The following is a 72089-nucleotide window of genomic DNA, read 5'->3' on the forward strand; positions in this document are numbered from 1 at the left end:
AGTTAACTTTTTGTATGTTATTGAATAACTAATTCTAAGCAATTCCATTACCCTTCATTTCTTTTCTTTTTTGTAGTTGATTTAATTTTTTCCTTTTTCTTCTGACTCTTTCCAGTTTTCAAATGGGGGTCACTGACCCCATCTAAAAAAACAAATGCTCTGTATGGCTACAAATGTATTGTTATTGCTATTTTTTACTCATCTGTCTATTCAAGCCTCTCCTAATCATATTCCCAACAGGTCCCTTGGGAAAAGTTACACTCACAAGGCTAGTGACACACGGGCAGATTCAGGGAGATTAAGTTGCCTGGTGACTCATCACCTCTTCTTCTGGGCAACAATCTCCCCAAACTGCCTTTGCATCTCTTCCCGTGTCTTCCTGTCCACTATAATAAAAAGTCGCCTTCGCTAAAGCACACACGCCACTTCGTTTTCCGTAGTCGCCCTAAATTGCCTCACGAGGAAACTTCGGGCGACTTTGGAAAACAAAGCGTCGAGTGTGCTTTAGCACAGGCGACTTTTCATTATAGCGGACGGGAAGACACGCGAAGGAATCTGCCCGTGTGTCACTAGCCTTGTGAGTGTAACTTTTCCCATGGGACCTGTTATCTTATATTGTTACAATTACTTATTTAGGGATGCAACGAATCCTGGATTCGGATCGGGATTCGTCCAGGATTCGGGCTTTTTCAGCAGGATTTGGATTCGGCCGTACCAAATCTGATTCCTAATTTGCATATGCAAATTAGGGGCAGGGAGGGAAATTGTGTGACTTTTTGTCACAAAACAAGGAAGTAAAAAATGTTTACCCCTTCCCACCCCTAAGGATTCAGTTCGGTATTCGGCCGGATCACAAAGTGTTTGGGGGTTTGGCGGAATCCAAAATAGTGGATTTGGTGCATCCCTAATTTGCTTATCTCAAAATTGTTACAAAAGTATCTTATCTGGAGCTGTGACTGTTCTGGGCTCTCTGCCAAAAGCCAATTAAGTTAGAAACTTTGTTTCTTTTTCTGCCTCTTCAGTGCAGAGAAAATCAGGACTTTCCAGTACAAACGAGGGACTGCAGGTTGAGCTGTCAAAAGAGGGACTGTCCCTCTAAAAACTGGACAGTTGGGAGGTACAGAGTTACATACATAATGACCTTTACCTTTGGTAGTTAAACAGAGCGAGGGGAGGCTTCTGTAAATAAGTGAGTTTTAAGAAACACAGAAAGGCAAGTCAGACAGACTGTGGGAGAGAATTCCAGAGGAGGGAGCAGCCCTTGCAAATAGATTTATTATTAGAATTCTAAATCAAGAGAATAGGCCATTTCCATCCCCTGACCCCCCACTAGAATAAAACTCACACAAACTGTTAATACAATAGAATTACGGCTAACCCCGCCCTCAGCTCTTGCCACCAATCACAGCTCGCTGCACATAACGGCGGCAGATACAGGAAAACGCTGCCGATGCGCGCTTTGTGACTGGTTCCCTAATCCGGCCAATCAGTTTTGCGCATCGAGTCCCTGCCCCTCCTCTTTTCTCCTGTGTCATTGGTGCTGTGTGGAGTTGAGCGAGTGAGTTTGCCGGCAGCAGAGAGAGCAGCAGGGAGAGGCTGTGTCCTGTTATCTTGCCATCAGTATCCCTACCTCAGGCACCGGCCGCCGCAACCTCCTCCCACGCACCGCAAGCCTCGGCTTATTCCAAGACAAGGACCTACAGTTCGGTAAGTGGGTAAAGGGCTGGTGCCCGGTGGTACGGCATGTGTGAGGGCTCAGCTGGGCATACAGGAAGTGCGTGGGCTGCCACCGACACGCTGTGTGAGTAACTCCACTCTCTATGGTACTTCATGACTCTATTACAATGATATCAGGGACTTTCTGCTCAATGGTCTTTGGCAGGGGATGCTGGGAGTTGTAGTTTAGTGATGTTGAGCAATGGAACGGCAGATGATGCTTTGTCTGTGTAATGGGCCAGTGTGGGCTACATGGGATGCTTTTCAGTTTCAGAGTTTGGTAATTAAGGGGTTAATAAGTGCCCATTAGTAATCACTATGGGGATTGTCATCTTTATCAGTGGAGCTGCCTAGGGCAAAACTGAGGCTAATTAATGATCCATATAAATTAGGACTTTTCACCCTTTGCTGTTTATGAACTGCAACTCCCAGCACCCTCTACAGTCAGCTTCAAACCAACAGGGCCACTGATCTGGCAAATAAAGTGACTATTATCGTCCCTGTCACTCAGTCTCCAGCAGCTCAGCCAGGGTATTTGCTTTTATTTACAACCCTCTGCGGGGGGCTCACGTTATCCCAGGGTTGCTGAGTCTAATTTTTAAAAACAGCCAAAGTCGGCTACAAAACCAGCCCAAAACTAGCCAAGAGACACTTCAATGGTAGCCCAAAAATAGCCCAATATGTGCAGCGAAAAAAAAAGCCTAAAAAAATAAATGAATATATGTGAAAATTCACAAATTTTCCCATGAAGCAAAATGGGACAGATTAGCCCATCAATAGGGGAGTAACTACAGAGGGGGGCCCAGCAGATATAGGGGCACTAATACATATACAATTTCAATAAATATTTGTAAAACTGCTAGACATTTTGATGGCCAGCAGATTTGTGTCCCAAAATTGTCTGAAATTGAGGAAAGTCACCAGAAAACATGAGAATGCTTAAGAGAGACGGGAGAGTGGGGTACAGGCCCAAAATCCGGTAACTCCCGACTTCTACACAAGTCAATCCCATTGCATGCTGGGTATTGTAGTCTTACATTACACTTGACAGACGGGAAATTGTTAAACAAAAACGACATTACCCAACATGCACTGGGAGACGCAGGCTTGGCACATTAGGGCAAGAAAAAACTTTGGCTGGTTTCCAAAGTACAAACCAGCCAAAGGCCCAAAAAGTAGCCAAAACCCGTACCTTGGCTACCCCCCTTCCGGGGTTTAAATTAGTAGCCCAATTTGGCTGGAAAACAGCCAACCTGGCAACCCTGCATTATCCCTATCTCCCCCTTGCTACTGTCTCTGCAATGTCTTCTGGGAGTTGTAGTTTAATGCTATTTGAAGGACCAGCACTAGTGTATTATTTGATTGTAAGCTTTTTGGGATCAGGGGTACAGTATACTGTATGTCCTGCGTTGTACAGTGCTGATGAGTATGTTGCCATGATATAAGATATTATTTGTAAAAGGCACACACAGGAACAATGTATATCCAGAGCTGCCTAATGCAGTGCCAGCTTCAGACCTCTGACTGCCACTTTCTCTTGCCAGTTGCGTTTGTGCAGTGCAGCCTGCGCTTTCACAGATCAATAAAGATAGGGGTGCTTCCCCCGCCCCAATTCTGCCGCCAGATTTAGCCACATGTGTGTCAGAGGGCTTGGTCCTTGGGTATCGATATAGAGAATAGAACTGTAAGGTGCTGTATAAGGAACACACCTGCCCTGCGGAGCTTGCAATCACCGGTCCCTGTCACCATCATGACTATCTACTGATTGCCTGGATGTTTTTGCCTGTGACAGCCGCAGTGTAACTATTAACACTAGTTATTAAAATATAAATAATAGTATTTTCCTGTGTGGGAGGGAGGGTAGTGCCCGCACCCAAACTATATATACTCATCCTGTATTAAAATACCAACCTGTCTATACAATACTGGTCTATTGTAAGTGTAAGCTTTGTACTCCGTAACCAACTCCAGACGGTAACTGCCCTAGACAGGGTGGGGCAAATCCCCAGTCCAACAACACCCAACCCAATTTTATTAAAAGAAATATAAAGAGAAGTAACCCAGAGCTACACTGTGTAAGGGAAACAGTGTGGCAGCTCCTGTTTCTTTGTATTAAAGGAGAACTATCGCAAAAATGAAAATGTGATATAAGCTTCATTATACTGAAATAAGAAACTTTCTAAATACAATAAATGTAAAATTCTGTACTGTTTCTGAAATAATCAAGTTTATTTCACTATCTCTCTCTCAGCATCTGTTTCTCTTCATTCTCTTCATGCAGCAGTTGGGTGTCAGATATTCATTGACAGTTACATCCAATATATCTTATAGGGGGGCTCCTTTTGCCTAGAAGATGTATTAGAGCTCACTCTATTAAAATCACCAGTAGTGATGAGCGAATCTGCCCTGTTTTGCTTCACCAAAAAATTAACGAAACAAAAAAAAATTAGATAATTGGCAAAATTTCATGAAATGCATTGAAGTCAATGGGCGTTTTTGCATGCAAAATTTTTCTCGCTACAAATGCATTAAAGTCAATTGGCGTTTTTTTCTTATGGCGACTTTTCTCCAAATGCATTAGGGCAGAGACACACGTGGAGATTTGGAGAGATTTAGACAGCCAGCGACAAATCGCCTCTTCTTCTAAATCGCCGGCTGGATGGCACTCGGAAGCCTTCGTTTTCTGAAGTCGCCCGAATTTTCCTCATGAGGCCGCTTCGGAAAACTGAGCACTCCGTGTGCCACCCCACCGGCGATTTAGATTCTAGCTGGCGGGAAGGCAGTTCGGGGAGATCTTCCCGAATCTCCCATGTGTGTCTCTGCCATTAAAGTCAATGGTTTTTTTTTTTTATGGTGACTTTTTTCTCCCAATGCATTAAAGTCAATGGGTGTTTTTTCTTATGGCGACTTTTTAGTCCTAATGCATTAAAGTCAATGTTTTTTTTTTTCTTATGGTGACATTTTTTCTCCTAATGCATTAAAGCCAATGGGCGTTTTTTCTTTTGACGACTTTTTAGTCCTAATGCATTAAAGTCAATGGAAGTTTTTTTTATGGTGACTTTTTAGTCCTAATGCAATAAAGTCAATGTTTTTTTTTTTCTTATGGTGACATTTTTTCTCCGAATGCATTAAAGTATATGGGTGTTTTTTCAAGGGAAAATTTTACTGCGGTGAATTTTCGCACATGCGGAATTTGACACTTCGATGCGAATCCATTCACTCATCACTAATCACCAGACATCATGTCTCTCTACATGCAGGATTTGTGCAAAAGGCAGTTATTTTGTTACATTTTGTTTCTACTGGAATCAGTTATTTGAGTGAACTCTAATACATCTGCTAGGAAAGGAGCCCCCCATAAGATATATTGGATGTAACTGTCAATGAATATCTGACACCCAACTGCAGCATGAAGACAGAATGAGGAGAAACAGATGCTGAGAGAGGGATAGTGAAGATAAACTTTATTATTTCAGAAACAATGCAGAATATTTAAATGATTGTATTTAGAAAGTTTCTTATTTCAGTGTGATGAAGCTTATATTAAATTTCTGTTTTTGGGATTGTTCCCCTTTAACATTGCTTGTTCATGGTAACTCATGGCAGTTTACAGCTAACATAAAGGATTATCAAGGGAAGATTAATACAGGTTATAAATAGAGTAGAGTATGCTTTCTATGCAGTGGAGACTGGAGTTTACATAGAGGTGAGGCCATGGGAGGATTAAGTGAAACCCTTTTCTGATTACTCTGGGTCCAGTTCTGTGCCGGGGCCTTTATGTGCACACTACCAGTGCACACTACCAGAGCACCTATCTTACAAAGCACAGAGCAAGATCACTTACAGGCCCTGTTTTAAGTAGCCCTGCCATAAAGCAAGGCCATACTGCTGTTCTTGCTGGAAACACCAGTTCTTTCTTTGTCGACTATTAAGTGCAAGGAAGTGTGGGTGGCAAAAGTGCAGAGTAATGAATAAAGACGATGATGAGAGATTTTTAAAAACGTCTTTATAGCAGAGTTTGGGGTGAGATTACGCCATCATGTGATCTGCACGAGAGTGAAGTGAAAGTAAATTTTGTAGCCAGGCAGGATGTGTGCAAGGGGGGGTCTTGTTAGGGGAACCCACTAGTCTGATTACAACACAAGTCTATTGTGTTGTAATAGTTCCATGTATGGGGCCTGTTATCCAGAATGCTCGGGACCTGGGGTTTTACGGATAGCGGATCTTTCTGTAATTTGGATCTTCATGCCATAAGTCTACTAGAAAATCGTGTAAACATTAAATAAACCCAATAGGCTGGTTTTGCTTCCAATAAGGATTAATTATATCTTAGTTGGGATCAGGTACAAGGTGCTGTTTTATTATTACACAGAAAAAGGAAATGATTATTAAGAATTTTGATTTGGATAAAATGGAGTCTATTGGAGATGGCCTTCCTGTAATTTGGAGCTTTCTGGATAATGGGTTTCCAGATAACGGGTTCCATACCTGTACCGTGTAATTGAAGCAGCTTCACCAACTCATACACAAATATCCAGGCAGGATTTGTGTGATGGGGTCATGTTAGGGGAAGCCACTAGTCTGATTACAACACACGTCTATTCTTCACCCTTGCAAAGCCACCTTGGTGCCATCTGCTCAACAGAAATGGGTGCCTCGGGATCAGTGTTCTGGGTGTTCATCTGTTCTTTTTGTCCCTGAAGGGAGGGGAAGGATGGTTCTGATTTCCTTTCATTTTGGGATCAATAGAAACCTTCTGTCTCTTTGCATTTCAATAGGAGAAAGCCTTATGTGTGCTGCCTATTCATTGGGTAGCAGGTTAAAGGGAATATAATCCCCACAGATTGTGGAACTAAAATGCATTATACATTCATTGCACGTTTCAATAATTTTAAAGGAATTGTTCAGTATAAAAAATAAAAACTAAGGAAATAGGCCGTGCAAAATAAAACATGTTTTAATATAGTTAGTTAGCCAAAAATGTAATGTAAAAAAGGCTGGAGTGACTGGATGTCTAACATAATAGCCAGAACACTACTTCCTGCTTTTCAGCTCTCTAACTCTGAGTTAGCCAGTGACTTTAAAGGGGAAGGAAACCTAGACGGCGCAAACCCCCCACCCCCACTCCCGTTTGTTGCCCACCCTCCCTCCTCCCCCCTGGCCAACCCGTCCCGCTGGGCAAATGCCCCTAACTTGTTACTTACCCTTCTGCGCAGGTCTAGTCCAGGGAGTTCACAGACGACATCTTCTTCCACGTGATCTTCTTCCTGCTTCGAAATGATCCTACTGCGCATGCGCCAAAACGCCGTTCATAGCAGGAAGAAGATCGCGTGGAAGAAGATGTTGTCTGTGAGTTTGTAATTTATCCTTAGCATTCAGCTCAGATTCAGAAGCAACAGTTATGTCTCACGTGGCCCCCCTTATAGTCACTGACTAACTCAGAGTTAGAGAGCTGAAAAGCAGGAAGTAGTGTTCTGGCTATTATGTTACACATCCACTCACTCCAGCCTTTATATATTACATTTTTGGCTAACTAACTATATTAGAAACATGTTTTATTTTGCATAGTCTATCTATTTACCCAGTTTTTCTTTTCACACTGAACTGTTCCTTTAAAGTTATTTGTTAAAATAGTTTGTTTATGACTTTGTGCACTGCTGGTTCTGGCTCTTGTCTCTTTTACCTGTGCTGGAGTAGTAGGGAGGGCAGTTTTCTGGTATGGGATGCTTCAAACTGAATCGATGGTAGGCTTCCATACACTTCTTGTATACTATATAGAAAGAGGGTATAGCTAACTGCTTAAAGGAGAACTAAGCCATAAAAATGAATGTGGCTAAAAATGCCATATTTTATATAGTGAATTTATTGCACGAGGCTAAAGTTTCAGCTTGTCAATAGCAGCAATGATCCAGGACTTCAAACTTGTCGCAGGGGGTCACCATCTTGGAAAGTGTCTGTGACACTCACATGCTCAGTGGGCTCTGATTGGCTGTTGAGAAGCTAAGCTTAGGGCTCGTCACTAATTATCCAGCAGAAAACGAGCTTCCCTGGCTGTAATATAAGCTGATGCTACAGGTTTGCTCATTATTAAATTCTGATGCTAATTGCACTGGTTTCTGTGCTGCCATGTAGTAATTATGTGTATTAATTACTAATCAGCCTTATATTGTGACATTTCTATTCTATGTGTACTGTATATTGTGAGTGGGTCCCTAAGCTCAGTAAGTGACAGCAGCACAGATCATGTGCAGTGAATCAGCAGAAAAGAAGATGGGGAGCTACTGGGGCATCTTTGGAGACACAGATCTTTACTGCTAAAGGGCTGTGGTTGCCTTGGGCTGGTACAGAAGCACAAAACATAATGTACAACATTTCTACCTACTTCTTTAGTTAAGCTTTAGTTCTCCTTTAAGTCAAACATAGCCTATTCTGCATATATGCATTGGAGCTGCATATGCTGAGGTTCTTCCACGAACTGCAATTGCAGACTTTCAGCTGAACAATGGCTCAGCATAGGCGGCCAATGCAGCACAATTGCTATGAACAGTGTCAATGCTGCTTTTTCAGTTTGTGTTGCAACATGGCAGCTCCCACACCAATGTATAGATACAACTATACCAAGGAACAATGTGCTGTACAAGGGAACTGGATAACTGCTTCCTAGCAAATGTATAAATATAGATGTATGCGGAAGAATGGTGCACAAGTGAAGTGCTATCCTTGTACCCTTGTTCAGTTATACAGGTATGGGACCCGTTATCCAGAATGCTCAGGACCTGGGGTTGTCTGGATAATGGATCTTTTCATAATTTGGATCTTCATACCTTAAGTCTATTAGAAAATCATGTAAACATTAGGGGGCACATTTACTATGGGTCGAATATCGAGGTTTAATTAACCCTCAATATGCGACAATCCAAGTTAAATCCTTCGACTTCGAATATCGAAGTTGAAGGATTTACCGCAATTCGTTCGTTCGAACGATCGAAGGAAAAATTGTTCAATCGAACGATTCAAAGGATTTTAATTCATCGATCGAACGATTTTCCTTCGATCCCAAATTGCTAGGTAAGCCGGACCTTTGGGGACCTTCCCCATAGGCTTACATTGTACCTCGGTAGGTTTTAGGTGGCGAAGTAGGTGGTCGACGTTTTTTTTTTAAAGAGACAGTACTTCGACTATCGAATGGTCGAATAGTCAAACGATTTTTAGTTCGATTTGAAGTTGTGGTCAAAGTAGCCAAAAAAAAAACCATCGAAATTCGAAGTATTTTTTATTCTAATCCTTCACTCGAGTTTAGTAAATGTGCCCCTAAATAAGCCCAATAGGCTGGTTTTGCATCCAATAAGGATTAATTATATCTTATTTGGGAATCAAGCTACTGCTTTGAATTTGGATTATTTGGAGATATTGGAGATGGCCTTCCTGTAGCTTTCTGGATAATGGGTTTCCGGATAACGGATCCCATACCTGTACTGTCAAATTGAAGCTATATGGCAGCTTCACCAACTCCTACACAAATATACAAGAAAGGAACATTCAGTGGGGGTGATAAAGTATTCTCCATATTTAAATCTTTTCTGCCGAAGTATTTTTAGCAGGGAATTGGGTGCAGTTTTGTTACCCTGAGCCGATACAATGGGGTTACATGTTCCTGTGAATATTCTCCTATATATAAATATACACAGTAGCTTCATGTTACTGTCCCTGTTATATACAAGTAATAAGATCTCGGCTCGTTTCGTTGCCCTTTATTTGTCAGGAAGAGTCTCGGTTGTGGGTGGCTGTTCCTGGCCGGATTTATCTGTCATTATCTGACTGTTCTATAAACAAGCTTTCCCTGATGCCTGCGAGACGCTGAAGGTGACTTACAAGTGAGATTCCTAAATTACACACACATAGGGGTCGGATACTGCTGCTCATGGAGGAAAAGTTTTCCTTTGGCCCCTGGAAGGGTCTTGTACGCCTTTAGGGCTCTTATCTGTATGTGGGTCATTAGGAAGCAAAAAAAGATGATAAAGGGGTTATTCACCTTTAAGAAACCTTTTTAATATATTATAGAATCGCTAATTCTAAGCAACTTTTCAACTGGTCTTCATTTTTCTAGTTTTTCTTTTCAAGATTTCAAATGGGGGGGTCACTGACCCCCATATATAAACAAATTCCCTGTAAGGCTGCAAATGTATTGTTATTGCTACTTTTTATTACGTCTCTTTCTATTCAGGCCTCTCCTATTCATATTCCAGTCTCTTATTCAGATCAGTGCATGGTTGCTAGGGTATTTTGGACCCTAGCAACTAGATGGCTGTAATTGCAAGCTTCTTAGTAAAAAGCTAAAAAAAAAAAAAAACATAAATAATTTAAAATTGTCTCAGAATATCACTCTCAGTCTCTAGTCTACATCATACTAAAAGTTAATTTAAACACGAGCAAGCCCTTTAATAATGACCCAGCAGGCTTCTGCCTTTGTAACCATAAATGTAATGGGCACAGATCATCTTCAACATTCATTTTACCTGCACAATATGCCAATAGAATGCCGCAGTTATTCAGCCCTGGGTTTCATGATATTGTATGTGCTTTTCCTTGATAATATATAAGTGGAAAGCGGGTCCCTAGTAACTAAAGTTGGGGCCAATGTTGTACGTATTTCATACAGACCCCCCCCAAAGTTAAACCCCTGTTGCTGAAATAGGGTAATTTTGGCTGTATATGTGCCCTAGTGTTGTCCAAAAGAGCAGCGGATGATTCTTTCACTCTGCCAGTTATATATACAGAAATATACTATATATGTGTGTAAAGAGGGGTGCTGGGGGGAAAGGGTGCTGGGTGTGATATAAAGAGGGGTGCTGGGGTGTGTGTATAAAGAGGGGTGCTGGGGTGTGTGTATAAAGAGGGGTGCTGGGGTGTGTGTATATAAAGAGGGGTGTGTGTATAGAGAGGGGTGCTGGTGTGTCTGTATAGAGGGGGTACTGGTGTGTGTGTGTATAGAGAGGGGTGCTAGTGTGTGTGTATAGAGAGGGGTGCTGGGATGTGTGTGTGTATAGAGAGGGGTGCTGGTGTGTGTGTATATAGAGAGGGGTGCTGGTGTGTGTGTGTGTATAGAGAGGGGTGCTGGTGTGTGTGTGTGTGTATAGAGAGGGGTGCTGGTGTGTGTGTATAGAGAGGGGTGCTGGTGTGTGTGTGTGTGTATAGAGAGGGGTGCTGGTGTGTGTGTATAGAGAGGGGTGCTGGGATGTGTGTGTGTATAGAGAGGGGTGCTGGTGTGTGTGTGTATAGAGAGGGGTGCTGGTGTGTGTGTATATAGAGAGGGGTGCTGGTGTGTGTATAGAGAGGGGTGCTGGTGTGTGTGTGTGTGTATAGAGAGGGGTGCTGGTGTGTGTGTGTGTATAGAGAGGGGTGCTGGTGTGTGTGTGTGTGTATAGAGAGGGGTGCTGTGTGTGTGTGTGTGTGTGTGTGTGTATAGAGAGGGGTGCTGGTGTGTGTGTGTAGAGAGGGGTGCTGGTGTGTGTGTGTGTGTACTGTATATAGAGAGGGGTGCTGGGATGTGTGTGTATAGAGAGGGGTGCTGGTGTGTGTGTGTGTGTATAGAGAGGGGTGCTGTGGTGTGTGTATATAGAGAGGGGTGCTGTGGTGTGTGTATATAGAGAGGGGTGCTGAGATGTGTGTGTATAGAGAGGGGTGCTGGGGTGTGTGTATATAGAGAGGGGTGCTGGGGTGTGTGTGTATAGAGGGGGGTGCTGGGGTGTGTGTATAGAGAGGGGTGTGTGTGTATAGAGAGGTGCTGGAATGTGTGGGGGCTGTTAGTATATAGTTATTCTGTGGTTAATAGGAAGAGTTTGTACAATGTTCCTATCTGTCTCACTTCCCTTGCACTTTGCCTCATATTATATCATCTGCTTTGTCACACTGGGCTTTCAGCAGCCACACTCCTCTATTATTCATACACTGGATTCGGAATTCTCCTGATGCTCTGTACAATCTAACTTGGGGCCCCACCAGGCTGGGTATTTGCAGCTGAAAGGGGCCCGCAGTTGCTAGTGTTATTTTGTAAATTTTTAGCTCTGAAAATTAAAGCAAGCTTATTTAATAGCAATCTAGTAACCCATAGCAACCAATCAGCAATTAGCCTTATTAGTTCAGTGCAATTACAATAATGAGGGGATGTTGCGCAAGACTTGTCTGGTTGCTGTGGGTTACTGGGCAGTAAACTGTAATAGTAATCCCCGGAGTATTTAACTGGATAACCAGAGGTGGGGGCGGGGTTAGTGGCTTTAACCTCATTCGAATCCTTGTATTATATCTGCACTGAGATCTTATCTCTAGAACTGGCACAACAGCTACTCTGCTTCTTTCTACATGAGCACTAAATAGTCATCAAAATGCCATTCCTGCACTTAAAGGAAAACTGTCTCTTAAAGGGGCTGTTCACCTTAAAATTAACTTTTAGTATGTTGTAGAGAGGGATATTCTGAGACAATTTGCAATTGGTTTTCATTTGTTATTATTTGTGGTTTTTGAGTTATTTAGATTTTTTTATTCAGCAGCTCTCCAGTTTGCAATTTCAGCCATCTAGTTGCTAAGGTCCAAATTCCCCTAGCAACCATGCACTGATTTGAATAAGAGACTGGAATATGAATAGGAGAGGCCTGAATAGAAAGATGAGTAATAAAAGGTAACAATACATTTGTAGCCTTACAGAGCATTTGTTTTTTAGATGGGGTCAGTGACCCCCATTTGAAAGCTGTCAGAAGAAGAAGACGACAAATAATTAAATAACTATAAAAAAATAAACAATGAAGACCAATTGAAAAGTTGCTTAGAATTAGGCATTCTATGCCATACAAAAACTTGGAACCACTCCTTTAATACCACTGTATGTCCTATGGTGCATTTTTTTGATCACCGATTCATGCCGTCTCTTTCACGGTGCCATTACCCCCACAAGAAAGGGAACGTTTTTTTCCGCTGACTTGATTGGGAATCCCCCCTGGGTCACCCAACACCCATGCTGCTTCCCATGTAGGACAGTGGAAGAGAATCCATGGTGCCTCCTGAAACACAGCAGTGTGCTGTAGCTTTAAAGGGCAAGTCAGTCTAATACTAGAGCATACTAATTCTCTGAGCAGTAACTGATTCATACTCCTGACATGTACCCTGTACTGGGAACCTTCCCAGAAGAGTAGAGGCTTTTCAAGTGGAAGAATCAATTATTAATTCACTTGGTTTGGGAAGCGTCCAGGTACTTTTGACCATAAAGCATAAATGGGGGCGGGGGGTGCAAGTTTACAAACTGAAATCTACTGAAACTATGTTAAGGTGCTGAAGGCTCAAGGACATTAAAAAGGGTTGGGTTGTTCACCTTTGAGTTAACTGTCAGTATGACATAGAGAGTGATATTCTGAGACAATTTGCAGTTGGTTTTAATTTTTTATTATTTGTGGTTTTTGAGTTATTTAGCTTTTTATTCAGCAGCTCTCCAGTTTGCAAGTTCAGCCATTTGGTTGCTAGGGTCCAAATTCCCCTAGCAACCATGCATTGATTTGAATACGAGATTGGAATATGAAAAGGAGAGGCCTGAATAGAAAGATGAGTAGTAGAAAGTAGCCTTACAGTGCATTTGTGTTTTAGGTGGGGTCAGTGACCCCCATTTGAAAGCTTGAAAAAGTAAGAAGAAAACTATTAACCTTAGGGCAATGGCACACAGAAGCAATGATTTAACAGCTGATGACAAATCTGGCAAGTAAATAACACTCAATATCCCCCTATGCTGTCAGTGATTGGCTGAATGGACGCTGCCTGTCACTGCCAGTGCCAAATGGTTTTTGTACCAAAGACCATGGGGTTAATCATTCCCTTATCTCCTGCCTGCTGAGCATTCCTGCCTGTACTGTTATATCCTTTCTCTCTACACTTTCACTGAACTCTCTGATACACAATGTACCCTCCCTGCCCAATATTTCAGTATGATGAAGCTTATTTGCTTATTATTAAATGCTTATTTATTTATAACCTGGCCCCTATAGTTTATTTATTTATTTATAACCTGGCCCCCTATAGCTTATTTATTTGTAACCTGGTCCCTGTAACTTATTTATTTATAACCTGGCCCCCTATAGCTTATTTATAACCTGGCCCCTATAGTTTATTTATAACCTGGCCCCCTATAGTTTATTTATTTATAACCTGGTCCCCTATAGCTTATTTATTTATAACCTGGCCCCTATAGTTTATCTATTTATAACCTGGCCCCCTATAGCTTATTTATTTATATCCTGGCCCCCTATATTTTATTTATTTATAACTTGGCCCCCTATAGTTTATTTATTTATAACCTGGCCCCTATAGTTTATTTATAACCTGGACCCCTATATCTTATTTATTTATAACCTGGCCCCTATAGCTTATTTATTTATAACCTGGCCCCCTATAGTTTATTTATATTCTGGCCCCCTATATCTTATTTATTTATAATTCACAAAAGCCATGAATATCTTGTAAATTATATCCTTATAAACGGTGAGTAGTGATGTCATCAGTTATAAACGGTGAGTAGTGATGTAATTTCTGTCACATGACTCACTAAAATTTGTGTATTATAATTAATAAAGTACCCCCAGTTGTAAAATATGAGGATATTAGAAGTTACCTCGGAGTTCCATGACCTGTATAAAAACACTCGGCCTTCGGCCTCGTGTTTTTATATGGTCATGAAACTCCTCGGTAACTTATAATATCCTTATATTTTACAAGAGGGGGTACTTTATTCACTATATAACCTGGCCCCTATAGTTTATCTATTTATAACCTGGCCCCCTATATCTTATTTTTTATAACCTGGCCCCCTATATATTATTTGTAACCTGGCCCCCTATAGTTTATTTATAACCTGGCCCCCTATAGTTTATTTATTTATAACCTGGCCCCTATAGTTTATCTATGTATAACCTGGCCCCCTATAGTTTATTTATCTATAATCTGGCCCCCTATAGCCTATTTATTTGTAACCTGGCCCCCTATAGTTTATTTATATTCTGGCCCCCTATAATTTATTTATATCCTGGCCCCCTAAAATGTATTTATTTATAACCTGGCCCCCTATAGTTTATTTATTTTTAACCTGGCCCCCTATAGATTATTTATTTGTAACCTGGCCCCCTATATCTTATTTATTTATATCCTGGCCCCCTATATCTTATTTATTTGTAACCTGGCCCCCTATCACTGAGTTGCTTATATCCTCCTACATGCCCCAGTGTGCACCAGGCAGAATTTAGCAAAGCAGATGATTCCTAATCACTGGAATAAGGGCAGCGATGTCCCATTTTTGCAGCTCTGAGACTGAATTCCTCCATTTATGTACATCTTGTTCCGTTAAACTTTGCTCTATAGAAAGAAATGTTTCAGCACTGAGAAGTCAATAGAAAGCTTTTAACAGCCACTTTATCAGCTGTGTTTATTAACCACAGTATAGCAAGGCAAACTCATTATAGACCTATTTAATGAACCCTTTTCCATTGCAGGAAAGAACTGGCTAATCTGAAGTGGAAATAAATATACAGGACTAGCCGGCTCCCATTGATGAGATATAATGGCAAGCCACAATAACTGGGTTAATATACAGGGCAGACAGGAGGAGGTTGATTGTTTAGCAGCTATTAGCAACCTAACCCTTTGCTTCAACAGGAGTTGAAGTATCACAGCATCAGCAGCACTCTTTATTACCCATGCTTGTTATTTTTATAGGAACAGATCAAACAATTAAAGTGCTTTAAAGTAATACAAATAGAATACAGTGTTGCCCTGCACTTGTAAAACTGGTGTGTTTGCTTCAGAAACACTACTATAGTTTATATAAATAAACTGCTGTGTAGCCATGGGGGCAGCCATTCAAGCACAGGATACACAGTAGATAACAGATAAGTACTACTATAGTTTATATAAACAAGCTGCTGTGTAGCCATGGGGGCAGCTATTCAAGCACAGGATACACAGTAGATAACAGATAAGTACTACTATAGTTTATATAAACAAGCTGCTGTGTAGCCATGGGGGCAGCCATTCAAGCACAGGATACACAGTAGATAACAGATAAGTACTACTATAGTTTATATAAACAAGCTGCTGTGTAGCCATGGGGACAGCCATTCAAGCACAGATTACACAGTAGATAAGAGATAAGTACTACTATAGTTTATATAAACAAGCTGCTGTGTAGCCATGGGGGCAGCCATTCAAGCACAGGTGACACAGTAGATAAGAGATAAGTACTACTATAGTTTATATAAACAAGCTGCTGTGTAGCCATGGGGGCAGCCATTCAAGCACAGGATACACAGTAGATAAAAGATAAGTACCACTATAGTTTATATAAATAAACTGCTGTGTAGCCATGGGGGCAGCCATTCAAGCATAGGATACACAGTAGATAACAGATAAGTACTACTATAGTTTTTATAAACAAGCTGCTGTGTAGCCATGGGGGCAGCCATTCAAGCACAGGATACACAGTAGATAACAGATAAGTACTACTATAGTTTATATAAACAAGCTGCTGTGTAGCCATGGGGGCAGCCATTCAAGCATAGGATACACAGTAGATAACAGATAAGTACTACTATAGTTTATATAAATAAACTGCTGTGTAGCCATGGGGGCAGCCATTCAAGCACAGGATACACAGTAGATAACAGATACGTACTACTATAGTTTATATAAACAAGCTGCTGTGTAGCCATGGGGGCGGCCATTCAAGCATAGGATACACAGTAGATAACAGATAAGTACTACTATAGTTTATATAAACAAGCTGCTGTGTAGCCATGGGGGCAGCCATTCAGAGGAGAAAAGGCTCAGGTTACACAGCAGATAGCAGATAAGCTCTGTAGAACATAATGGTGTTATCTGTTATCCACTATTTAAACTGAGCCTTTTTCATTTTCCACTATTGCTACACAGCAGCTTGTTTATATAAACTATAGTAGTACTTATCTGTTATCTACTGTGTATTCTGTGCTTGAATGGCTGCCCCCATGGCTACACAGCAGCTTGTTTATATAAACTATAGTAGTACTTATCTGTTATCTACTGTGTATCCTGTGCTTGAATGGCTGCCCCCATGGCTGCACAGCAGCTTGTTTATATAAACTATAGTAGTGTTTCTGAAGCAAACACATCCGTTTTACCAGTGCAGGGCAACAGTACATGATATTTTCATTACTTTAAAACACTTAAATTTTTTGGTGTTACTGTTCCTTTAAATAGCAATACAATAGTGGCATATTCACTTTCTGATGTGTCTGCTTTGCCCATGGGCATTATCCTCCTTTACATGGCATCCAACTTCCCCATACTGAAAGTAAAAGTGGACAAGGTCCATAGACAGGCAGGGGTCTGCAAAAATATCTTGGAGGGTCACATCTGACCCTTTGGCCTCCTGTTGGACAGCCTGGATGTAAAGGGACACAATGGCAATGCTAAGATGCCTGGGCATATTTTGAATCTCAGTCCAGACTTGGGTGCGAATGGTGTCATTTTAAAATCCAGGGGTCCTAGGACTTTAGTGTTTCCGCCCTATTGGCCAGGTCCCCATTTAGCTGTTCTTTTTTTGGTTGAATGAAAGAGGTTTAATGATCTTATTGTTGTTGTGCCACAGGTTGATTCATCAGGATGCTGTCCAGACTGAGGGTCCTCACACGTCCGTGCATAGTGGGATGTCGGGCTGTGCACACAAAAGACAAGGGCAAAGCACTTTTGTTAAACCCAAGGACAAATAAGGTAGGATTGCAAGAAAATACAGCTGAATCTGTGATGCTAATAAAGCTCATTATAAGACCCTAAATGAGGCAGCGGCATTACAGGACAAGGAAAGTTAAACTAAAGAAGTAGGTAGAAATGTTGTACATGATGTTTTGTGCTTCTGGACCAGCCCAAGGCAACCATAGCTTTTTAGCAGTAAAGATCTGTGTCTCCAAAGATGCCCCAGTAGCTCCCCGTCTTCTTTTCTGCTGATTCACTGCACAGGCTCTGTGCTGCTGTCACTTACTGAGCTTAGGGACCCACTCACAATATACAGTACACATAGAATAGAAATGTCACAATATAAGGCTGATTAGTAATTAATACAGATAATTACTACATGGCAGCACATAAACCAGTGCAATTAGCATCAGAATTTAATAATCAGCAAACCTGTAGCATCAGCTTATATTACAGGGGAAGCTCATTTTCTGCTGGATAATTGGTGACGAGCCCTAAGCTTAGCTTCTCAACAGCCAATCAGAGCCCACTGAGCATGTGAGTGTCACAGACACTTTCCAAGATGGTGACCCCATGTGACAAGTTTGAAGTCCTGGATCATTGCTGCTATTGAGAAGTTGAAACTTTAGACTGGTGAAATATGTTCAGTATATAAAACATAGCATTTTTAGCCCTATTTATTTTTAGGGTTTAGTTCTCCTTTAATATACACATGCATGCAGGCTTATACTGGGCATACAGAGACACAGACTGATAAACTGGAGGTAAGGAATGGGCCCTGCTACAAGTATTGAGGGGCCCTATGGTTTCTGATGGCGGCCCTGCACATGGAGACCCTGAAAAAGTCATATCTCATAAAACTAGAGATTAAAAATGAAAACACACAAAGTTTATATCTAATTACATGTATTTAATGATACAATATCAGTTTTGACTGTAGGGGTTCTGGCTCTGTTCTTGCATAAGGGTAACTGAATATTAGGTGTTTTACAATATGGGTGGGCTTTCTGCAGAGAGATGTACTGCAATTCTTAAAGGAACAGTAACACCAACAAATTAAAGCATTTTAAAATAATTAAAATATAATAAATACAATAGACTACTACCGTTTATATAAACAAGCCATTTAAGCTGAAAGGGGAGAAAAGGCACAGGTTACTTAAAGGATAAGTAAACCTTAAAAATAAGTGAATGTGAAATCCAAGAGGGTGCTATTCTAAGCACTTTTGCAGTTTATATTCTTCTTCTTAGGAATAAAATTAGAAACCTTTCTTAAATCTTTCCTATGCAGAAGAACATCAGAGCAGCCTCTTTCTTTCTCCTGACAACTTTCCTGACTACTTGGTGGTCAGACTGGTGGGAAACTGACCAGCAGGTGGTGCTGTTATAACAAAATTCATTCATATTAACAGCACACATATCCTTTAATATCTGGAATGAAAAAAAATAATGACTGTACATTGCAAATGTGCTTAGAATAGCACCCTCATTAATTTTACATTCACTTATTTTTAAGGGTTTCATATCCTTTAACAGATAACTGATAAGCCCTGTAATAGAATACAATGTTATTGTACAGTGTGCATCTGTTATCTGCTATGTGACCTTAGCCTTGAATGGCTGCCCCCATAGCTACACAGCACCCTGTTTATATAAAGTATAATAGGCTTTCTGAAGCAAACACACCAGTTTTACCAGTGCAGGGAACAGTACATTATATTTTCTTTATTATGGAACACTTTCTTTTTTTGGTGTTACTGTTCCTTTAATAATCAAAATATGCAGACTGCACTGGGTCCTGTGTTGTCATGTAATCTAATGTGGATTTTATAGTTTTTGTATTGTTTCATACAAACTCCTCCCACTCTGCAGAACCAGTGACTACAGCAAAATAATCATCCAAATAGAATTCCAGTTTATTTGTTTAAATCTGGCTCCATCATCTTTGTCCCTGCAGCTGGAGTTGGAAACAGTTAAGGGGATGTAAAGGCAAAAATAAAATCCAATACAAATCTCTACACAGTCGCCAACTGCTCTACAGGGAAACAAACAAAGCTGCTTGAGTTCTGCATGGCTGGGAAGTAAGGCGGGGGCTCCCCCTGCTGTACATAAGTATGATTGTTTCCCTGCAGAGCAGTTAGGGACCGTCTGACAATTCCTATCCACAGCAGTAAATGAAGGGAGAATTTCACTGCATACAGTCGGGTTTCTTATAAAAACGGTACACATTTTTTAATTTAAGTTTATTGTTATTGGAGATAAGTTTCTTTTTCATGAAGAAAGTAAAAATGGGATTTTATTTTTTTGCCTTTACATGCCCTTTAAAAACTTAGATATAAACATTAATTTTGTAATAAATATTTACATACTCCGCTTATGATAGCTCTCTTTTCACTGGTTACAAGTTCTAATGTTATGAATCAATATAATTCAGTGAAATCAACTGTTTTTCCTGTATTCAGGGAATGGCATTTATCCTGCAAGAAAGGCAAATGCTTGGCCTGCAAGGCCTCCTGCCTCCCAAAATAGAGTCTCAAGACATCCAGGCTGCCCGATTTCACCGGAACCTGAGCAGAATGGACGACCCCCTGCAAAAGTAAGTTTTTGTGACCTGCATGATAATGGGTATGGGATCCCTTCTCTGCAAGCCCATTATCCAGAAGGCTCTGAATTATAGGAAGATCTCCTTGAACTTGATTGTAACAAAGCTGCATGAATCCATATTGGAAGCAAAACCCGCCTATTGGGTTTATTTAACGTTTCAATGATTTATAGCAGATTTGTGATATGGAGATCCGAATGACAGAAAATCCCTTTTTCTGGAAACCCCAGGTCTCCAGCATTCTGGATGATAGTCTGGAGGGGTAGTCTGTGCTCTACACCCCCTGTCACTGCTTCTTGTTTAAAAGTATAGAGAAATGTTGCACAGCTATTGTTTAGAGGAGATTCCTGCAGTGCTTTACAGTAGGTTGCCAGGAGCAGCTTCCTGTTTTTCAAGACTGCAACAGATATGGATTTGCTTATCAACTACCATTTTTTTTACCTGCTGGAGAAACCAAATATAATTTCAGTCGTGTTTACGTGATGCGTTTATCTGTTGTACTTGTGTGTTTGTTGCGGCAGGTACATCTACGTAATGGGAATTCAGGAGAGGAATGAGAAGCTTTTCTACAGAGTCCTGCTGGATGATATTGAGCACCTCATGCCTATTGTCTACACACCCACAGTAGGCCTGGCCTGCTCCCAGTATGGCCATATATTCAGGAGACCTAAGTAAGTCAAAGAACCATGGTAAAAGCATTGGAATGATTTAGATTGGACTATTTAGATTGGACAATAACCACTTCTTTTAATGCAGTCTTTTAATTCTCCCTATTGAGTGTTTTTTTTTTTTTTGTGATCTTCCAGGGGTCTGTACATTTCCATTTTAGACAGGGGACACATACGATCGATATTGGATCATTGGCCAGAAACAGATGTGAAGGTAAATTAGGTGCAAACATTCCTTAATGCTTAACTAAAGAAGTAGGTAGAAATGTTGCACATTATGTTTTAGGCTTCTGTACCAGCCCAAGGCAACCACAGCCCTTTAGCAGTAAAGATTTGTGTCTCCAAAGATGCCCCAGTAGCTCCCCATCTTCTTTTCTGCTGATTCACTGCACATGCTCTGTGCTCCTGTCACTCACTGAGCTTAGGGAGCCACTCACAATATACAGTACATATAGAATAGAAATGTCACAATATAAGGCTGATTAGTAATTAATACAGATAATTACTACATGGCAGCACAGAAACCAGTGTAATTAGCATCAGAATTTAATAATCAGCAAACCTGTAGCATCAGCTTATATTACAGCCAGGGAAGCTCATTTTCTGCTGGATAATTAGTGACGAGCCCTAAGCTTAGCTTCTCAACAGCCAATCAGAGCCCACTGAGCATGTGAGTGTCACAGACACTTTCCAAGATGGTGACCCTCTGTGACAAGTTTGAAGTCGTGGATCATTGCTGCTATTGACAAGCTCAAACTTTAGCCTCGTGCAATAAATTCAGTTTATAAAAGATGGCATTTTTAGCGATATTCATTTTTAGGGTTTAGTTCTCCTTTAACATGCTTTCTTATTACCTAATTGGTTCAGAGCAGTCATAGCTTATACTGTAGTGTAGATCATGTGTCCACAACCTTTTTTTCCCACTAGCCACATTCAGATGTAAAAAGAGTTGGGGAGCAACACAAGGATAAAAAATGTTCATGGGTGGCACAAAATAAGGGCTGTGATTGGCTGTTGGTAGCCCCTATGTGAACTGACAGCCTACAGGAGGTTGTGTTTGGCAGTACATCTGGTTTTTATAGACCAAAAACTTGCCTCCAAGCCTGGAATTTAATCATAAGCCCCTGCTTTGATGCCACTGGGAGCAACATCCAAGGTTGGGGAGTAACATGTTGCTCATGAACCACTGGTTGGGGATCACTGGTATAGAACAAGGCAGCAGCCTGAATACTCATGGTTAATGGTAGGAGGATCAATATCCTTATAGCTGAGTTCTGCTTCTTTCTCTTGCAGGCAGTTGTGGTCACAGACGGTGAGAGGATTCTGGGTCTCGGAGACCTTGGTGTTTATGGAATGGGCATCCCAGTTGGCAAGCTGTGTCTGTACACTGCCTGTGCTGGCATTCGGCCTGAGAAGTGCCTTCCAGTGGTCATCGATGTTGGTACTGATAACCCAGTGAGTTGTTTCTTTCTTTGCTTGATTTTAAAGGGAAACTATCGTGAAAATGTGCATAGTTTCTAGGGATGCACCGAATCCAGGATTCGGTTCTGGATTCGGCCTTTTTCAGCAGGATCCGAATCCTTGTATCTGGCCAAGCCAAATCCAAATTTGCATATGTAAATTAGTGCCAGGGAGGGAAATCACGTGACTTTCATCACAAAACAAAGAAGTGAAAAAAATGTTCACACTTTTTCCTTTCCCGGCCTCAGTTCAGTATTCGGCCGAATCCCATATAGTGGATTCTGTGCATCCCTAATGTAAATTAGTGGCAGGTAGGGAAATCACGTGCTTTTTCATCACAAAAGAAGATTTTTTTTCCACTTTTTCCTTTCCTGACCCTAATTTGCATATGCAATTTAGGATTCGGGGATTCGCCGAATCTCAAATAGTGGATTCTGTGCATCCCTAATAGTTTCTGAAATAATCAAGTTTATCTTCACTATCCCTCTCTCAGTATCTGTTTCTCCTCATTCTGTCTTCATGCAGCAGTTGGGTGTCAGATAATCATTGATACTTAGATCTGATCTATCTTATAGGGGGGGTTCCTTTTGCCTAGAAGATGTATTAGAGCTCACTCTATTAAACTCACCAGACATCATGTCTCTCTACATGCAGAATTTGTGCAAAAGGCATTTATTTTGTTAGATTCTGTTTGTACTGGTATCAGTTGAGTGAGCTCTAATTCATCTGCTAGGAAAGGAACCCCCCTATAAGATATATTGGATCTAACTGTCAATGAATATCTGACACCCAACTGCTGCATGAAGAGAAACAGATGCTGAGAGAGGAATAGTGAAGATAAACTTGATTATTTCAGAAACAGTCCAGAACATTTAATTGATTGTATTTAGAAAGTTTCTTATTTCAGTATGATGAAGCTTATATTCAATTTAATTTTCGCCATAGTTCCCCTTTAAACTACATGCAAATTACTCATTTCAAAATCTAGCTTTCAGGTGCCTGGCACTCATTTCTGTGCAAAGGTTCATATTTACATATTTCAGTTCTTAAATTCCTCATATGCCATCAACAAAAGTTCTTTAATTTCCTCCTTATTTCACGCTAAAAATATTTCCCATGCCCCATCATATTGCTGGTTGTCCATTATTCATTTCCTTGGCTGTGGGGATGCAAAGAAATGTAAAAAAAAAAAGAAGGGATTTCCTGTATTTTCTAGCCTAAATGATGTAGTAAAGTATAATGATGTTAGCTTTCTGTGGTTACATTTCTATACAGTATATTACAGTAGTAGCATCACACTGCTTAGGTTGATGGAGGCATTTGCTTTTAGCGACAGCGCTGACCTTGAACACCTCAACAAATCATTAACATCGGAAATGTACACAATTGATTATAATAGGGAGGGCAGTTACCAATTCGCACACAATGAACGATACATTTTTGGAGGGGAAATTGTCAGATTTTCAATATTACCATAGTTACACAGCTAATCTGGGTTGAAGAAGACCAAAGTCCATCCCTTGAGTTAATGGCCTCTTATCGAAAATGTATTTTATTTGCTTTTGTAGCCACTAAGTGACAGTGCCTAGAGTTATGCGGTGTGTTATCCACAAAAATCCCCGGATCCTTCTCATTTAAGGAAACTCCGAAAACACTGCCATTTAGTGTATTACTTGCATTTATATTATTTCGGCCAAAGTGCATTTATCAACATTGAACCTCATTCTCCAGTTTTGCTATTTAGTCAAATCACTCGTCCTGCATGGAACCTATAGTTCTGCAAAATTTTGTATCATCGGCGGCAATAGAGACAGAACTTACAAGGTCATTAGTAAACAAGTTGAAAAGCAAAAGTCCAAGGGCAGACCCCTGCAGTACACCACTAACAACACTACTATGCAGCGATGCACCGAATCCAGGATTCGGCCAGGATTAGTCCTTTTTCTGTCGGGTTCGGCCAGAGACAAGGATTCGGCCGAATCCTAATTTGCATATGTAAATTAGGGTCCAGGATGTAGATCACGTGACTCATCACAGAACAAAGAAGTGAAAAAAATGTTCACACTTTTTCCTTTCCTGCCCCAAATTTGCAGATTTGGTTTTGGTTCAGTATTCGGCTGAATCTTTCACAAAGGATTCGAGGATTCGGCCGAATCCCAAATAGTGGATTCGGTGCATCCCTACTACTATGTCTGCCACACAAAGTGACAATCTTAAATATCCATGTTCGAAGGCAAAATGGCAACCTTGGTTAAGAAGAACTAGAGATGTGCAGGCTGCCCCTAAGACCAGGGTTGGGCAGGCCCCACTTACTCTAGACAAGCTCCTTTTTATATACTCGTGCGCCGGCGTGCCCCACCCCCTTCCGTATGTCACTGCGGGGCAGGCGCAGGTATATAAATGCAAGCGCACGGCTGGTTGGGTGTGTGTGTGTTATCTTGGGGGATGGATTAGGGTCAGGTGCATCACTATGCAGAACCCTATATCATTTTATATAGTCTACATATGGTCACCCTAAATCTGATGTGTGCCTTTCCTGTAGACTTTGCTGAAGGATCCATTCTATATGGGGCTGTACCAGAAGAGGGATCGCACACAGTTGTATGATGATCTGATTGATGAATTCATGGATGCAGTTACAGACAGGTATGAGAAACCTCTTACCCACAGGCTATAGGGAGTATGTATTAATGCAGGAGCATTATAGATGGACTTTTTATTGTCCTGTAGTGACTAATTGACGGCTAATTATATTTAGAAGGGCTACAATAACATTATCATCTCTTACTGAACTGCACTTGGTAGAGCATGCACTATTTAAAGGAGAACTAAACCCTAAAAATGAATAGGGCTACAAATGCCATATTTTATATACTGAACTTATTGCACAAGGCTAAAGTTTCAGCTTGTCAATAGCAGCAATGATCCAGGACTTCAAACTTGTCACAGGGGGTCACCATCTTGGAAAGTGTCTGTGACACTCACATGCTCAGTGGGCTCTGATTGGCTGTTGAGAAGCTAAGCTTAGGGCTCGTCACTAATTATCCAGCAGAAAATGAGCTTCCCTGGCTGTAATATAAGCTGATGCTACAGGTTTGCTGATTATTAAATTCTGATGCTAATTGCACTGGTTTCTGTGCTGCCATGTAGTAATTATGTGTATTAATTACTAATCAGCCTTATATTGTGACATTTCTATTCTATGTGTACTGTATATTGTGAGTGGGTCCCTAAGCTCAGTAAGTGACAGCAGCACAGAGCATGTGCAGTGAATCAGCAGAAAAGAAGATGGGGAGCTACTGGGGCATCTTTGGAGACACAGATCTTTACTGCTAAAGGGCTGTGGTTGCCTTGGGCTGGTACAGAAGCACACACCATAATGTACAACATTTTCTTATGTTTAACTTTCCTTGTCCTTTAATGGTTTATTATATATGGGCTATAAGAGACCTTAGGTGATTGCTGCAGTTAAAGGGCTTGTTCACCTTTGAGTTAATTTTTAGTATGACACAGAGAGTGATATTCTGAGACCACATGCAATTGGTTTTCATTTTTTATTATTTGTTGTTTTTGGGTTATTTCGCTTTTCATTCAGCAGCTCTCTAGTTTGCAGTTTCAGCAATCTGGTTGCTGTGGTCCAAATTCCCCTAGCAACCATGCACTGATTTGAATAAGGGACTGGAATATGAATAGGAGAGGCCAGAACAGAAAGATGAGTAATAAGAAGCAGCAATAACAATACATTTGTAGCCTTACAGAGCATTTGTTTTTTAAATGGGGCCAGTGACCCCATTTGAAAGCTGGAAACAGTCAAAAAGAGGCAAATAATTTTAAAAATGACATACTAAAAGTTAACTTAAAGGTGAACCACCCCTTTAAAGCAATGCGCATATCATTTCATTGGTAGTCTTTTCTGACTGTTCGCATGCCTGGACCATTGGACCATTTCCCTTGGCTTATTGTAATTATAACCCTACAGTCTAATAAGGGGATGCTGGGAGTTTTACAAAGCTCAAAGGCCACTGGGTGGATGTCACTATGGAGAGAATACATGAAAGCAACTCTTTCAGTTATATTATCTGTGCAAATAAGGATAGTCCACACACTTGATAATGACCAAGTTATAGTGACTGGGGTATAGGGTTTGGAGACCCATATATTTAAATATGTGGAAGAGAAAAAAAAGACCGCGCTGCGTCTGCATCCGACAGTCGTGTTGCGTTGCATCAATAATGCGACACGATCCGACAATAGCATTACTTACCTTATTTCTGTTGCATCCGACATGACGTCTGCGCTTTTGCGCAGTTTGATGGATCGCGGCGGAATCGTTCGTGGAGTCCTGCCCTAAGGGTCAGGGTACACGCTCAGATTCAGAGAGATTAGTCGCCCGTCGACAAATCTCCTCTTCCTCTGGGCCACTAATCTCCCTGAACTTCATCCCTCCGGCTAGAATGTAAATGGCCAGCAGGATGGCACCTGCCGGAGCTTTACATTCTAGCCGGCGGGAGTAAATTCAGGGAGATTAGTCGCCCTGAAGAAGAGATTTGTAGACGGGAGACTAATCTCCCCGAATCTGAGCGTGTGTGCCCAGACCCTAAATAAAAACCTGCATTCCCAGTGTCTTTGTTTTAAATCCTGTAATTTGCAGCTGCTGGTTTGAGGGCTTCTTTGTTCTCATGTTAATCCATATAATCCAGAGTACAGCTTTGCTCCCTTGTGTGTAATTCTGACTCCATTCTGACTTCACTTTCTAGGTATGGCCAGAACACACTAATCCAGTTTGAAGATTTTGGAAACCACAATGCCTTCCGGTTCCTAAGAAAATACAGAGAAAAATACTGTACCTTCAATGATGACATACAGGGTGTGTTGACTGTTCCTGCCTCATCCTATACAGTATCAATGAACTGCTGCACATCTGGTCTATATGTGCTTAATGTGCCTGCTTTGCTTCTTTACACAAAGGAATTTGAAGCAACTGTGATGATGTCCCTTTAAAGGGATACTGCCATGGGAAAATGTGGGTTTTTTTTTAGTTTTTTTTAAATGCATCAGTTAGTAAATATATATTTTTTTAGTTGTAATATTGGTGTATAGGCACCATCTAACTTTGCCTGGTCATGTGCTTTCAGAAAGAGTCAGTGCTGCACTATGGAACTGCTTTCTGACATGCTATTGTTACTCTTACTCAATGTAACTGAATGTGTTGCAGTGGGACCTGGATTTTACTATTGAGTACTGTTCTTAGATCTACCAGGCAGCTGTTATTATGTGTTCTGTTCTTGGGCTGCTGGGGGGGAAGGGAGGGGGTGATATCACTCCAACTTGCAGTAAAGAGTGACTGAAGTTTATTAGAGCACAAGTCACATAACTAGGAGCAGCTGGGAAACTGAATATGTCTAGCCCCATGTCAGATTTCAAAATTAAATATAAAAAAATTAGTTTGCTCTTTTGAGAAACGGATTTCAGTGCAGAATTCTGCCGGAGCAGCACTATTAACTGATGTGTTTTTAAGAAAACATTTTTCCTATGAAGTAAGTATCGCTTTAAAGGGGTTGTGCACCTTCAAATTAACTTTTAGTATGATGTAGAGAGTGATATTCTGAGACAATTTGCAATCGGTTTTCATTTTTTATTATTCGTGGTTTTCAAGTTATTTCACTTTTTAATCAGCAGCTCTCCAGTTCGCAATTTCAGCAATCTGGTTGCTAGGGTCCAAATTCCCCTAGCAACCATGCATTGATTTGAATAAGAGACTGGAATATAAATAGGAGGGGTCTGAATGGAAAGATCTGTAATAAAAAGTAGCAATAACAATACATGTGTAGCCTTGCAGAGCATTTGTTTTTACGTGGGTTCGGTGACCCCCATTTGAAAACTGTAAAGGGTCAGAAGAAGAAGGCAAATAATTCAAAAACTATAAAAAATAAAAAGTGAAGGCTAATTGAAAAGTAGCTTAGATTTAGCCATTCTATAACATACTAAAAGTTAACTCAAAGGTGAACCACCCCTTTAAGGTTCATGGCACACATCTCCCTGTGACTGCAGCGTTCCCGCCTGGAATAACTATGGTGATTAAAAGAATCATTTGCAAAAAAACTTGTCCATGACACACATTGTTACCAGGTATCTTTCTGAAGTTATGTGCCCGCGGGATCAGCCCAGTTTACCCTGAAAGAACCAAAGCATTCATGACTGTGTGCCATAAGAATAATATAGTGAATAAAGTACCCCCTCTTTTAAATTATAAGGGTATTATAAGTTACCGAGGCGTTTCATGACCATATAAAAACACTAAGCTGAAGGTCATGGAACTCCGAGGTGACTTCTTATATCGTCATATTTTGCAACAGGAGATAGTGTATTTATTATAATACACAAGTTTCGCTGAGTCATGGGACAGAAATGACATCACTAAGCTCTGATTATAACCAATGACATCACTAAGCACTGTTTATAAGGATATCATTTACAGGATATTCATGGCTCGTGTATTATAAAACATTTATTGCTACTCATTACTTGTATTGACAATACTTGGCCACATTGTCCGTTTCTAGCGTGCTTTTAGGCATTTATATCACCATTCCATTTCTATAGTCCTGTGTTATTATTGGAACACTCCAAGTGCTTTGTCTAAGCGACAATTGCCTGATCCCATGGGTCTGACCGACTGCCAGTTTCTGTAAATCAATAGAGCATGATTTCAGGCATTATGTCACACTTCCGCAGAGCTGTTAAAGGAGAAGGAAAGGCTAAAATTAAGTAAGCTTTATCAGAAAGGTCTATATAAATACACCAGTAAACCCTCAAAGTAATGCTGCTCCTCTGTCAAAAGAAACACCACATTTCATCCTTCTATTGTGTACTCATGGGCTTCTGTATTAGACTTCCTGCCTTCAGCTTAAACCTCCAGGGCTAGGGCTTGAGCATGCTCAGTTTGTTCCTCTTCCGCCCCCCACCTTCTCTGCTGTAATCTGAGCCCAGAGCTATGAGTGAGCAGGGAGTGACTCAGGCAGGAAGTGATGTCACACCAAGCTAATATGGCATCTGCTATCCTAAACTAACAGAGAGAGATTCTAGAGCTGTTACTCAGGTACGGTAAAGCATTCTGCAGAATAAATATAGTCTTATAGCTTGCACTATTGTGGCTAATCTATTGGCAATAAACTGCTTCTGTAGCTTCTTTAAATGCATGGAAATGGGAAGCAAAATCTCTGGAACAGCATTGAACACACAGGATGAATATCCGCAGTTACATTGTCTCTAGCTCTGAAGGGGAGTGGCCTAATTCTTCCAGGGTAACCTAATTCAGTTCCTCTCTCTGCAGGCACCGCCTCCGTAGCCCTGGCTGGGATGCTAGCCGCTCAAAAGGCCATAGGGAAACCCATTACAGAACACAGAATCCTTTTCTTGGGAGCTGGAGAGGTATGAAAATACATTAATACATTAATAAGCATATTATAACTACAATAAAACTGTTCCGGAGTATGTGTTCCTCTGCATTAAAAGGATGGTTCACCTTTAAGTTAACTTTTATTATGTTCTAGAACAGCTAATTCTAAGTAACTTTTTGAGTTATTTGGCTTCTTCTTTTTACTCTTTCCAGCTTTCAAATGCTCTAAAAAAAACAAAAACAAATGCTCTGTAAGGCTATACCTTTTCTTTCTATTCAGGCCTCTCCTATCCACAAGGTCGGACTGGGGGGGGTCAGGGCTGCCACATCAGGGCCCCTCTCCCCAGCTGCAGGGCCCCCCCCCACCCCCCCACCACCTGCTTCATGTCTTCTTTATGGGGGGGGAGGGAGGTCCGGAGAGCTGGCTCTGTGTAGCGGATCTGGCCCGGCAGGGCCCACCGGGTTTTTTTCCGGTGTCCCACCGGCCCAGTCCAACGCTGCCTATTCATATTCCAGTCTCTAATTCAAATCAGTGCATGGTTGCTGTGGTAATTTAGACCCTAGCAACCAGACTGCTACATTTGCAAACTGGAGACTGAATAAAAAGCTAAATAACTCAAAAACCACAAATAATAAAAATTGAAAACCAATGTAAAAAAACCTTTTAAAGGGTTTATTCACCATTAAATTATATTTTAGTATGATGTTGATTTTCTTAGACAATTTTTCATTTTATTATTATTATTATTATTTGTCACATAATATTATCATGCAGGACACTGTGACATTAGTTACCATCATAGTCCCTAAAGTGATCTATTTCTTCCCTGTGCCAGGCTGCACTTGGCATTGCCAATCTGATTGTAATGTCTATGATGGAGAATGGGATTTCTGCTGAAGCAGCTCGGGAAAGGATATGGATGTTTGACAAATTCGGCTTGCTCATTCAGGTAATACTCAGAGGTAATAAAATGTAATTTCATGTAAATATATACTCTGTAGGTATTTAACAGTAATGTTTAGAACTCAAACGTGGCTAAACTAAATCCCAGCGAGGGTCTGTATATGCTGCCTGTAGATGAAATACTGAGGGGTAAACAAATATATTTGCGCCTTAGTTCAGAGCAATAAAGACTTATGTTTATTAATTACTTTTTTTATGTACATTTGGTAAAATTGCAAAAACTACAAACAGGGATTGACAAAACATAGTAAAGCCAGAAAATATATGACACAGACCAGTGCAAAAGGTTGGGAGCCATATTTAACTGAAAATATGAGAAGACCTGAGGTTTTTGTGCCACATTCAGCCCTCACAACACTGGTTTGACCAGGCCTGCTTTAGAATGGGATCTGTGCCGCTAGGACAGAATGTTCTGTTATACAGATAGCTAGAATCTCAGCTGCCATAAAGCCAGAGCCGGATTAAGACTAAACAGGGCCCTAGGCAAGGTAGTGCTTCTGGGGCCCCCCCATCTCGAACCACCTAAAGTTACAGTTACAAAAGAAGCACTGCTATACTAGCGCACCTTTATTATGACAGTTCTTTTAAAAGTTCAGTAGTAACACTGTTGGCAATCTGACAGAAGGTATTCCTTCTGTTCATTGTCTTAAGAATACACTCTGCATTAACCTATTTCTTCAGAAAAGACATCAATTGATTGTTGTTTATCCATTCCTATTCTTTAATAGAGTGCTACTCAAATAAAATAATAAGGTTGTAATAGACAAACCTACACAGCATTTACTTCTTCATACTCAAAGTCAGACCAAGGGTTAATTTATAAATTTAATTAGCTAACAAAAAGCAGCATGTCCAGTACTGAACACAAAAAGTATGCCCATAAAATAAATATGAAATACTGCCATTATTATTGCAGAAATAGCAGCAATATGATGAAAATATAGCCACAGTTACAAAAACACTTGAGCCACAGATAATAAGAAACATTGTAAAACAGGGTAAGCTTCCCAAATATAATAACCAATAATAAATTATTAGTTAGCTTTTAATGACTTTGTGAACTTAGATTAATGAATTCTAACAAGAATTATGTCAGGAATTGGGAATCAGTTGCATTAAAGACTTGTTCCACATTTGCATAAAAATTAATCTGCAGCCAGATGAGACAACTAGACTATTAGAAATGTTGCAGCTAATTGGGAAGACTAGAGTATTAGTATTAGAAGTGTTTTGCAGCCAGATGAAGAGATGAGAATATTAGAATTGTTTTGCAGCCAGATGAGAAGACTAGGGTAAAATAATTCTTTTGTAGCTAGATGAGAAGATTAGGATATTAGAATTGTTTTGCAGTCAGATGAGACTAGGATATTAGAATTATTCTGCAGTCGGATGAGAAGAGTAGAATATTAGAATTGTTTTGCAGCTAGATGAGACACTAGGGTATTAGAATTTTTCTGCAGCCAGATAAGAAGACTAGAGTATTAGACTTCTTTTGCAGTCAGATGAGAAGACTTGAGTATAAGAATTATTTTGCAGCCAGATGAGATGATTAGAGTTTTAGAATCATTTTCATTAGCTCTATGAACTCCTCTACTATGGAAGATGACGTAGTTGCTTACCCCTCAGTCTTACTCACCATACGTCTTTTATATGCTGCTCAAGAAATGGATCATTTTTAGCATGAAGCTCTGGTACTCACTGAAATCTCCCATTCTGTGGTGATCCAAATAGCTTATCAGTTCCCCTGAATGGTAGCCTAAGGAACTTTACAACACTGACAATCCAAGCAGATTTCTTTTCATGAGCTAGTTGTTCAAAGAAGAGCATGGTTTTGCAGTCAGGTGAGAAGACTAGGGTAAAATATTTCTTTTGTAGCGAGATGAAAAGATTAGGGTATTAGAATTAGACTTTGTGCACTTAGATTAATGAACTCTAAGAATTATGTCAGGAATTGGGAATCAGTTGCATTAAAGACTTGTTCCAAATTTGCATAAAAATTAATCTGCAGCCAGATGAGACAACTAGACTATTAGAAATGTTGCAGCTAATTGGGAAGACTAGAGTATTAGTATTAGAAGTCTTTTGCAGCCAGATGAAAAGATGAGAATATTAGAATTGTTTTGCAGTCAGATGAGAAGACGAGAATATTAGAATTGTTTTGCAGTCACATAGTTACATAGTTACATAGTTACATAGTTAAATTGGGTTGAAAAAAGACAAAGTCCATCAAGTTCAACCCCTCCAAATGAAAACCCAGCATCCCTACACACACCCCTCCCTACTTTTAATTAAAATTCTATATACCCATACCTATATTAACTATAGAGTTTAGTATCACAATAGCCTTTAATATTATGTCTGTCCAAAAAATCATCCAAGCCATTCTTAAAGGCATTAACTGAATCAGCCATCACAACATCACCCGGCAGTGCATTCCACAACCTCACTGTCCTGACTGTGAAGAACCCTCTACGTTGCTTCAAATGAAAGTTCTTTTCAGTCAGATGAGAAGACGAGAATATTAGAATTGTTTTGCAGACAGATTTCTTTTCATGAACTGGTTGTTCAAAAAAGAGCATGGTCTATTCATCATTATTTATTTTCCTTAGTTCTTTAGTCATATAACTTGTAATATCAGTATATGATTGTTTTACATACAAATACATATTTTGAACTAGATTTGTAAAACAATATTCACACACATTTTAAAACAGGGTAAGTCTCCCCAATATAATAACAAATTATGATGTAGCTTTTAATGATTTAAAATAATTCTTACAGCCAGATGAGTAGACTAGGGTACATTTTTTTGCAGCCATATCAGGTGAGTAGGGTTTTAGAAATATTTTGCAGCCATATGAGACAATGAATTAGAATTTCAACATTTAGAAATAAAGAAGCTGGTGAAGGGATTTCATGACTTGTGTACCAAGCCTTGTACTGTTTGCTGAGCAGCTAACAATTACAAATTAACTTTACGTACTTTTTGCTTAGCAAAAGAATCCACAATGTCATCAAAAGTCAAGTTGTCTGACTAAAGCGGATTCCACAGCTAGCAAAGAAAGGGCTGATAACCCTTCTTGGCCCATGGTAGTTCTTCTTTCATTTTTTATCCTTTTCAAACAGGAAAATGATCTTTCTCCACTGGCATTGGTTACAGACATGCATAAAAACATACGTAGCAAGGTTTCAGTATTTGGAAATGTTTTTTGCAAGTCCCTGGCAATTATATATTGCCTCATTGCCATTGGGCACACCATGGATTCCTGGGGTATCAATGCAGAAAATTGTAAAAATTCTTCTGTAAAACAGTCTTCGAGATCCTCTGGGTAGTTTTTTTGCAATTTGTCTGCAGAGCTGCGTAAATCTGATATTGGCAAGTTTGTATTAAAAATATCAAAACGGTTATTCAAGCATTCATAGCACTGATTCCTTCTTTTAAGCTCTGCAATAAGAGAATCTGTTAATACATAGAATGTTTCAGTGATAAATTTGTTTCTTGCTGACATATGTTGGTTAACATCATCAAATGGTGATTCATCAGCAAATGTTTTGCGTTTTTTAAGCCGTTTTCCTTCTCCTGCATATGTATGGTCTCTAGTTAGCTTTTTAGCTTCTAGTTCATATGTGTCAAATGAATCCCTAATTATTTGCACATATGCAATCAATGAGTTATAAAGTATGACTACTTCTGAAAGACAGATTTTGGTGTTTTGTAAAGTTTTACTAGTCGCATTTAGCCTTTCTAAGATGTTTCCCCACACCACAAGAAGAATGGCGGTTTCAAAGTGGTTGAGTTTTCCCAATAAGGACTTTGCCTCATGTTGGACTCTTACTTGGTGATCAGACGACTCTAATTCTCTGAGAGCATTTTTCACATACTGAAAACCGATTCTCAGTGCTTTAGTAGCATCAGAACGAGCAGCCCATCTTGTGCCAGACAGACCTTTTACAGAAAGATTTCCAGGAGCTTTGCAAAGCTCATTTTTAAGAATGTTCCATCGATGAGTGGATGAAGAAAAAAAAACATAGATGCACTCCAATAGATTAAAAAATGTAGCTGCTTTAAGACAGGATTCTGCAGCACATGTTCCAACCAAATTCAGTGAATGTGCAGAACAAGGCACATAATATGCCAACTGATTGATTGCACGAATTCTAGCTTGCAATCCATTGTATCTGCCAGACATATTGCTAGCGTTATTGTAGCTTTGGCCTCTGCAATCCTGAATATTAATTTTCAATACAGCCAGGAATGACAACACAGTATTTTCAAGATGTTCTCCTGTATGAGAATAGATTGGAACAAACCCCAGTAACCGTTCCACAGGCCCATCTTTGTTAACATAACGTAGTACAATTGCTAGCTGATCAACATGACTGAGATCTGGTGTGGAATCTACAATTAAAGAAAAATATTTGGCAGTGTATAGCTCTTGCACTATTACTTGAGCAACTTTATTTCCCATTAACTCGATGAACTCCTCTACTATGGTAGATGACATGTAGTTGCTTACCCCTCTGCCTGACCCACCATACTTCTTTATATGCTGCTCAAGAAATGGGTCATATTTAGCAATAAGCTCTAGTATTCCCAGAAATGCCCCATTCTGTGGGGATCCAAATAGCTCATCAGTTCCCCTGAATGGTAAGCCACGTTCACCAAGGAACTTTACAACATCGACAACCCTTCTTAAAACTTCCCGCCAGTACTTCTGTTCATGAACTTCTTGTTCAATAAGAGCGCGGTCTATTCGGCATTCAGGGTTTGCCCTGTCTGTGAATATGAAACACACTTGCGATGATCAGGTGAATTCTCATGCTCCCTTAATCTTGCAGCAGCATTTTTCCAGTCATTAAAGCCCGATGTTGCAAGGGCATGAGACAAACTACTATAAAGTTTACACGGCACACAGAATATAGTTCCTGTTGAGGGTGAGTAGATCATCCAATCACGAGTAATACATTCAGCATTATTTCTTTTCCGTATGAATAGTTCTTTAGTCAGATACCTTGTAATATCAGTATATGTTCTTTTAGATGCAGAGTAGTCCACATACTTATTTTGAATTTGATTCTTAGAAAAATATTCACGCAAATCTTCAGAAATGTTACTTCCCCACTCAGCAGGATCATTAGAGTAACTCTTAATGATATTTTTGATAGCATTTGAAGTTGTTGTAATTTCTGGTATAGCAGATATGGACTGCTGGGATTGGGAAACTGGGGCATAATCTCCAGTTTCTTCATAGTCCATGGTCAATGGGCTTTGCACCATAGTAGCTACTTCTGTATCTCTAGTGCTTTTGGTGATTATAGTACAAACAGCATGACTGGATGACTGGATGACGACATCATCATCATTAGGATGTAATGCACGGCTTACTATAGTTTGATCAGTGTCAGCAACTTGACTTATGGAGCAACTTGTTCCTTGTTCATCAGGCTGAGGTGTATTAGAATCTACACGGCTTTTGCTGGATTTATGATGAGCAGAAGGAATTACTCCTTGCTCCAAATTGGAGATAGAGACAGCATATGTATTTGTAGCATTAGGATGCGCTGCAGTACTATCTATACTTGTGGTGAAACTTGTTCCTTGTTCATCACCATCAGGCTGAACAAGCTGATGCTTTGGTACTAAAAAAGATTGCATATACGTCTTTTGTTTTACTGTCTCTTTTTGCTCTTTATTTTTCTTTCTCCTTTTAGCAGCCCCTGAGGCATGCCTATACAGATTCTTCGACATACCTTCTATTGTCTTTTTACAACCCTGTTTATAACTGGAAACCCTAGACAACCCTTAGAATTCTTCTGCAGCCAGATGAGATGAGTATTAGAACTATTTTGCAGCCACCAACCAGATTAGACTAGAATATTAGAACTGTTTTGCAACCAGACGAGAAGACTAGAACTGTTTTTCAGCCAGACGAGGCTAGAATATTAAAACTGTTTTGCAACCAGACGAGAAGACTAGGTTATTAGAACTGTTTTGCAGCAACCAGCCAGATTAGGCTAGAATATTAGAACTGTTTTGCAGCCAGATGAGACTAGAATATTAGAACTGTTTTGCAACCAGACAAGAAAACTAGGGTATTAGAACTGTTTTGCAGCCACCAGCCAGATTAGGCTAGAACTAGAATATTAGAACTGTTTTGTAGCCAGATGAGACTAGAATATTAGAACTGTTTTGCAACCAGACAAGGAAACTAGGGTATTAGAACTGTTTTGCAGCCACCAGCCAGATTAGGCTAGAATATTAGAACTGTTTTGCAACCAGACTATGGTATTAGAACTGTTTTGCAGCCAGATGAGACTAGAATATTAGAACTGTTTTGCAACCAGACAAGAAAACTAGGGTATTAGAACTGTTTTGCAGCCACCAGCCAGATTAGGCTAGAACTAGAATATTAGAACTGTTTTGTAGCCAGATGAGACTAGAATATTAGAACTGTTTTGCAACCAGACAAGGAAACTAGGGTATTAGAACTGTTTTGCAGCCACCAGCCAGATTAGGCTAGAATATTAGAACTGTTTTGCAACCAGACTATGGTATTAGAACTGTTTTGCAGCCAGATGAGACTAGAATATTCTACCCGTTTTGCAACCAAATGAGAAGACTAGAATATTATAACTGTCTTGGAGCTAGATGAGGAGACTAGATGATTTTATACCAGAATAGAATTATTAATTTGCACTCAGCTCAGTTGTAGCTTTGGTTGGTCTTGCAACCTGCATGGCTGCCGGGTCCCCTCCCTCACTCCTTTCAGAGCCAGTCAGACAGTCCCACTTTCAGAGACCCTTCTCAAATTATTTTACACACCGATATTTTGTATTTTTGTTTTTTAAAAAAAAATTTCGTTTTTTTCTGTAGTTTTTAGTTTTTTTCTAGGTTTTTTTTCTCAGTTCTGATTGCCCCCTCACTCACTGCAGAATCAGTTGAACAGTTCCACCACTGCCCCACAGACCCTTTTGAATTATTTTTACCCCCAGATCACACTGTTACTTCCAAATGGCTGCAGCACAGCCTGCCCCTCCTCCACCCCACAAGCCAGTCACAGCCCCACTCCCACAGACTCTTTACAAATTATTTTGCCCCCCAATTTTTTTTTGTATTTTTGTTTTGTAGTTTTTTTGGTGTTTTTTTGTAGTTTTTATTTTTTTTTAGTTTTTTTCTAGTTTTTTTTTCTCAGTTCTGTCTGCCCCCTCACTCACTGCAGAATCAGTTGAACAGTTCCACTGCCCCACAGACACTTTTGAAATATTTTGACCCCCAGATCACAGTCACACTGTTAGTTTCAAATTGCTGCAGCACAGCCTGCCCCCTCCTCCCCTCACAAGCCAGTCACAGCCCCTTTACAAATTATTTTGCCCCCAAATTTTTTTTTGTATTTTTGTTTTGTAGTTTTTTTGGTGTTTTTTTGTAGTTTTTATTTTTTTTTGTTTTTTTCTAGGTTTTTTTTCTCAGTTCTGTCTCTGCCCCCTCACTCACTGCAGAATCAGTTGAACAGTTCCACTTTCAATTTCCCCCCTAGCGCCAGAAGCCAGATGCCCAGCCCAAGATCACGTTCAAATGGCTAGAAATTAGAAAACAGCCTGCCAGCCTGGCCTAGTAACTGCCCCCTTCCTCTTCCCTCCCTCCCTCACAAGCCAAGCCAGCAGACAGTCGGACAGTCCCAGACCAGTAGTCTTCAAAAATATATTAGGCAAGCCGCAATTTAAAAAAAACAATTCGGGCTGCAGGCAGCCAGCAGGCACTGTTTGCTGCACAGGCAGACGGACCAGCAGATAAACAATTAGTTAGGCCGCAACCTGCAAGGATTTGTGGCAAATCAGTCACACAGTGTGTAAGAGAGCTCCTCCAGTCTAAACTTTTAGGCGCCAACTGAACGCTCACTGCGCACAACCGAGCTTTTATAATGTGCGCCATGATGTCAGCGCGCAGGCGCGCCGTGACGTCAGCGCGCAGGCGCGCCGTGACGTCAGCGCGCAGGCGCGCCGTGACGTCTGGGCGCAGGCGCGCCGTGACGGCAGCGCGCACGCCGAGATCAGCGGCGACAGACTGACAGGTGACTGACAACAGCACAACTGTGGGGGGCCCGGACCCGGAAGTTTTTAGAGGTATTTTTTTTCCCGGCCCGGGCCCCCTAGAGCTAGGCGGGCCCTAGGCAGCCGCCTAGGGCGCCTAGTGGGTAATCCGGCCCTGCATAAAGCAGGACAGGACTGCTGCTTACAATGGGGATCAGATAGGATCTGTGCAGCCACTGGGACAGAATGTTCTGTTATACAGATAGCTAGAATCTCAGCTGCCATAAAGCAGGACAGGACTGCTGCTTACAATGGGGATCAGATAGGATCTGTGCAGCCACTGGGACAGAATGTTCTGTTATACAGATAGCTAGAATCTCAGCTGCCATAAAGCAGGACAGGACTGCTGCTTACAATGGGGATCAGATAGGATCTGTGCAGCCACTGGGACAGAACGTTCTGTTATACAGATAGCTAGAATCTCAGCTGCCATAAAGCAGGGCAGGACTGCTGCTTACAATGGGGATCAGATAGGATCTGTGCAGCCACTGGGACAGAATGTTCTGTTATACAGATAGCTAGAATCTCAGCTGCCATAAAGCAGGACAGGACTGCTGCTTACAATGGGGATCAGATAGGATCTGTGCAGCCACTGGGACAGAATGCTCTGTTATACAGATAGCTAGAATCTCAGCTGCCATAAAGCAGGGAAGGACTGCTGCTTACAATGGGGATCAGATAGAACATTCTGTCCCAGTGGCTGCACAGATCCAATCTGATCCCCATTGTAAGCAGCAGTCCTGCCCTGATTTATGGCAGCTGAGATACTAGCTATCTGTATAACAGAACATTCTGTCCCAGTGGCTGAACAGATCCTGTTATACAGATAGCTAGAATCTCAGCCATAAAGCAGGGCAGGACTGCTGCTTACAATGGGGATCAGATAGGATCTGTGCAGCCACTGGGACAGAATGCTCTGTTATACAGATAGCTAGAATCTCAGCCATAAAGCAAGGCAGGACTGCTGCTTACAATGGGGATCAGATATAATCTGTGTATCCACTAGGACATAATGCTCTGTTATACAGATAGCTAGAATCTCAGCTGCCATAAAGCAGGACAGGACTGCTGCTTACAATGGGGATCAGATAGGATCTGTGTATCCACTAGGACATAATGCTCTGTTATACAGATAGCTAGAATCTCAGCTGCCATAAAGCAGGACAGGACTGCTGCTTACAATGGGGATCAGATAGGACTTGTGCAGTCACTGGGACAGAATGCTCTGTTATACAGATAGCTAGAATCTCAGCTGCCATAAAGCAGGACAGGACTGCTGCTTACAATGGGGATCAGATAGGACTTGTGCAGTCACTGGGACAGAATGCTCTGTTATACAGATAGCTAGAATCTCCACTGCAGTTCTAGCTGAGGCAGGCATCTTGGATTTATCTGGTTCCTCCTACCTATATCTTCCCAGCCAACTGCAGCTCTGAAATCTCGCACATGAAATTCCTTGGTTGCTTAGCAACCCTTCCAGGCTTCAAATCAGCCAAACCTCTGTGTTAGCTGCTGTTCAGTAGTGCTGCCACCTGCTGGAAGTTAGTGTGTGCCCTTCATTTGCATAATGACATCACCAGCAGGGGACAAGATAGGGAAATCTCCTGATACTTCTAGTGGAGGAGTTTACTAAAACAAGGCATTCTGGGTAGAATACTCAAGGCAGTGCTACAAACTGAGCATGTTCCTGAAATTTGCATGTTATAGTCACAGTATGGACTCCCTCAGTGAAAGAACCCGTTTTACAAAGTAAGGGATTTTTTAAAACCTGAAGTTTTTTTTCAAAAAACTATATCTGTAGTTTGATTAAACGTGTTTAGCTTGTACTGGTCAGATTGTTAATATGTGTTTGATTTTGGCTGTGATAGGTGCCCTTCAAGTTTCTGGTTGGTTACTGTCTGGTAACCAATCAGTGGAAAGCAAGAGAGCTGAAAAGCAGGAAGTAGTGTTCTGGCTATTATGTTATACATCAAATCACTCCAGCCTTTATACATTACATTTTGCCTAACTAACTATATTAGAAACATGTTTTATTTTGCACAGCCTATCTATTTACCCAGTTTTTATTTTTATACTGACTGTTCCTTTAATGCTGTGAGTACACAGATGCATTAGACAGTGGTGCAGGTCAGCCACAACTCCCAATGTCCCATTAGAAAAAAACATAAAAATTCTGTATCCTAGGGCCGAGTAGAAGGCATAGACGGCAACCAGGAGTCATTCGCACATTCCGCCCCAGAGCAGCCTGTCGATAGCTTTCTTGATGCTGTGAATGTTCTGCAGCCAACGGCAATTATTGGTAAGCTCTTATCATTAACACTTATTTATAAAGCGCCAACCTATTCCGCTGCGCTGTACAATAGAATGGAGTATACATCAAACATTTACTTCATTTTGCACACTGCTTAGGAGATCACGGTTGGTCCCTTTTTGTATTTTACTTTCATCCACTCTTTATTTATATAGACGTGTATAAATGTGATTGTACTGGGAATTATAACACATCAGGAGGGCTATAAGATAGCCTGTCTAGAACTGTAACTTAAAGGGGAACTATCTCGGAAATTAAAATTTAATATAAGCTTCATCATACTGAAATAAGAAACTTTCTAAATACAATCAATCAAATATACAGTGTCAATCATGAAACAATCAAGTTTATCTTCACTATCCCTCTCTCAGCATCTGTTTCTCTTCATTCTCTCTTCATGCAGCAGTTGGGTGTCAGATATTCATTGACAGTTAGATCCAATATATCTTATAGGGGGGCTCCTTTCCTAGCAGATGTATTAGAGCTCACTCAAATAACTGATTCCACTACAAACAAAATCTAAAAAAATAACTGCCTTTTGCACAAATTCTGCATGTAGAGAGACATGATGTCTGGTGATTTTAATAGAGTAGCCCCCTATACGAATGTGTTAAATAAAACACAACTAATTGTACAGCAATTTACTGCGTTTAATTGAAGTTCATCACACCTCTCGTTTTTCCCTATACGATATATTGGATCATTCATGTGACACCCAACTGCTGCATGATGTGTGGGCCGACCCGAGGCCCGCGGGACCCCCAGGTTTTTGTGCGGGCCGACCTCTGCACAAAATCTTCGGGTCGCCGCTACCCAAAGATTTTGTGCAGGGTAGAGTCCTGCACGGAACCAGTTTCTAAGACCCAAACCCGCATATTTACCCACTTTGATCCGCTACCTGACCTGGACCCGCAACTGCCTTATCCGCAACCCAACCCACAACTCGCCAACCACCATGAAAACATGAATTGATGGTGCTGCAAACCGGAAGTGACTTCATCAAAAGTGGGCGGGGACAGAAACAAGTTTCTTAAAGCTTTTAAAGGCGTTAAATATAGACAATATTACATAAGATAAGAAATTTAGATCAGACCCGCGAACTGCAGACCCGCACATGAAAATCCTCCCCTCATTCCGCAGGGTGCTCTTTTTTTTTTTTTTTTGCGGCTAACCCGTAGGCACCTGACCCGCTGCAGAACTCTAGTGCAGGGGTTGGCCCGAACCCGCCCGACCTGGGGGTAAACCCCACGGGTCCCACCTACCTCTGGTCGGCCCCCACTTTCGGCTCAATTTTGAGTTTAATATTTACATTAGACGGATACAAATGGAGCAAGGAAATGATGGTATAGTATGAAAAAATCGGTACTAAATATGGATGCCCCGAATCCAGGATTCGGTCTTTTTCAGCAGGATTCGGCCGAATCCGAATCCTGCTGAAAAAGACCGAATCCTGGAGGAAAATCACGTGACTTTTTGTCAAAAAATTGTTCCCCTTCCCACACCTAATTTGAATTTGGTTCGGTATTTGGCCGAATCTTTCACAAAGAATCCGGGGGTTCAGCCGAATCCAAAATAGTGGATTCGGTGCATCCCTATTTTTAAATATGTTAGGGCTCACATGGAACATAAATGTATATTTCCCCTGCTGAGCATTTTTCACACGTGGCTGCTTTTTTTATTACTCTCTCTGTCTGGCCACAGGGGTCGCAGGAGCAGGGAGGCTTTTTACGGAGGACGTCATCAAAGCAATGGCTTCCATCAATGAACGACCCATCATCTTCGCTCTGAGTAACCCAACTCTGAAGGCAGAATGCACGGCAGAGGAAGCCTACACTTGGACAGAGGTAGGGCCTTTAATATGTAAAATCTGCAGCCCTGGCTGTTGCTGGTGTTTACTAAGGATAATGGGAGTTGTAGTTTAAAAGTAGAAAGCAGTTTAATGTCCCTGATTCAAACCTTTTGCTGTTTCTCTTCTTGATAGGGGCAGTGCCTGTTTGCCAGCGGAAGTCCGTTTGACACCGTCATGTTGAGCGATGGGCGATCCTTTAAACCAGGACAGGGGAATAATGCTTATGTATTCCCAGGTAAGGCTTTTGCTTTGTTAATATTGGTTAAAGGAGAAGTAAAGCCTAACTAAAGAAATCGCTAGAAATGTCGTACATTAGAGGGAAGAGTTATGATGGGTAGAACTTCGAATTCATGGGAGTTTTTTTAAAAAACTCCATGAATTCGAAATTCGACCAATCAAAATGTATTAAAGAAATCTAATTTTCTAAACTTGGGTGAATAGGGTCAACCCGAAAACGCGAATCTGATTCCAAAAAAAAACTCGGATGTCAGGAAGGCAGCAAACAACTCCAAATTGATCCCAGGACATCTGCCATTGACTAAAACAGCAATTCAGCAGGTTTTAGGTGGTGAATAGTCAAATTCGAGTTCTTAAAGGGCCAGATTATGATTCATTTCAATCAAATTTGAATTTTTTTACAAAAACTTGAATAGAATTTTAACAATTCCCTAGTTGAATTTGAACGTTTGGCCATAAAAAACTTGAAAATTCTAATTTTCAATTCGACCCTTGATAAATCTGCCCCTATGTTTTGTGCTTCTGTACCAGCCCAAGGCAACCACATCCCTTTAGCAGTAAAGATCTGTGTCTCCAAAGATGCCCCAGTAGCTCCCCATCTTCTTTTCTGCTGATTCACTGCACATGCTCTGTGCTGCTGTCACTTACTGAGCTTAGGGACCCACTCACAATATACAGTACACATAGAATAGTAATGTCACAATATAAGGCTGATTAGTAATTAATACACATAATTACTACATGGCAGCACAGAAACCAGTGCAATTAGCATCAGAATTTAATAATCAGCAAACCTGTAGCATCAGCTTATATTACAGGGGAAGCTCATTTTCTGCTGACGAGCCCTAAGCTTAGCTTCTCAACAGCCAATCAGAGCCCACTGAGCATGTGAGTGTCACAGACACTTTCCAAGATGGTGACCCCCTGTGACAAGTTTGAAGTCCTGGATCATTGCTGCTATTGACAAGCTGAAACTTTAGCCTCGTGCAATAAGTTCACTATATAAAATATGCCATTTTTAGCCAAATGTAATTTTAGGCATTAGTTCTCCTTTAACCAGTTCACTGCCAAATACCAACATTTCCTTGATATTATAAAGCACATTGCTTGATAGTAATACTTCCATCCATTCCCTCCATAAGCCACCATCCACGTGTCATAGTCTTGCCCCAATCTCATATTATGTTTGTCTTCATATAGGCGTTGCTCTGGCGGTTATTCTGAGTGGAGTTCGGCACATAAGCGACCGGGTCTTTCTTGAGGCTGCTAAGGTCAGTAGCTCACCCTACAGTGTTAAAGGGGTGGTTCACCTTTAAGTTAACTTTTAGGGGGTTATTTACTAAACTCAGGATGCAAAAATCATTCGTGATTTTTTTTTTTTTTATAAAATCAGACTTTTAAAAAATCGCTAATTTTTCTAAATGTATTAAACCCCGAGGATGGAAAAGTCTGAATCTGAAAATCCGACATCTCAGACCTGTCGAGGTTACATATAAGTCAATGGGAGAAGTCCCAATAATTTTTTTGATATGCACTGGGTTTCGTGCAATACCACAAAGTTTTCTGAGTTTTCAAGTGAAATCGTGAAAACCTGATTTTTTTTTCCTGCAAGCCAACTTTTTGGAAAAATGTAGCAATAAATAAGCGTAAAAAACCTGAGCGAATTTGATTGGAGTTTGTAGCAGAAAACATTGAGATAAATTCGGACTTTGATAAATATCCCCCTTAGTATGTAAAAGAATGGCTAATTCGAAGCTACTGGTTTTTTTTTTATAGTTTTTGAACTATTTGCCTTCTTCTTCTGACTCTTTACAGCTTTCAATAGGGGTTCACTGACCCCATCTTAAAAAAATCTGTAAGTCTACACATTTATTGTTACTTTTTTATTGCTCATCTTTCTATTCAGGCCTCTCCTATTCATATTCCAGTCTCTTATTTATATCAATGTATGGGTGCTAGGGGAATTTGGTCCCTGGCAACCAGATTGCTGAAACTGAAGAGCTGAATAAAAAGCTAAATAAGTCAAAAACCACAAATAATAAAAAATGAAAACCAATTGCAAATTGTTCCAGAATATCACTCTCTACATCCTACTAAGCATAATTTATAGGTGAGCAGCACCTTTAATAAATGAATGTGTATTATATATTTGGTGCTAGTGTTGCTCAGGTTTAGCAGACTTGTATCTATTTAGCATGACCGGAGACTTATCCAACACAGGAGCCTATAAACCCTGTCTGTCAGTTAAGGGCATGCTAAGACCATCGATTCTCTTATTTTGTTTTTCTTAGAAATACCAGATCTATTATAAGTGCGTCCAATTAAACATAAAATATGTTAAAAACAAATATATATATTTTTTCGAATGAAGGCACTTGCTGAGCAATTGACTGCTGAAGAGCTGGGGCAGGGAAGACTGTATCCACAACTGTCTAATATCAGAGATGTGTCGATTAACATTGCTGTAAAGGTAAGTGACTTGTCTCATGCTCCATATTCAGACTGGACTGGCAATCTGTGGGTTCTGGCAAACATGGCCGCCATCAGGGGGGCACAAGTGGCCAGGGCCTGAAGGGGGGCCCGGCAGTGCTGCACTTTCGAAAGAGCCAGACTGCCCCTTGATGACACCGAAGCTGTGCCACCGTTTTCGAAGTCCTGAACAACTGAAATACGGAAGTCCCGGAGCCCAGAATCAGTGAAAAGACCCAAAGTCCTAAATGAGGAAGTCCCGAAGCCGCGAAAAATACCCGAAGCCGCGAATCAGTCAAAAGGCCCGAAGTCCTGAATCAGTCACAAGACCCGAAGCTGCGAATCAGTCAAAAGGCCCGAAGTCCTGAATCAGTGAAAAGACCCGGTCACTAAAACAGCCGAAGTCCTGAAGCTTAACTTATAGGGGGGCCCTGGTCACCAATTCATTTTTTTTTAATTTGTAGGGAGGCCCTGCCCACCAATTTTTTAAAAAAACTTTTAAGGGGGGCTGTGGCACCACAGTGTGTATGGGGTCCCGTGATTTCTAATGGCGGCACTTCTGGCGAATGCCGCTGTAAAGTGCCATATACAGTCACTATTTATTGGGCTGATGGGGGGCTGTTTGTGGTTCTGTGTACTTGAAATGCCAGGGTCTATTTTGATAGACTTGTGTTTTCTCAGCTTTGGTTACAATGATGCCTTAGTCAGTACCCTGATCACTTATGGCAGACAGTGGGGTTACTTGTTAAAGGAGAAGGAAAGTTCTTTTTACTTGGGGTGCCAAAATGGCATATTTTAAATAGTGAACTTATTGCACGAGGCTAAAGTTTGAGCTTGTCAATAGCAGCAATGATCCAGAACTTCAAACTTGTCACAGGGGGTCACCATCTTGGAAAGTGTCTGTGACACTCACATGCTCAGTGGGCTCTGATTGGCTGTTGAGAAGCTAAGCTTAGGGCTCGTCACTAATTATCCATCAGAAAATGAGCTTCCCTGGCTGTAATATAAGCTGATGCTACAGGTTTGCTGATTATTAAATTCTGATGCTAATTGCACTGGTTTCTGTGCTGCCATGTAGTAATTATGTGTATTAATTACTAATCAGCCTTATATTGTGACATTTCTATTCTATGTGTACTGTATATTGTGAGTGGCTCCCTAAGCTCAGTAAGTGACAGCAGCACAGAGCATGTGCAGTGAATCAGCAGAAAAGAAGATGGGGAGCTACTGGGGCATCTTTGGAGACACAGATCTTTACTGCTAAAGGGCTGTGGTTGCCTTGGGCTTGTACAGAAGCACAAAACATCATGTTTAGCTACATCTTTAGTTAGGCTTTAGTTCTCCTTTAATAGAAAACTGCACCGGCCCGGGATTCTTCCAGTGAGCACCGCAAAGAGCGATCGCTTTCCGGCTTCTTCTTTCTTCTCGCGGATGCGCATGTGCATTAGAGTGAAAAGCTAAACTTTAACGAATGTGCTGACTATTTTGTTCTACTGCGCATGCGTCTGCCCCGGGAAATTTGAAGAAAGAAAAAGCTGGAAGAGGATCGCTCCGTGGTGCTCACTGGTATAACCCCGGGTCAGTGCAGGGTACAGGCAAGGTGATCCCTTCCCTTTTTAATTACAGGAATGGGACCTGCTATACTGAATTCTCAGGACCTGAGGTTTTCTGGATATGGGATGATTCTGTAATTTGTATCTCCATACCTTTTAGGGGCAGATTTATCAAGGTTTGAATTGAAATTCGAATTTTTAAATTTCGAGTTTATTTTAGTCTAATTTGACTAGGGAATAGTCCAAATTCAAGTCAAATTTAAAAAAAAAAAAATTGAAATTCGAATTTGACTATTCACTATCTAAAACCTGCCGAATTGGTGTTTTAGTCTACGGGGGACCCCCTACAATAAATTTGGAGTAATTTGGTGGACTTTTGAAAAAAAAAATTCCTAAAATTTTTTTGAAGTTATTTATTTTTTGGTGAAAAACCTCAAATCAAATTTGATTCTAATTTGCAGCTCGATCCTATTCACCCGTTTTTTAAAAAAATATATATTTTTTTAATAAATTTCAATTCAGTTTTTTTTTTTTTCCCTTCAAATTTCAAGTTTATGGGAGTTGATGGGAGTTTTTAGAAACTCCCATGAACTCGAAAATCGACCCTTGATAAATCTTGTGATTTATCAAAGGTCGAGGTGAATTTTCCAGTATACCTCGACTACGGAATAGTCCAAATTCGATTCGAATTTGCAAAATTTATCGCGTGCTGTCTCCTTAAAAATTCGAATTCGAACATTTGCCATCTAAAACCTGCCGAATTACTGTTTTAGCCTACTACCTCCTAGAACCTATTTGGCGTCAACTGGTGGACTTTGAAATATCAAAGGGGGTTTTTTTGGGAAAAACTTTGAATAGAAATCGATCGAATGTGCTATTAATTCGATTAGTACAATTCGAATTCGGCCGAATACGGACCTATTCGATGAAAAACTGACCTATTCGACCAAAAAAAAACAAACTTCGACTTAATTTTGGTTGGTCTTTTTTCATTCGAATTTCAACGTTTTATCAGTTCGAAATTCAACCCTTGATAAATATGCCCTTAAGTGTATTAAAAACCATGTAAACATGAAATAAACCCAATAGGCTGGTTTTGCTTCCAATAAGGATTAATTATATCTTAGTTGGGATCAAGTACAAGCGACTGTTTTATTATTACACAAAAATTTGGATAAAATGGAGTCTACGGGAAATGACCTTTCCATAATTCTGAGCTTTGTGGATAACATGTTTCTGGATAAGGGATCTTTCTGTAATTTGGATCTTCATACCTTAAGTCTACTAGAAAATCATGTAAACATGAAATAAACCCAATAGGCTGTTTTGCTTCCAATAAGGATTAATTTTATCTTAGTTGGGATCAAGTACAAATTACTGTTTTATTATTACACAGAAAAAGGAAATCACTTTTTAAAAATTTTGATTATTTATCAAAGTTGGCATTCCTGTAATTCGGAGCTTTCTGTATAATGGGCTTGTGGATAACAGATGCCACACCTGTACTAACTTTACCAATTCTTCTTTAGGTGATGGAGTTTGTGTACAGGAACGGCATGGCTTTCCAGTACCCGGAGCCTGAGGACAAGAATGCGTATATCAGATCTAAAGTGTGGAGCACAGACTACGATTCCTTCCTACCCGATTCCTACGACTGGCCGGAGTATGCATCAAAGCCGCACAAAATGTTCTAACCCTGCAATCACGCCCACTTTCTGTTTTGTTAAAGCGTATTGTAATACGGGTAGGGGGATCTATTATCCGGAATGCACCTATAGAGGAATGAGACCCTGGGACTGAACAAAAGTTAAGGGGACCAATTGGGGCACTGACTGCAGTTTTCATATATCTTTATGAAAAATATCTTCTTTTAAAAGTTTAGTTGGACCCTAAACTGATTTTGCGGTTCGACCCAGGCTGAATGACTGGATAACCAGTCTTTCTGTAATATGGGGTGCCATGCCTAATAGGGGTGGGTCACCTTTAAGATAGCTTTTAATTTCTAAGCAACTTTTCAATTGGTCTTTTTATTATTTATTTTCTATAGTTTTTTTATTTATTTGCCTTCTTCTGCTGACTCTTTCCAGCTTTCAGATGGGGGTCACTGACCCCCATCTAAAAACAAATGCTCTGTAAGGCTACAGATGTATTGTTATTGCTACTTTTTATTATTCCTCTTTCTATTCAGGCCTCTCCTATTCATATTCCAGTCTCTTATGCAAAGCAATGCATTTGTGCTAGGGTAATGTCTCGATTTGAATTTGATTCAAGTTTTCGAGTCAGTAATTTTTTTTTTTTTTTTTTTTATAAATAACCCCCCAGTCGAATTTCGAGTATATTTGAATTTAAAGGAGTTTAAAAAAACTATGGATGCACCGAATCCACTATTTTGGATTCGGCCGAACCCCTGAATCCTTCACGAAAGATTCGGCCGAATACTGAACTGAATCTGAATCCGAATTAGGAGTGGGAACGGGAAAACATTTTTTACTTCCTTGTATTGTGACAAAAAGTCACGCAATTTCCCTCCCTGCCCCTAATTTGCATATTCCAATTCGGATTTGGTTCGGCTGGGCAGAAGGATTCGGCTGAATCCTGCTGAAAAAGGCAGAATCCCGAATCGAATCCTGGATTTGGTGCATCCCTAAAAAAAAAAAAACTCACATGAATTTGAAATTCAACCCTTGATAAATGTGCCTTTAATGTAAGGGCTTGCTACAAAACATCATTACAAAACCCAAACAGGATTTATTGCATCACCATGTATTTATGCTTCTGGATAATAGATCCCCTGCCTGTATGTTAAAATTAAGCACTTGCAAGATGCAAGGAACCTGCAGCTGAAAATAATGTGCCTTTCTGAAATCTTGCAAAATATTCCCAAATATTTATTGCACTGCAATCTCCGCTTCCTTGCACCCCCTTTATTGCTCAGAAACTCAGCTGTGAGCAGTAGGGAGGGACACAGGGTGTGCTGGCAGGGACACTGAGTGCAGTAGGTATATAAATTATGTAGGTGACACCCAGTGTGCCGTTACCCTTGCAAGACAAATCACATTCCAGTCACAAATACGTCCAAACATTTTTATTTTAAAATCCTCTATTACTTGTTCGAATGTTAAAGGGATACTGTCATGGGTAAAAATGTTTTTTTCAAAATGAATCAGTTAATAGTGCTGCTCCAGCAGAATTCTGCACTGAAATCCATTTCTCAAAAGCGCAAACAATTTTTTTTATATTTAATTTTGAAATCTAACATGGGGCTAGACATATTGTCAGTTTCCCAGCTGCCCCCAGTCATGTGACTTGTGCTCTGATAAACTTAAGTCACTCTTTACTGCTGTACTGCAAGTTGGAGTGATATCACTCCCTCCCTTCCCTCCCAGCAGCCTAACAACAGAACAATGGGAAGGTAACCAGATAGCAGCTCCCTAACACAAGATAACAGCTGCCTGGTAGATCTAAGAACAACACTCCAGGTCCCACTGTGACACATTGAGTAGGCGAAACAACAGCCTGCCAGAAAGCAGTTCCATCCTAAAGTGCTGGCTCTTTCTGAAAGCACATGACCAGGCAAAATGACCTGAGATGCACCTACACACCAATATTATAAATTAAAAAAATACACTTGTTGGTTCAGGAATGAAATTTTATAGATTTAGAAATAAAAACTACACCATAAAAATCCAGACAGAATCCCTTTTAAGGATTAAATTAGGTGTAAAGGAAAGAACACTCCGTAATTCGTTGTCTTTTGTTGTTGTGGTAGAAACATTTTCAGATTGTAGAGTGCAATGTTTACATTCATTCATTTTTAACCCTTGTGCTGCTGCTGCTCTTTGATCTTTCCAGGCCATATGTCTCTGGACAAGTCGTGGCACAGATTCAAAGAGTAAAACTGAAACAATCTGTGACATTGGCACATTGGTCGGGTAGTGGACAGCCAGAATCATTGATTTTTATCATCTGCGGCAGGCAAATGCTTTAAATTCTTTATTTTATTTTGTTGTTGTATACTTTGATGCTGTGAGATTACCAAAAACTGTTTTCAGAAATGCACATTTCCCTAATACATTGTGACATGGTTATAGGTCCACTGTACAATCCAATCCACATACATTGTGCTTAGGGGAATACAAATGTCGTTAGTGTACAGACTATGAGCAAACTTAGGGGTCTGTTCCTGCTGAATTGTGCTTAGTACAGGGAATACCTATACTGCCATAGTTTTATGGGATCTCTCTGTACAGACTATGAGCAAACTTAGGGGTCTGTTCCTGCTGAATTGTGCTTAGTACAGGGAATACCTATGCTGCCATAGTTTTATGGGATCTCTCTGTAAAGACTATGAGCAAACTTAGGGGCTGTTCCTGCTGAATTGTGCTTAGTACAGCGAATACCTATACTGCCATAGTTTTATGGGATCTCTCTGTACAGGCTATGAGCAAATTTAGGGACTGTTCCTGCTGAATTGTGCTTAGTACAGGGGAATACCTATGCTGCCATAGTTTTATGGGATCTCTCTGTACAGACTATGAGCAAACTTAGGGGTCTGTTCCTGCTGAATTGTGCTTAGTACAGGGAATACCTATACTGCCATAGTTTTATGGGATCTCTCTGTAAAGACTATGAGCAAACTTAGGGGCTGTTCCTGCTGAATTGTGCTTAGTACAGCGAATACCTATACTGCCATAGTTTTATGGGATCTCTCTGTACAGACTATGAGCAAATTTAGGGACTGTTCCTGCTGAATTGTGCTTAGTACAGGGGAATACCTATGCTGCCATAGTTTTATGGGATCTCTCTGTACAGACTATAAGCAAACTTAGGGGCTGTTCCTGCTGAATTGTGCTTAGTACAGGGGAATACCTATGCTGCCATAGTTTTATGGGATCTCTCTGTACAGACTATGAGCAAACTTAGGGGCTGTTCCTGCTGAATTGTGCTTAGTACAGGGGAATACCTATGCTGCCATAGTTTTATGGGATCTCTCTGTACAGACTATGAGCAAACTTAGGGGCTGTTCCTGCTGAATTGTGCTTAGTACAGGGGAATACCTATGCTGCCATAGTTTTATGGGATCTCTCTGTACAGACTATGAGCAAACTTAGGGGCTGTTCCTGCTGAATTGTGCTTAGTACAGGGGAATACCTATGCTGTCATAGTTTTATGGGATCTCTCTGTACAGACTATGAGCAAACTTAGGGGCTGTTCCTGCTGAATTGTGCTTAGTACACATCCCCACAGATGTGATACAATGCCCCATTGAGTATACTTGGAGTTAATAAGGACATTTGTGCCAGCTTAGGATCCTGCAAGGATAAAACTTTGAAACACCATTAATATAATGCAGAAAAACTTCATATTGACCACCATTATATCAAGTAGACAAATAGAAAAGGAAACTAAAAAAAAAAGTAGTAATATGGGAATAATGACCCTTTCTTAGTTAAATATTAAGGCACTGACCACTTCACTTGCCTTAGTTTCACCAAAGATGCAAACCATAACTTTCACCAACCCACATTTTTAAAATACTTTAAATCAGATAACCCTATCATTTTTTATATCCGTGCGACAATGAGCTCATACAATAAGGAGGCTTAATAAATAAAGAGAGCGAGAATTCTGCACGAGGATTTTCAAACTCAAAGGGAAAATGATAATAAAGGGTAAATAATTAAGCACAACATATGCCCATTCATTTAGGGAAAAGGGAAGTAATCTAACGGTACCTGCATAGAGGATATTCATATATAGTAAACAATTTAGTTTTTTTATCATTATTATTTAAAAGACTGAATGTTTCCCAGAGTTATCTGTTGGTATTTTTTACACACAAAGGGATATGATTGGGAGATTCAGTTTAAATATATTCTGCCCATATTCTTCAACCACTGGCTGTGTATTTGTGCATGTGGGAGGGGGGGTGTTCTCTGTGGATAGTTAAACATATCCCCCTGTAATCACAGGTGGGCTACCCACAATGAAAATCTGGTTTGGCTATGGCTTCTATTGGCATATATGGATGAAACAGAAAGCTGCTGTGTAGACACGGGGGCAGCAATTCAAGCACAGGATACACAGTAGATAACAGATAAGTACTACTATAGTTTATATAAACAAGCTGTTGTGTAGCCATGGGGACAGCCATTCAAGCACAGGATACACAGTAGATAACAGATAAGTACTACTATAGTTTATATAAACAAGCTGCTGTGTAGCCATGGGGGCAGCCATTCAAGCACAGGATACACAGTGGATAACAGATAAGTACTACTATAGTTTATATAAACAAGCTGCTGTGTAGCCATGGGGACAGCCATTCAAGCACAGGATACACAGTAGATAACAGATAAGTACTACTATAGTTTATATAAAACAAGCTGCTGTGTAGCCATGGGGGCAGCCATTCAAGCACAGGATACACAGTAGATAACAGAAAAGTACTTATCGGTTATCTACTGTGTATCCTGTGCTTGAATGGCTGCCCCCATGGCTACACAGCAGCTTGTTTATATAAACTATAGTAGTACTTATCTGTTATCTACTGTGTATCCTGTGCTTGAATGGCTGCCCCCATTGCTACAGTTTATATAAACTATAGTAGAGTTTCAGAATCAAACACACCAGTTGTACCAGTGCAGGGCAACAGTACATTATGTTGTCATTACTTTAAAACAATTACATTTTTTGTTGTTACGGTTCCTTTAAGGAGCCACAATGCACAATTAACGCACAAATCGACACTCTCAGTTGTTTGCTATTTCCTACTTCAAATGTCTCAAGCTGGTTTAAGCTGCTGCTCTGTAAATAGGGTAACCTCCAGTAAAACCATTTATGGCTCCCTTTTTGCAACCCACAACCCCCCCCCCCCCCACACACACACACACACACCACACCTTGTGTGTGTGTGTGTATATACATATGTCAGGAAGTGCAGGAGCTGGGTCAATGTGGGTACACTCTCACCTGCACTTGCCCCAAATTCATGGGGTCCCATGCCCCCCACAGTTACCCCACTGTCTGTAAATAAGACAAACCTTCAGTGAGGTTATTTCCTGCCTAATCATGGAATAACCTCCTTGAAATGTTGTCTTTTTATAGACATTGGGGTAACCGTGGGGGCATCAGACCGCATGTATTTTGGGCAAGAGCAGTTCAGAGAGTACCCACATTGCCCCGCCTTACATTCCTCTGGGGCACGACCCTCTGTCCCAATAAGTGGAATCTCAATATAACCACATTCTCAGGGACATTTTTACCAATGAAATGATTATCCAGGAACCCCTCACTAGGGATATATTTTGTATTTTTTCAAAGAAGAAAGCTCAGTTTTACATAATCAGGCAAATGCTGAACTGCAAAATAATATGTTTTGATTTTACTAATCAGGGAAAATTATTCCCCATCAATATTTATTGATAGACTCCGTCTTTCCTTCCATTTTAAAGAGAAATATCTCCGTTCGCTCTAAATATTTCATTGCGACACTTCAACTACAGTTCAGTCCTAGATACATGAAGCTTCCCCCCAAAAAAAATCTAGCAATCCATGATGAAAATGTTTTCCGTCCAGTAATTTTATATCAATTGTTTAATTTTTTGAACCAGAAATAAAACATGGGAGTTAAAGGAGAGGGAAAATAAGGAGTGTTTGAGTGTGTGTAATGTATAAATGTACAGTACTGTACCGTGGAGAGCAGACATAAGAGTGCAAATAAAACATGGAAGTGACCAATCGGAGAGCTCTGTGTTTGTTTTCTTCATCTGAAGTAATGGCTGTAGCTGGGGGTTCCATCTTATCTGTATAAATGCTTGATTTGTCTCAGTTGTACAAAGTTTTGTGGCTTTGGATTGTTCTCTTTTCCTATGGGGTTTCATTCTCATTAGCAAACGGGTGTTGCTACAGAACTTAATCTCATGATGGTTAGGGGATCGACTTGCCTTATAGAAGGGCCGTGTGCATGCACTTTTGCATAAACTAAATACTCAAAAAATGTGATTTGTTTTACTATAAAATCCAAAGTTTAGTTGAAAAAAAAAAAAGAATCTTTCTAGATTTATTATACCGAGGCTGCAAAAAGTCCAAACCTGAAAATCCGCCATCTCAGACCCGCCGAGGTTGTATATAAGTCAATAGGAGAGGTCCCTATCCTATTTTGAATTAGGCCAAAAAATTTTGAGCATAAATCAAAAAATTCTGACTTTTCAGGATAAAGTCTGAAAAAATTGAGCAATTCAGGAAAAAAATCGTATTATTTGGGTTTTCGCTCGATTTTCGAGAAGTAATTCACTCTAAAAGTTGTTTTAATATTTTACTTAAAATTTCTGGATCTCAAGGGAGAAGTAAAGCTTAACTAAAGAAGTAGCTAGAAATGTTGTACATGATGTTTTGTGCTTCTGTACCAGCCCAAGGCAACCACAGCCCTTTAGCAGTAAAGATCTGTGTCTCCAAAGATGCCCCAGTAGCTCCCCATCTTCTTTTCTGCTGATTCACTGCACATGCTCTGTGCTGCTGTCACTTACTGAGCTTAGGGAGCCACTCACAATATACAGTACACATAAAATAGAAATATCACAATATAAGGCTGATTAGTAATTAATACACATAATTACTACATGGCAGCACAGAAACCAGTGCAATTAGCATCAGAATTGAATAATCAGCAAACCTGTAGCATCATCTTATATTACAGCCAGGGAAGCTCATTTTCTGCTGGATAATTAGTGACGAGCCCTAAGCTTAGCTTCTCAACAGCCAATCAGAGCCCACTGAGCATGTGAGTGTCACAGACACTTTCCAAGATGGTGACCCCCTGTGACAAGTTCCATCCTAAAGTGCTGGCTCTTTCTGAAAGCACATGACCAGGTAAAATTACCTGAGATGCACCTACACACCAATATTACAACTAAAAAAAATAAATGTATTGGTTCAAGGAAAAATTTGGTAGAATTAATTAAAGCAATGTCCAGATATTAACTGGAGCAACAGTACTGCCAGGTCAGTTAATGGGATCAGGTTTATAAATTTGTTGCATGACAATTTTATGGCACAAGTTGTTGAGGAGCCAACCAGAAAAAAAAATATTCTGGGATCTCTAATGACCCAGAACTTATAGCAAATGTGCAAGTAATTGAACCCCTGGGTAATAGTGCCCATTATATAATTTAATGTCTGGTGCAAAACACAAATATACACTGGGGCAACAAAAACCATGAATTTTAGAAAAGCTAATTTTAGTGCCTTGAGGGCTTCTCTTCAGAGCATTGATTGGGGCATTATGTTTTCAGCTTAAAACACAGAACAGAAATGGTTGTCATCTAAAATGATATTAAATAACTACTGTTCTCAATTTATTGCTGAGAGTGTTGCTCCATTAAATAATGGTACCAGTATGGTGGTAACAGATACAGAAAAGGCAAATGTGCTAAATCAGTTCTTTTCTTCAGTGTATACAATAGAGGAGTCTGAGTTCCCAGGCTCACTTCATAGCTGGCTCAGCTCAGTCTAGTCAGTGGCTGACTCAGAATATGATTCAGAAAGCTTTAATAAAAATGAATGTAAACAAAGCACCAGGGCCAGATGGCATACATCCAAGGGTACTAAGAGAGCTTAGTTCTGTTTTAGACCAGCCCCTATTTCTGATTTTCTCAAACTTTCTTTAATCTGCTTTGGTACCTATGGATTGGAGAAAAGATGATGTAATTCCAATATTTAAAAAGGGATTACAATATCAGCCTGGCAATTATAGGCCAGTAAATTTGACATCTGTGGTGGGCAAATTATTTGATGGCTTGTTTAGGGATCACATTCAAAATGTTGTCCTAGTGAATGGCATTATGAGCAGCAATCAGCATGGCTTTATGAAGGATAGGTCATGTCAGACAAATTTGATTGCTTTTTATGATGAGGTAAGTAACATGCTGGAGAGTGGGGGGGGGGGCAGTAGGTGGGATTTAAGTGGCAGATGAGATTCAATGTGGATAAATGTAAAGTCATGCACCTGGGATTTAAAAATATCCACTTATACACTTAATGGGACTGCACTAGGCAAATCCATTAGCACCTGTGAGTTCATCAGCAACTGCTTCCCCTACAACCGGGAGAAGTTCCCCGCCTGGCAGAACTCGCTGAGGGTGAGTCTTTTCTTGGGGCTCTGCAGGATGGACTTAGTGATGAGCGCAATGTTATGAGTAGGGGGACTTCCCAGCTGCATGCTGCCTGTCAATGTATAGCCAGGGAGGAGAAATCGAGCGCCGCAGGATGGATGGTCGCCCTGTCGCCTTTTCTGAAGAGGAGCAGAAGTGGAGTTTCTGTGAGTTATTTCTTAATAAAGACTTTGTGATTTTAAAGTTCAATTTGTCTTGGGTTTTTTTTTTCGTTGTATACGAACAAATTTTTTAAAAAATGGTTTTTTTTTCCGTTGTATACGCACTGTTGATGTTACTGGTCCTTTAATTGAGCACAGTTCCACTTTGACACTTGTGTCCCACACTGTGCAGCTGTTATGAGGTAACATGTCACGTGTCAGTAACCACATTACAGAGTAGTAATATTTACACTTATAGGCCCCTTGGTGCTGAGAGTAATGAAAACAATAACGTGGCCAATGACTGGGGAGCTGAGGCTCTGGCTGGAATGACAACTAAAACAGCAAAAAAAGTCCTGCGAACAGAGTTCATACAATTTGTGAGCTGCCTGACATCCATCTAGCACAGGATACCACACGTTTCTGGAAACCTGAGGTACTCTGTCCTGCCAGGCGCCAACGTGCTGCGTCACTGCGCTTAGGTACGTGTAACGTAAAAATCATAGTCTCGCGAGATGTAACTGGTGAAGTGTCTGGAAGGTGTACAGGAGTTTCATAGAAGCGGCGCCGACTGTCCCGGGAGAGGCGGGAGTGTTGGTCGGTATGTATAGATAATCATATGTTGTGAGCGCTGTTCTTTTGTCCTTTACTTGTATTTCCCCTTGAGGACTAGGAGCGTCATTTGGTCAGGGCCACATGGAACAGTCAACTTTGTAGGTGGGGAGGGGGGAGATTTAGGAATCGGTGTTTTGCTGCCTCGAGTACACGGTGTCAGTATCTTCCACAGAATGTCACTCTGAATCTTGGAAGGACGGGGGAGGGGTCTCAGCTGGAGTTGCCTCAGGGCTGATATTACTTTAGGGAAAAGATGATGAAAAAGGGATGACCCCCCCCGCCAACTCTGCGTCTGATAATCACTCCTCGTATTCAGCTAAATCCTCATCCCATTGGCTCTTATTTGTGGGGACACAGCGGTGGAACTAAAGGCTGATCAATTTGCATCTGCCCCAGTGTGGGGCTCATTGTTATTATCAGTGGTTTCTGCCAACACAATGTCTCTCCCCTGGTACTTACCGTATTGTTTGTAGTGTAGGCCCTCAGAGCCATCCTCCAGGCATAGTAGTAGTAAACTAAGGTCTGGATTTTAGTATGGATTACAGCCTTGCGTGTTTCATCAGGGCCGTCATTAGAAATCACAGGGACCCGTACAACAAAATTTCAGGGCCCCGCCCACACTAGTGCCCAGATCCCACCCCCTCCACCCCAGATCCCACTCCACCCAAGCCCCACCCCCATATTCCACCCACTCTACCCAAACCCCACCCCCAGATTCCACCCACTCTACCCAAACCCCACCCCCAGATCCCACCCACTCTACCCAAACCCCACCCCCAGATCCCACCCACTCTACCCAAACCCCACCCCCAGATCCCACCCACTCTACCCAAACCCCACCCCCAGATCCCACCCACTCCATCCAAGCCCCACTCCATCCCGCCCAAAGACACCACAGACATCAGCGCTAAAAAAGTTACCCCTCCCCCATGTACAAGTTATAAAAATCTGGGCCCCCAAAAAATATTTTTTTTAAAAAAAACATTGGCGCCAGAGCCCCCCTACAAATTAAAAAAAAATTGGGGCCCCAAAAAATATTTTTTAAAAAAACATTGGCCCCAGGGCCCCCCTTACAAGTTAAAAAAATAATTGGTGCCCCAAAGAATATTTTTAAAGAAAACATTGGTGGCAGGGGCCTATAGAATATTAAAATAATACATTGGTGGCCAGGGGATTAAAAAAAAACCAAAACATTGGTGTTCAGTAGAATTGAACTCGTGGCTTCAGGACTTCAACTTTGCCTCCTTTCGTGACTTATTGTCTTTTCGCAGCTTCGGGAGTTCGGTTTCGGCTGTTTTTGTGGCTTCGGGTCCTTTGGCAGCACTGCCGGGCCCCTTCATGCCCGGGACACTAGTCCCTCCTGAAGGTGGCCCTGCGTTTCATGTTCTCACAACACTTAATCATAGGCTACTGACAGATTACACATGCACAGTATTTAGACTCGTATCCACCAATTACATTCATACTATAATTAACCAATCACTGGGTGTTATCAACGTTCTACTACAGATGTGTAATCTGTCACTAGCCTATGATTAAGAGTCAGGCCACACGAGCAGATTCGGGGAGATGAGTCGTCCCACGACAAATCTCCTCTTCTTCGAGGCGACTAACCTTCCCCGAACTGCCCTCCCCTGCCCGCCGCCGGCTAAAATGAAAATCGTCTGCGGCAATGCACATGCGGCGCTTCGTTTTCCGAAGTTTCCTCGTGAGCCAAATTACGGGCGACTTGCCCGCAAAAATTACGCCCATAGACTTGTATGGCATTGTGTGTCAAAAAAAAAACAAAACAATTTCGCCGCGTGACGCCCATAGTCTTTCGCCCATCCCTAGTGTTTGAGTCTGACAGTTCAGTGATTCAAGTGCAGATTCTAAACTTACAATTTTGCTACATTTAGTTGATCCATTTCTCAGCAGCATCTCTTGAGCATCTTTATTGTATCAATTCTAAGAGTTGCCTGTAATGAAACCCAGAGATTCTTCTCATTTAGAACAGTTTACAGGGTCGGCGACCCCCCCTCCCAGAGCTGCTTCAGAAGGTGAAAATTGACGCTTGAATATTAGAAAAACTGTCATACATAGAAAATAGAAAGTCATTGGAAAAAGTAGTTATTTCTGGTGATCTCTATCTGAAAACAACTAGTTGTTTGAAGGTGAACCACCCCCTTTAAAGAAAGTAGAAATGGGATTTTATTTTTTTTTGCCTTTACATGCCCTTTAAGATAAAAAACAATATACTTTAAAGAAACAACAAAATGATTCTTATCACATATTTCCTAGTGTTGTGCTCTCATTAATAGAAGGGTTTTCATGTTGAATCTTGAAGGCTTTGTTGTGACTGAGCAGGAATGTCTCTGGATGTGACTTTCCTGGGCACAGGGTCGGCCTATCCATCTCCATGTAGAGGAGCCTCGGCCGTGGTTTTCAGAACAGAAGGTGAATGTTGGTTGTTCGATTGTGGAGAAGGGACCCAGACTCAGTTCATGAGGAGTCCGCTTAAAGCAGGTTGGTGAATCCCAGTTTAAAAAAAAAAAAAAAAAAAAAAAAGTTTTTCTCTTGTAAATAAGCAGCGGGATAAATGCTGCCTCTCTATAGTAATGATATAATTCACATTACTGGAAATATTTTCATGCCTCTAGAGGACACATCTCCAAGTCCTGGCTCTTCTGGTTTGTCTGGTCAGCCAATTAATTCTCTTATTTCTTTTTTTAATTTTTTTTTTATTATTTCTCTCTTTTGCTTTTCATTTTCTTTCTTTAATTCTTTTTTTAAATTCTTTAATTCTTTCTCTCTTTTGCTTTTCATTTTTTATTTTTTAATATACATTTGTTTTTTAAATTCTTATTTTCAGTGCTCAAACTGTAATTATTTTCATGCCTCTAGACTTGCATCCCAATGAAAAGTCCTGGCTGGCTTGTCTGGTCAGCCAATTAATTCTCCATTTCTTTTTTTAATTTTATTTTCTATTATTTCTCTCTATTGCTTTTAATTTTTTATTTCTTTAATTTTTTTTAAATTATTTTCAGTGCTCAAGCTGTAATTATTTAATGCCTCTAGAGGGCGCATCTCCATGACAAGTCCAGGCTGTTCTGGTTTTTCTGATCAGCCAATTTGTTCTCCATTTCTTTATTTAATTTTTTTTTTTGCTTTTTTTTTGCTTTTAATTTTTTAATAATTATTTTTTTAAATTCTTATTTTCTGTGCGCAAACTGTAATTATTTTCATGCCTCTAGACTTGCATCTCGCTCTCCTGGCTGTTCTGGTTTGTCTGGTTAGCCAATTATGTTTCCACTTTTTTTTTTTTTTATTCTTTCTCTCTTTTGCGTGTAATTATTTATTTATTTCTTTTTTTTTATTCTTATTTTCAGTGATCAAACTGTAATTATTTTCATTCCTTTAGAGAGCACATCTCTGTGAAAAACAAAGTCCTGGCTGTTCTGGTTTGTCTGGTCAGCCAATTAATTATCCATTTAAATTAACCACATGTATTAGTCTATATGGGCTCCGTTCCGTTTATTGATGGCCCCGGGGCAGATCACTCACTGACCATTCAATCTGATAAATCTAAAATCAGCCTTAAAGGGGTGGTTCACCTTTTAACTTTTAGTATGTTATAGAATGCCCAATCTTAAGCAACTTTTCAGTTGGTCTTCATTATTTATTTTTCATAGTTTTTGAATTATTTGCCTTTTTCTTCTGACTCTTTTCTTCAGCTTTCAAACAGGGGTCCCTGACCCCATCTAATAACAAATGTTCTGTAAGGCAACACGTTTATTGTTATTGCTATATTACTATTTGAGCCTCTCCTATTCATATTCCAGTCTCTTATTAAAATCAGTCCATGGTTGCTAGGGGAATTTGGAACCGAGAACCCCTTCTACACCCTCTGTAAGGATCAATGGTCCATAATCCAAAGAAGTAAAAAATACAATTTTAAGAGATATTCAAGTTCCCTCAACATGCGCAGCTTATTAAACTTTAATGGGCTGCCTCTATTTCAGCAGTCACTGGCTCTGCACAGATCAGCATGTGATTGACGGCTCTGCTTGCAGCTCATAGAAAAGAACTGGCAACATTGGGAAGCTGTAGGTCTCGCATGAGGATCGATAGACGTTGTGCCTTGCCAAGCAATAACCTTCAATCTTGTAGAAAAGCAAAATATTGTTTTCTAAACTGTTTGTATTGAAATTTGCTTTTAATAACATGTAATGGGCCGTCATTTTTTGTTATTGGTGAATTATTTAGCTTTTTGGTCAGCAGCCGTTTGGTTGTTAGGGTCCAATTTACCCCAGCAACCAGGCAGTGGTTTGAAGGAGAGATTGGAGGATAATTAGGAGAGGGCCTGAATAGGTCCTTTCTGGTGCATTTGCCGCCCCACTTCTGCCCACTGTCTTAAGTGTTGAGTGTTTTGCTCACATTCAAGGTGTACTTGAACCCATAAGTGATCCCATGTATGCACACTTAAAGGAACAGTAACACCACAAAATTAAAGTGTTTTAAAGTAATGAAAATATCATGTACTGTTGCCTTGCGCTGGTAAAGCTGGTGTGTTTGTTTCAGAGACACTACTATAGTTCATATAAACAAGCTGCTGTGCAGCCACGGCAGAAATTGAAAAACATCTATATGGCACAGGTTAAATAGTGGATAACAGATAACACCATTATGTTCTACAGAGCTTATCTGCTTGTTTAAATGAACTATAGTAGTACTTATCTGTTATCTACTGTGTATCATGTGCTTGAATGGCTGCCCCCATGGCTACACAGCAGCTTGTTTATATAAACTATAGTAGTACTTATCTGTTATCTACTGTGTATCCTGTGCTTGAATGGCTGCCCCCATGGCTACACAGCAGCTTGTTTATATAAACTATAGTAGTATTTATCTGTTATCTACTGTGTATCCTGTGCTTGAATGGCTGCCCCCATGGCTACACAGCAGCATGTTATATAAACTATAGTAGTACTTATCTGTTATCTACTGTGTATCCTGTGCTTGAATGGCTGCCCCCATGGCTACACAGCAGCTTGTTTATATAAACTATAGTAGTATTTATCTGTTATCTACTGTGTATCCTGTGTGTAAATGGCTGCCCCCATGGCTACACAGCAGCTTGTTTATATAAACTATAGTAGTACTTATCTGTTATCTACTGTGTATCCTGTGCTTGAATGGCTGCCCCCATGGCTACACAGCAGCTTGTTTATATAAACTATAGTAGTACTTATCTGTTACCTACTGTGTATCCTGTGCTTGAATGGCTGCCCCCATGGCTACATAGCAGCTTATTTATATAAACAACAAACTAACTAACAGTTTTAGGGCAACACTACATTATATTTTTATTACTTTAACAATTTTTTTGATGTTACTGTTCCTTTAAATCACATCAGCAGCAGAGACGGTAACTATAACCTTTTCCCTCCCTACATAGGACGTATTACAAAGATCTTTATTACGCACCTTCATGGGGATCACTTGTTTGGGCTGCCTGGTTTTCTCTGCACTGTCAGCCTCCAGTGTGGCTCTGTACCAACCAAACAGCTGGTGGAAATCTACGGTCCTGTGGGACTGAGAGACTTTGTCCAAAGGAGCCTGGAAATCTCCCACTCGCAGCTTGCTTTCCCCTACGTGGTCCATGAATTGGTGCCGTCACCAGATCAGTGTCCAGCGGAAGAATTCAAAGACTTGTCATCCCGCTGCGGAGAGAGCTGTCTGTCTGCAGACGGGCAAGGCCGGACCATTTATGAGTCTCCTGAAGACGGGAGTTATGAACTTATTGCAGATGAACAATTCCTTGTGAAAGCATTTAAACTTTTCCATCGGATCCCATCTTTCGGCTTCGTTATAGAGGAAAGAGAGCGTCCGGGGAAGCTAAACATGCAGAAGCTAAAGGAATTAGGTAAATATTGCTTGATGCAACCAATCATCTCTTTCAGTCCTTTTTATGGACTTATCTTCAATAAAGTGCCCTTATTTGTCACAAGGATAAACATTTTGCACTTCGAAAGAGAGAATGGGCTCATTTATCAACACTGGGCACATCTGCCCATGGGCAGTTACCTATAGCAACCAATCAGTGATAAGCTTTTGAAAGCCAGCTGCAAGTAGAACAATGAAAGCAGCTATTTGGCCAGTTTTGATAAATGACCCGCAATGCCTCATTTGGGCCAAGCAGTATGGCAGGCTTGCTTTAAAGGAGAAGTAAAGGTTAAACGTAAGTAAGCTTTATCAGAAAGGTCTATATAAATACACCAGTAATCCCTCAAAGTAATGCAGCTCTGAGTCCTCTGTCAAAAGAAACACCACATTTCTTTCCTTCTATTGTCTACTCATGGGCTTCTGTATCAGACTTCCTGTTTTCATCTTAAACCTCCAGGGCTAAGGCTTGAGCATGCTCAGTTTGCTCCTCTTTCCCTCCCTCCTCCCCTTCCTGCTGTAATCTGAGCTCGGAGCCATATGTGAGCAGGGAGAGACTCAGGCAGGAAGTGATGTCACACCAATCTTAAATGGCAGCTTCTATCCTAAACAAACAGACAGTGTCTAGAGCTGTAACTCAGGTATGGTAAAGCATTCTGCAGAATAAATATAGCATTCTAGCTTGCACTATTGTGGCTTATCTATTTGCAATTAACTGTCTTGGAGCTTTCCTTCTCTTTTAAATATGCATAGAAGGAATTTATGTGGGTATGTCTTACTAAATAGAGGTCGTCTTTACTCATGGTGTAAGAGAGTATTATGGATTCACTGAATCGAGAATATTAGGATGATTCCAAATATGTTAATAACCGTATGCACCGCAAAAGATTCAGCCGATTGCTCAACCAAATCCAAACCCTCCATTTTCATAGGCACACAGGCCCAGACTGGCAATCTGTGCGTTCTGGCAAATGCTGGAGGGGCTGCTGTAAGTTGCATTTGACAGTCGCTATTTATTGGGCTGGTGGGGGCAGTTTGGGCCTCTGTGTACCTGAAATGCCAGGGCCTATTTTGATTCCAAGTTTAGACCTGTATGTACTTTTTTAAAACTGTGTCAGAGTACTACTAAAGGGGCACGGTGTGACCACTGGGCATATGGGGCCCCACCATTACATCTGTCAGTCCTGGGTGCTAGTAATTGAACTTCAAAAATGTAAATTACAAATTTACTGAGCTTTCTACACACTTTCGGTAGCTCCTTTGACAAGTCACAAGGGTGATTAATTTTACCTCTAAAGACAGTCCTAATTAAAGGGGAACTATCACCAAGATGAAAATGTAATATAAGATTCAGCATACTGAAATAAGAAATGTTCTGAATGCAATCAATTAAAGATTCTGTACTGTTTCTGAAATAATCAAGTTTCTCTTCATGCAGCAGTTGGGTGTCAGACAATCATTGCCAGTTAGATCCCATATCTGTTATAGGGGGGCTCCTTTTGCCTAGAAGATGTATTAAGAGGTCACTCTATTAAAATCACCAGACATCATGTCTCTCTACATGCAGGATTTGTGCAAAAGGCAGTTATTTTATTAGACTTTGTTTGTACTGGAATCAGTTATTTGAGTGAGGTCTAATACATCTGCTAGGAAAGCCCTATAAGATATATTGGATCTAACTGTCAATGAATATCTGACACTCAACTGCTGCATGAAGACAGAATGAAGAGAAACAGATGCTGAGAGAGGAATAGTGAAGATAAACTTGATTATTTCAGAAACAACGTAGAATATTTAATTGATTGTATTTATAAAGTTTCTTATTTCAGTATGCCGAAGCTTCTATTTAATTTTCATTTCCATGATAGTTCTCCTTTAAAATTTAACAAACATGCAGTAACACGGTAGCTTCACCCATAGAAGGACCCAGCATGAGAACTTTTTGAGACTTGTTTTGTAGCAAAGCTTATCTCAAGTTAGTCTCTTGTATGGTCCCAGCCCTTTCGTTTTTTGTTTGTCCAGGGCAAATATTTAGACATGAATGTATATTTATTTCCCCTTTGCTCTGATTTCCATAATTTCAATGAAGGTCTTGTTGACTCAGATTGTAGTTTTAATCTGGACTAGACAGAATCGGTTCCATTGTTTAATTGGTTGGCGTTTAACCTTCCTTAGCCCGTCTATTGTTTTGTGTAACCTCTTTTAAAGAGGCTTGACCTAGGCTAATAAGTGTAATAAGGAGGGGCCCACCATAAATAGCTAAATGACTATGATTTTCATTCATCCAGATCATGGTATATCTAGTATAAGTCATTCTAAAACAACTTGACTTGCTGAGTAATCAATCATTACCAGTTGTTTTAGAATGACTTATACTAGATATAAATAGCTTAAAGGAGAGTAAAACCCTAAAGTTAAAAAACCCCTACCCCCCCCTACTCTACATAGACCCCCCCCCCCTCCCTCCTCCCCCAGCCTTAGTGTTACCCTGGGAAAATGGCTCTAAAGTTTTACTTGCCCCTCGGTGAATATTAAGGCATCGGAGTTCACGGGCGCCATCTTCTTCTTCTTTTCGGTAATCTTTGGAATGAGACCGAAAGCGCAGGTCTCATTCCGTAGATTACCAAAGCGGCTGAAGATGGCGCTCATGAACTCCGATGCCTGAATATTCACCGAGGGGTAAGTAAAACGTTTGGGGCATTTGTCAGGTGTAACACTTAGGCTGGGGGGAGGGGGGTCTATGTAGGGTAGGGTTTTTTTTTTTAAATTTAGGGTTGAATTCTCCTTTAGGGTAAGGGCACACGGGGAGATTAGTCACGAGTTTTCATTCTAGCCTGGAGTTTGGGGAGATTGTCAACCCGAAGAAGAGGAGATTTGTCACCGGGGCGACTAATCTCCCCGAATCTGCCCGTGTGCCCTTACCCTTAAGGTGAAATTGTATGGATTAGAAGCGACAATAGTGAGTTTTCTCATAATATGGTTGGACAGGTATTTTTGCAGGGCAGGGATAATTGCTTTATTCTCTCTTTTTATTCTCTCTGACAGGTATCCAGCCTGGCCCTGTGTGTGGGAAGCTAAAGCTCGGTGCTACAGTTACCCTGGAAAACGGACAGGTGGTCTCCCCTTGCGATGTATTAGGAGATCCTATTCCTGGCAGGAAAGTCTGCATTTTAGGTGACTGCTCGGGTGTTGTCGCAGTAGGCGGGGCCAAGCTGTGCTATGACGCAGATGTCCTGATTCATGAAGCGACCCTGGATGACGGCCAGATGGACAAAGCCAAAGAGCACGGTCACAGCACACCAAAAATGGCAGCAGACTTTGCAAATCTGTGTCGTGCAAAAAAGCTGATTCTGACTCACTTCAGCCAGAGGTATAAGCCCCCGGGATTGGTCACTGAGGGGGATGAGGATGTGACTGTGCTTAAGCAACAAGCCGAAAGTGCTTTATCTGGGCAGCATGTGACCCTTGCAGAGGATTTTATGGTCATTAACATTCCAATGAAAAAGCAATGATAATGCGCGTGTCCCTATAGCTACAATACCCAGCACCCCCTGCAGCCTTCAGCTGCCCATGTGATGCTGTGAGTTGAAGTTCCAGCACATCTGGAGGGCTACTGGTTTATCCTAATCTATAGCAAGGATTAAAGGGGTTGTGCACCTTTTGAGTTAACTTTTATCTGATGTAGAACCTCTGGGCTGGTACAATAAGTTCTGTTTATAACGTACAGGATTTGTAGCCAATAGCCCCCTCTTTAGGGCAGAGACACACGCTCCGATTCGTGGAGATTAGTTGCCCGGCGACAAATCTCTTCGGGCGACTAATCTCCCAGAACTGCCTCCCGCCGGCTAGAATGTAAATCGCCGGAGGGTTGGCACTCAGGAAGCTTCGTTTTCCGAAGTCAACCGCAGTTTCCTCATGAGGGAACTTCGGGCGACTTCGGAGAACGAAGCACATCAATTCCCATCCTGCCGGTGATTTACATTCTAGCCGACGGGAGGCAGTTCTGGGAGATTAGTCGCCCGAAGAGGAGATTTGTCGCTGGGCAACTAATCTCCCCGAATCTGAGCGTGTGTCTCTGCCCTTAAAGGGGTTGTTCACTTTTAAATAAAGTTTTAGTATGATGTAGACTAGAGAGTGATGTTATGAGACAATTTTTAATTGTTTTTTATTTGTGGTTTTTGAGTTATTTAGTTTTTTATTCAGCAGTTCTCCCAGTTTGCAAGCTACAGCAATCTGGTTGCTAGGGACTGCAGGGCCTGGTTGCTACAACCATGCATTGAAATGAACAAGTGACTGGAATATGAATAGGAGAGGCCTGAAATCAGTAATAAAAGTAACAATACATGTGTAGCCTTAGAGAGCTTTTGTTTTTTAGATGGGGTCAGTTACTCCCATTTGAAAGTTGTAAAGAATCAGAAGAAAAAGGCAAATAATTCAAAAACTATAAGAGAAAAAAGTAAGACCAGTTGAAAAGTTGCTTAAAATTAGATATTCTATAACAAACTAAAAGTTAATTTAAAGATGAACCACCCCTTTAATACACCAGCTCTATTTGAGCCCTTATATACAGCTCTGTGTTTGAGCTGCAGGGGGATATACTGGGCATTTTTACTGCATAGGCAAGAACTGGTACCTGGCTCCCAATCATAAGCATGTGGGCTGAAGTGATGGTACAGGTATGGGATCCGTTATTCAGAAAGCTCCGAATTACAGAAAGTCTGTCTACAATAGACTCCATTATAATCAAATAATCCAAAAAATGATTTCCTTTTTCTCTGTAATAATAAGTAACTTGTATTTGATCCCAACTAAGATATAATTAATCCTTATTGGAAGCAAAACCAGCCTATGGGTTTATTTAGTGTTTATATGATTTTCTAGTAGACTTAAAGGGCACCAATCCGAACTAAAATAATTTACTTTGTAGATACCATATGTGAAAGTTCAAGAAATACGATTTTTAAAACAGAATTGTTTGTTTAATGTAAATAACCAGCTCACTATTCCTTCTCCAAGATCTCCCCCATCTCCACTGCAGTTCTAGCTGAGGCAGCCATCTTGGATTTCACTGGCTCCTCCTACCTATATCTTTCCAGTCAACTGCAGCTCTGAAATCTCGCACATGCTCAGTTGAAATGCCTTGTTGCTTAATAACGCTTCTAAGCTATTTTCAAATCAGCCAAACCTGTATGTTAGCTGCTGTACAGTAGTGCTGCCACCTGCTGGAAGTTAGTGTGTGCCCTTCATTTGCATAATGACATCACCAGCAGGGGACAAGATAGGGGAATCTCCTGATACTTCTAGAGGAGGTGTTTTCTAAAACAAGGCATTCTGGGTAGAATACTCAAGGCAGTGCTACAATCTGAGCATGCTCCTGAAATTTGCATATTAGAGTCTCTGTTATAGTCACAGTATGGCCTCCCTCAGTGATAGAACCCATTTGACAAAGTAAGGGATTTGTTAAAACCTGCGGTTTTTTTTTTCAAAAAACTATATATGTAGTTTGATTAAACGTGTTTAGCTTGTACTGGTCAGATTGTTAATGTGTTTTGATTTTGGCTGTGCCCTTTAAGGTATGAAGATTCCAATCACGGAAATATCCATTATCCAGAAATCCCCAGCTCCCGAGCATTCTGGATAACAGGTCCCATACCTGTATAGGAAAACGGTAGCAAGCAAGAGGAAGCAATAAATGTTCACTCGTCTCTTGAGCCAACAGCAATAAAAACTTTGCTTTTTATAATGAAAAAAAACATTTTAGGGTTTAGTTCTCCAAAGACGGAAATAAAATTTATTTTTTCATAAAATGTGTAACTTTGTCTAATTTTAATCTAGAAATGTTTAGTTTGAATTTATTTATAAAACCTACAGTTTATATTAAAGGGATACTGTCATGGGGAAAAAATTTTTTTTTTTCCAAAATGAATCAGTTAATAGTGCTGTTCCAGCAGAATTCTGCACTGAAATCCATTTCTCAAAAGAGCAAACAGATTTTTTTATATTCAATTTTGAAATCAGACAAGGGGCTAGACATCTTGTCAATTTCCCAACTGCCCCCAGTCATGTGACTTGTGCCTGCGCTTCAGGAGAGAAATGCTTTCTGGCAGGCTGCTGTTTTTCCTTCTCAATGTAACTGAATGTGTCTCAGTGGGACATGGGTTTTTACTATTGAGTGTTGTTCTTAGATCTACCAGGCAGCTGTTATCTTGTGTTAGGGAGCTGCTATCTGGTTACCTTCCCATTGTTCTTTTGTTTGGCTGCTGGGTGGAAAAGGGAGGGGTTGATATCACTCCAACTTGCAGCACAGCAGTAAAGAGTGATTGATGTTTATCAGAGCACAAGTCACATGACTTGGGGCAGCTGGGAAATTGACTATGTGTAGCCCCATGTCCGATTTTAAAATTGTTTGCTCTTTTGAGAAATTGATTTCAGTGCAGAATTCTGCTGGAGCAGCACTATTAACTGATTCATTTTGAAAAAAAATTTTTTTCCCCATGACAGTATCCCTTTAAAGGGGACGATTATTGTTTGTGTGACCCCAGTAAATATGAGGTCACATTTACATGAATGTGTGTGTGTATATATAGAGAGAGAGAGAGAGAGAGAGAGAGAGAGAGAGAGAGAGAGAGAGAGAGAGAGAGAGAGAGAGAGAGAGAGAGAGAGAGAGAGAGAGAGAGAGATATAGATATATATATATAGAGATATAGATATATATATATAGATATATATAGAGATATATATAGAGATATAGATATATATATAGATATAGATATATATATAGATATAGATATATATATAGATATAGATATATATATAGATATATAGAGATAGAGATATATATATATAGATATATAGAGATAGAGATATATATATAGATATATAGATATAGAGATATAGATATAGATATAGATATAGATATTTGACGTAGTTGGCCAGCTTAAATATATTGCAATATATGGACAAACAATCCCTGTTTTGTTTAAAGGGTAAGGCATTTTTCAGTAGCAGTATGCACAAAATGTCTCTGTCTTAAATATATTGATAATGGGTTGAGTGCAGAGGAATCTTGTATTTGTCTATATGTATTTTGTGGTCACACCCTCATTGCACCCCCGCCTAATGATTTTAAAAACTAGTGGTGAGCACAACTTTCCCTTGTTTGTTATATATATATATATATATAGAGATATAGATATATAGATAGATAGATATATATATAGATAGATATATAGATATATATAGATATTTGTGGATGTATACTGTATCTGTTCATCAGACTGTAGCCAAGTTCTGTATAGTGGTGTAATCCATTCACATTCCCACCAATAGGGGTTACCCATAAGCCCACGCTGTGAGGGAGTTTAGACACAGAGAGCTGCTGTTTTGTCAGTTGAGAAGCAGCAACACACCAGTAACATTGGCTCTGTGTCTCCACTCATTTTCTTTAACAGGTATGTGTATGTAGTTTGCCACCTGTTTGGTTCAAAATGTGGCTGTACAATATTGTCATCTAAACAACAGATCCATGTTGAAGGCAGTGAGTGCTTAGAAAGGCTTATATGTCGCCTTAACATGGGAATTGTAACATAGTATCTATAGAGTGACACAATGTCTGATACAACCTTTTCTTTTGTTTATATACTTGTTCAGATACATTGGTTCTGATTTGGAGATTTTGGGTTATCAGTTATTTTGAAAAGTGTCACAAATCAGGCTGTTGCCAGTTAAAGAGGTTGCTCTTTAACTGAGGCCAACCAACAGCATCAGCCTGTCTGTCTGTTATATCTCACCCTGTTAAGGTTATACATTCAACTGATGTATTTATTGCTGCAGCCAATACTGTGAATAAAGCATATATACTTATACGTGTAAATATAATACTGCTATGATGAGGCTGACATCACATATGTTATTTGCCTTGAATGTGAAGTTATGAGAGAAGGCTCAAGTACAATATTGTTCAGATGTTAGCATCTTTGAGAATGCATGTATGTGACACATGAATTGTAAATGACAGGTAATAATAAACTGTATGTTGAGAAATAACAATGTAATAAAAGTTGAGAAGCAGCAGCACACCAGTAACATTGGCTCTGTGTCTCCACTCATTTTCTTTAACAGAATCACTGTTGCCACGGCCACACCGTGGGCCTGTAACATTTGC

At 40.4% G+C, this 72089-nt stretch overlaps 2 protein-coding genes across 2 annotated transcripts; both read left to right on the plus strand.

Annotated features, from left to right (window-relative positions):
• Nucleotides 1–1474: 1474 nt before the first annotated feature.
• On the plus strand, nucleotides 1475–49104 carry me2.L (malic enzyme 2, NAD(+)-dependent, mitochondrial L homeolog). The gene is made up of 16 exons (XM_018266931.2): nucleotides 1475–1707; nucleotides 17372–17493; nucleotides 19938–20071; nucleotides 20599–20748; nucleotides 20884–20959; nucleotides 22039–22200; nucleotides 24749–24852; nucleotides 26964–27073; nucleotides 29540–29637; nucleotides 30442–30555; nucleotides 40842–40956; nucleotides 42670–42812; nucleotides 42950–43052; nucleotides 44255–44325; nucleotides 45426–45524; nucleotides 48606–49104. The coding sequence occupies exons 2-16, from the start codon at nucleotides 17386–17388 to the stop codon at nucleotides 48768–48770; spliced, it is 1752 nt and encodes a 583-aa protein (XP_018122420.1). The 5' UTR covers nucleotides 1475–1707; nucleotides 17372–17385; the 3' UTR covers nucleotides 48771–49104.
• Nucleotides 49105–57699: 8595 nt separating this feature from the next.
• elac1.L (elaC ribonuclease Z 1 L homeolog) lies at nucleotides 57700–67570 on the plus strand. Its single transcript, XM_018266945.2, has 4 exons — nucleotides 57700–57989; nucleotides 60330–60508; nucleotides 63441–63908; nucleotides 66971–67570. The coding sequence occupies exons 2-4, from the start codon at nucleotides 60352–60354 to the stop codon at nucleotides 67435–67437; spliced, it is 1092 nt and encodes a 363-aa protein (XP_018122434.1). The 5' UTR covers nucleotides 57700–57989; nucleotides 60330–60351; the 3' UTR covers nucleotides 67438–67570.
• The last annotated feature ends 4519 nt before the right edge of the window (nucleotides 67571–72089 follow it).

Source organism: Xenopus laevis, chromosome 1L (genome assembly GCF_017654675.1).
Source record: "Xenopus laevis strain J_2021 chromosome 1L, Xenopus_laevis_v10.1, whole genome shotgun sequence".
Classification (NCBI taxonomy): domain Eukaryota; kingdom Metazoa; phylum Chordata; class Amphibia; order Anura; family Pipidae; genus Xenopus; species Xenopus laevis.

Coding starts and splice junctions, on each gene's coding strand:
- me2.L (XM_018266931.2), top strand. CDS start 17,386: ATGCTGTCCAGACTGAGGGTCCTCACACGTCCGTGCATAGTGGGATGT. Junction 20,072..20,598: donor ATGGACGACCCCCTGCAAAA/GTAAGTTTTTGT, acceptor TTGTTGCGGCAG/GTACATCTACGTAATGGGAA. Junction 30,556..40,841: donor AATTCGGCTTGCTCATTCAG/GTAATACTCAGA, acceptor TCTGTATCCTAG/GGCCGAGTAGAAGGCATAGA.
- elac1.L (XM_018266945.2), top strand. CDS start 60,352: ATGTCTCTGGATGTGACTTTCCTGGGCACAGGGTCGGCCTATCCATCT. Junction 60,509..63,440: donor GAGGAGTCCGCTTAAAGCAG/GTTGGTGAATCC, acceptor CTCCCTACATAG/GACGTATTACAAAGATCTTT. Junction 63,909..66,970: donor GCAGAAGCTAAAGGAATTAG/GTAAATATTGCT, acceptor TCTCTCTGACAG/GTATCCAGCCTGGCCCTGTG.